The 72,089-nt window shown below is 44.7% G+C and overlaps 1 long non-coding RNA gene across 1 annotated transcript; it reads left to right on the top strand.

The window, feature by feature from the left end:
* The first annotated feature begins 25,830 nt into the window (after positions 1-25,830).
* LOC114679640 (uncharacterized) lies at positions 25,831-53,402 on the top strand. Its single transcript, XR_003731709.2, has 3 exons — positions 25,831-26,023; positions 51,099-51,195; positions 53,243-53,402. It is a non-coding gene; the product is annotated as an uncharacterized LOC114679640 (long non-coding RNA).
* Positions 53,403-72,089: the final 18,687 nt, after the last annotated feature.

Raw genomic sequence — 72,089 nt, 5'->3', positions numbered from 1 at the left:
AAACTAGAAAAAGAAAAGCAATGAAAACCCAAACTAAACAGAAAGAAGGGAATAAAATATTTAAAAGCAGCAGTCAGTGAAATAGCAAATATAAAAACAATGGAGAAATCCATGAAACCCAAAGTTTGTTCTTCAAAAAGTTAGATGAATTGATACATTTCTGAATTGACTGATCAAAAAAGGGCATCTATGCTGAGACCACCCTGGCTAACACGATGAAACCCCATCTCTACTAAAAATATAAAAAATTAGCTGGGTGTGGTGGCGGGCGTCTGTAGTCCCAGCTACTTGGGAGGCTGAGGCAGGAGAATGGGTGAACCCGGGAGGCAGAGCTTGCAGTGAGCAGAGATCATGCCACTGCACTCCAGCCTGGGCGACAGGGCCAGACTCTGTCTCAAAAAAAAAAAAAAAATAAAAATAAAATAAAATAAAATAATAAAATAATTAAAAAGGGCATCTATGACTCTTTACCAAATCAGGAATAAAATAGAGTCTATCACTAGAGTCTGCAGACATTAAAAGGATACTAAGAAACTATTATGAAAGTCTTTTTTTTTTTTTTTTTTTTGAGACGGAGTCTCGCTCTGTCACCCAGGCTGGAGTGCAGTGGCCGGATTTCAGCTCACTGCAAGCTCCACCTCCCGGGTTCACGCCATTCTCCTGCCTCAGCCTCCGGAGTAGCTGGGACTACAGGCGCCCGCCACCTCGCCCGGCTAGTTTTTTGTATTTTTTAGTAGAGACGGGGTTTCACCGGGTTAGCCAGGATGGTCTCGATCTCCTGACCTTGTGATCCGCCCGTCTCGGCCTCCCAAAGTGCTGGGATTACAGGCTTGAGCCACCGCGCCCGGCCTATTATGAAAGTCTTTGTATCAATAATTTCAACAACTTACCTAGAATTAATAAATTCCTTGAAATATACAATTTATCAGAAGAGACACAAGAAAAGACAAATATCAATAATTCTGTATAATTAATATTAAATTAAATAGAATTAAAGACCTTCCCACAGTGGAACTTCATGCCCAGACGGTTTAATTGGCAAATTCTGTTGAATATCTAAGGGAGAAAAGATAATACCAATGTTATGTAAACTTTCTCAGGAAGCAGATGAAAAGGGAATACTTCCCAACTGACATGATAGCATGATAGGAAGATAATACAAAGCAAATATTTAAAAAAGTACTGACTGATTTCCTTCATGAATACCGAGGTAACATCCTGAACAACATTTGTCAAATTACATTTAGAAATATTGACAGGAGGCCAGGTGCGGTGGCTCAGGGACAGGTAATCCCAGCACTTTGGGAGGCTGAAGTGGGTGGATCACAAGGTCAGGAGCTCGAGACCAGCCTGGCCAATATGGTGAAACCCTGTCTCTACTAAAAATACAAAAATTAGCTGGGCATGGTGGTGTGTGCCTGTGGTTCTAGCTACTTGGGAGGCTGAGGCAGGAGAATCGCTTGAACCTGGGAGGTGTAGGTTGCAGTGAGCCCGGATTGTGCCACTGCACTCCAGCCTGGGTGACAGAGAGAGACTCCATCTGAAAAAAAGAAAAGAAAAGAAAAGAAATATTAACAGGATACAGTTAATATGGAAGGTTGTTTTGATAGTCAAAAAACAAGCAATGCAATTCACAATATTACCAGAGAGAAATGATTATCTCAATCACTTGATAATGTGTGACATTCATAGATTATAAAAACTATCAGAAAAGTTGGAAGAAGGAAGCTTTCTGAACACATTAAAGGGTGTCTATGAAAAACATGGCTAACAGCATTCTGAAAAGACCAGATGTTTCTCCCTGAGATCAGGGACAGGTAAGGACGATAATTTTCACCATTTATTTTCACTGACTTGAGGTCCTAGCCAGTGCAATAAAACAAGAAAAGGGAATAAAAGGCATAGCAATTGAGAAGAAAGAAAGAAAACCATCTTTATTTGCAGATGACATGATTATGTGCATAGAAAATTCTAAGAAATCTGAAAATGCTACAAAGTGAGTAATGAAGATTTCTTGTTACAAATATACAAAAACTACTGTATTTCTATATACAAGCAAGAATAATTGGAAACAAAATAGGAATAAATTGAAGAAAAGTAATGCTGAACACTACATAATAATTTGAAGGAAATTAAAGAAGATATAAATATATGGACAGGTATACATGGTAAGAATCAAAGCTGTTAAGATACCTGAGAGTTTTTTTTCCCTCCCCTGACAATACTCTAACATCAAACTTGTGTGGCTTTTCTGTACCAATTTTCCAATTCTCCAGCACACACTGGATATCTGACAATTCAATGCAATTCTGACACCAACCCCTGGAATTAGTGCAGACTTCATAGATGAAAGGTGTAGCCAACCTCCACCCAAAGACTGACCTACTTTAGATGCCAGATGCAAAGGGGTTACCCAGGCTCCTCGTATTTCTGCCCAACAGAGTACAAATTTGGGTGTTCCCACAATTTCATTTTCAATGATTTTCTAGAATGGCTCACCTGATTAAAAACAGTATTCTACGGGTTCATGATAAAGGCTAATACTCAGGAACAGCCAAAGGAAAGAGATGCAACCAATGGGGCAGAGCTACAGAGGTTCCCCTGTTCTCTCCAGGGGCTCTGGAACCTTGGTGTGTTCTCCAACCCAGAAACTCCTGGAGTTTCCTTGTTCAAAGGTTTTCCTAGGACTCTTAGCTGGTTGGCGGGTGGGCCTGGAATTTTCAACACTCTAGTCACTTGGTCCTTCTGGTGACCCACTGCATCTGAGAGGCCTCACCCTAAATCACCTCATTAGCATAAACTCAGGTGTAATTGACAAGGAGTTGTTAAGAATAACAAAAGAAGGGCCTGCAGAGCAGTGACTCACGCCTGTAATCCTAGCACTTTGGGAGGCCGAGGTGGGTGGATCACTTGAAGTCAGGAGTTCGAGACCAGCCTGACCAAAATGATGAAACCCTGTCTCAGCTAAAAATACAAAAATTGACTGGGCTTGGTGGTGGGCGCCTGTATTCCCAGCTACTCAAGAGGCTGAGGCAGGAGAATCGCTTGAACCCGCGAGGTGGAGTTCTCAGTGAACTGAGATTGTGCCACTACACTCTAGCCTGGACGACAAAGCAAGACTCAATCTCGAAAAAAAAAAAAAAAAGAATAACAAAAGACACTCCCATCAACTCCTATCACTCAGGAAATTCCAAGGCTTTTAGGAACTTTATGCCAGGAACTAAGGACAGAGACAAAATAAGCTTATTATACTACAATTTTATCTCTACCCAAATTAATTTATAGATTAATTTATAGATTTATCCTCCAATCAATACATCAGTTGGATTTTGAGAGAAATTGATAAACTGATTATAAAATTTATATGAAAATGGAAAGGACCTAGTTTGGTCAAGACATTTTTTGAAGAGTAGAGCAAATTTGGAGGACCCATACTATCTAATGTTGTCTACAATTCAACAGAACTACAATATTCAAGGCAGTGCAAGAATAGGCATATAGATGACTGAAACACAACCACACATATATGATTAATGGATTTTAACAAAGAGGCACAGGCAATTTCATGGGGGAAAAATAATCTTTTCAGCAAATGATTCTGGAACAGCTGAATATCCGCATGGGAAAAATAAAGCTTGACTCTGCCTCATGTCACTCATCAAAGTAAATAGATCATATGCTTGAGCCAAAGACTTAAAATATGAAACTTCTGAAGAAAACACCAGGAAACATATTTCTCACCTTAGAGTAGGCAATGCATGCTTAGGATGCAAATAGCACTAACCATAAAAGAAAATTTAATAGTGACTCATGTCTGTAATCCCAGCACTTTGGGAGGTCGAGGTGGTTGGATCACTTGAGCCTGGGAGTTCGAGACCAGCTGAGGTAATATGGTGAAACCCCATCTATACAAATAATATAAAAATTAGTTGGGTATGGTGGTGCGCAGCTCTGGTCCCAGATGCTCAGGAGGCTGAGGTGGGAGGATTGCTTGAACCTGCAAGGTTGAGGCTTCAATAAGCAGTGATAGGGCCACTATGCTCCAGCCTGGGTGACAGAGCCAGACTCCGACTCAAAAAAAAAAAAAAAAAAAAAAAAGGAAATTTAATAAAATGGACTTCAACAAAATGAAAAACTTTCGCTCTTCAAAAGACACCGGTAAGAAAATGGAAAACTGCTACAACTGGAAGAAAATGTTTCAGTACATGGGTCTGGCAAACAACTTGTATTTCAGGAAGATTCTTAAAACAACCCAATAAATAATGGGCAAAAAGTTGAACATGCACTCCATAAAAATGCTATATGAATCGCCAATAAGATCATGGAAAGATGTTCAACATCACTAGCCATCAGAAAACTCAAATTAAAACTACAGTGAGATACTACCATATGCCTACTAGAATGACTAAAAAAAAAAAGGCTAAAAACAAACAATATTGGTGAGGATGTAGGGCAACTGGAACCCTCCAACATTGCTGGTGGGAATGTGAAATAGTGCAATCACTTTGGAAAACAGTGCAAATGTTTCTTTTAAAGTTCAACATGGCCTTATGATAAATCCCAGAAATCCCACTCCTAGGTATTACCATAGACAAAATGAATACATATATCCACACAGAGACTTCCAAATGAAAACTCAAGCAAGCTTTATTTATCATATCCAGAAACCAGAAAGAACGTCAATGTCTATCAATAGGTGAATGGATAAACCATTTTTCATAGGTTGGAAAACTACTCAGAACTAAAAATGAATAAATTACTGTTATGCATAGCCATTTGGATGAATTTCAAAAACTTTATGTTAGCCAAAGAAAGCAGAGACACCAAAGCATACAGGTTGAGAATGCTTTATCTGAAATGCTTGGGGCCAGAAGTATTTCCAATTTCAGAGAAATATTTGCATTTAAATAATGAGATATCTTGGGGATGAGACTCAAGTCTAAACACAAAATGTATTTATGTTTTATACACTTATGCACATAGCTTGAAGTTAATTTAATACAATGTTTTAAATAATATTGTGCATGAAATAATGTTTGTGTTAAGTACTTACATGTGGAATTCCCCACTTGGGGCATCATGTTGATGCTTAAAAATTTTTCAGATTTTGGAACATTTCTGATTAGGGATGCTCAGCCTGTGCCTGCTGTATGATTCCATTTCTCTGAAGTTCTGGAAGAGGAAAAACTCACAGCGACACAAGTCAGATCAGTGGTTGCCTCTGGAGAACCAATTAAGAAACCGCCTTCAAGAATTTTAGGGGTGATGGGAATGTTTTGTACCATGATTAGAGTGGTGATCACATAGTCATACAGGAGACCGTGGAACAACATGAGTTCGAACTGCTTAACTGCTTGGGTGTGCTTATATGTGGATGTTTTTCAGTAAATTTATTGGAAAATGTTTTGGAAATTTGTGAAAATTTGAAAAAACTCATAGACAAATCACATAGCCTAGAAATATTGAAAACATTAAGGAAAAGTTGTGTCATGAATGCATAAAATATATGTAGATACTAGTCTATTTTACTATTTACTACCACAAAATGTACACAAATCTATTATAAAAAGTTAACATTTATCGAAACATATGCACATATTTATAGACCCTATGTGGCTATAAATACAGTATAGTGCATAAATGTACTATCTCTTATGATTTTCTTAATGACATTTTCTTTTCTCCAGATTACCTTATTATAGGAATACAGTATTTAAGATAGATAATATATAAAGTATGTGTTAATAAATGGTTTATGTTATCAGTAAAGCTTCTGGTCAACAGGAGGCTTGTAGTAGTTATTTCAGGGAAGTCAAAAGTTCTACCCAGATTTTTATTTTTATTTTTTACTCTGTCACCCAGGCTGGAGTACAGTGACACAATCTCAGCTCACTGCAACCTCCACCTCCTGGGTTGAAGAGATTCTCGTGTCTCAGTCTTCCTTGTAGCTGGGGCTACAAGTGTGCACCACTATGCCCAGCTAATTTTTGTGTTTTTAGTAGATACGAGGTTTCACCATGTTGGCCAGGCTGGTCTCAAACTCCTGGCTTCAAGAGATCCACCTGCCTCAGCCTCCCAAAGTGCTGGGATTATAGGTGTGTGCCACTACACCCAGCCTATACCCAAATTTTCTACTGAGTGAGGAATCAGTGACCCTAACTCCTGCATTGTTCAGGGGTCAACTGTATATAGTTGTCAAAATTCAACAAACCATAATAATAATAAGTACATTTTATTGTATGTAAGTTGTATCTGAAGAAAGCTGATTAATTTTTTTAAATTTTCCAAATTTGGCAAATATGTGTCTCTTCCAGTTGGCTGGCCCCTGTTCTTACATGTTCTTATCATTCCTTGAGCACTTCTTTACTTTCTGCCACAGAATATTCCTGGCTCATCTTGTACTTTCTCTGTCCCACCCTGGAATCATACATGTTTCTAAGCAAGCTTTGTTCCTTTTAGTGGACAATGATATTTAGAAACCAAGATGCGGGCACTAGGTTTACTCATTGTTATTGGGATGTCACAGCTCTCAGTTCTTCTCAGTGGACAGAGCTAGGAAATAGATGTATACACACTCACCCTTCCACAAACACGTGTTCACACCTAGTGTTCACACTGAGAGTTTTATTCTATCTATAGTGAAAAACGAGTTCACCCCAATGCCTCTGATTCCAATCCAATGTGTTTCATGCCAAACCTTACCATCATGACTTTTCTCTCAGGGTGACACAGGTGATATGTTAATTAGTCATTTCACGTCTATGTGCCATTGGCTGTTACATTCTCACCCTGAGTATGAATCAGAGTCTCTTCATCTTTTTCTCTCTTTTTTTTTTTTTTTTTTTTTTTGAGACAGAGTCTCACTCTGTTGCCAAGGCTGGAGTGGAGTGGCACAATCTCAGCTCACTGCAACCTTCGCTTCCTGGGTTCAAGTGATTTTCCTGTCTCAGCCTCCCTAGTAATCTCATTTCAAATGTCACTCCCTCAGAAAGACTTTTCTGGGGCTGGATGTAGTAGCTAATGCTTGTAATCTCAGCACTTTGGGAGGCTGAGCCAAGTGGATCACTTGAGGCTACGAGTTTGAGATCAGCCTGGTTGACATGGTTAAACCTTGTCTCTACTAAAAATACCAGAAATTAGCCAGGCATGGTGGTGCACGCCTGTAATCCCAGCTACTCGGGAGGCTGAGGCAGAAGAATCGCTTGAACCTGGGAGATGGAGGTTGCAGTGAGCTGAGATTGTGCCACTGTACTCTAGCCTGGGTGACAGAGTGAGACTTCATCTCAAAACAACAACAACAACAAAGAAAGGCTTTTCTCAATTACCCTGCTTAAAGTCAGCCTTCTTCAAGTTCTCACTTCTACAGCACTCTTTATTTCCTCAGAAATAATGATCATGTCACCCTATCTTGTTGATGTACCTCTCTGTAGAGCAGCACCCCTCCCTCCCTTGTGAGAACATAAACTCTCAAGACCTCTGTCAGTCTCACTCATTTCTGTATTCACAAGACCCAGAACCATGACTGGCATATAGCAGATCGCTGAACAGATATTTGTGAACTAGGTGAATGGGTGAGTGCCCCATCTCACATCACTGGTAGTGGCTTCCTACACAGGTAGGTTTGACCCTAAAGTCCACACAAGAGTCAGAACTGCATGCTGACTCTTGTCTATGGGAAGGACAGACAGGTAAATAAATAAATAAATAATTAAATAAATATCAAACTGTGTTAGTCTGTTCTCATTTTTTTATTTTTATTTTTATTTTGGAGACAGGGTCTCTGGTCTGTCACTCAGGCTGGATTACAGTGGTGCTGTGTCGGCTCACTGCAGCCTCAACTCCCTGGGCTCAGGTGATTCTCCCACCTCAGCCTCCCGAGTAGCTGGGATTACACGCACCACCACATTTGGCTAATTTTTGTATATTCAGTAGAGATGGGGTTTCACCATGTTGGCCAGGCTGGTCTCAAACTGTTGGCCTCAAGTGATCTGCCTGCCTTGGCCTCCCAAAGTGCTGGGATTATATCAGTGAACCACTGTGCCCTAGCTGTTCTCACATTACTATAAAGAAATACTCCAGACTGGGCAATTTATGAAGAAAAGGGTTTTAATTGGCTCACAGTTCCATAGGCGTTACAGGAAGCATGGTGCTGGCATCTGCTTGGCTTCTGGGCAGGCCTCAGGAAACTTACAGTCATGGTGGAAAGAGAAGGGGGAGGAGCAGCGTTACATGACCAGAGCAGGAGGAAGGCGGGGGGTAGGTGACACACTTTTAAACAACCGGATCTCATGAGAACTCACTCAATATCACGCAAACTGCACCAAGGAGATGGCGCCAAACCATTCCTGAGAAATCCACCCCCATGATCCAGTCAGCTCTCACCAGGCCCACCTCCAGCACTGGGAATTACAATTCAGCATGACATTTGGGTAGGGACACACACCCAAATCCTGTCACAAACAAACAAGCGATAAGAACACAGCAAACCCCATTTTCTCTCTCAAGGAAATAACCATTTACAATGTAAAGTAAGTGGCAAAGCTGACTAGCTGAAAGAGTTAAATGAAAAAAATAAGAAGGGTTAGGAGGTGCAGGGGAAGCCAGTTAAACTAGTTTTTTTTTTTTTTTTTTTTTTAAAGAGATTTTTTTCTCTCTCTCCTTTTTTTTTTTTTTTTTTTTTTTGCAAGAGGCCTAGGTTTGCAGTCTGCAGAGCTATCTACAGGGCTGGTCGGAGACCCCTGAAAAGAAACCGGAGAAGCCTGCTGACAAAAAACTGGAATTCTGGTATCTCTTTTGTTTTCACCCAAGTCTGTGGCCACTGACATTCCTCTTTTCCACCACGGGTGGATAATAAGCCCCCTTCTCAGGAATCGAAATGCTCTTATACATTTTAATGTGACCTTAGACAGCGCTGTTCAGAAATCACAGGCCCATCTGACTACACTTGAGGTTGAATTGAGCTAATGGTATTCACCTCATCTTTAGATGCAAAATTGGAAGATAAAAAGACCTTGATGTGAAAAGCAGGGGGGGATGTGAGGGAGGGGAGGTGGACGGGTTGCGGGGGGCAGGAGGGGGGAAGCAGATTAGAGATACTGCTTAAAAATCACGTGATTGTGCATTGATAACGAAATGTCTCCTCTTTCCCAAATCCCCCATGGGCTCGAGAGATGTCCTTATTCTTTTATTTTTAACGATAGAATCTTTTTATTCCTGAGCTGGGGAAATTTGAATGTTGCTGCATATGTGGCCAGGAGATACATTGACCTTTAGCAAATCTTATTTTAAAAAACCCAGATTGAACAGTTATTGCAATATTTCAGCCCTGTAAGATGAAAAGAGAGAGAGAGAAGAGAGGAGAGAGAGAGCGCCTTCTTCCTCCGTAATCAGATGTGGATTAAATTTATTAAAGATGCTGTGTCTCCTTTTAAATGACTGGCAACCCTCTTTCTGAATTATCAGGAGCTGGCTGGAGACATGGCACCCTTCTGATTTCATCTTAAGATGACAGAGAAAAGTCTAAAATGGGAGAAAACTTGGTTCCTCTCTGTTGCTCTTTGGCTCAAACTTGGTTTTCATCCATTAAGCCAAATGCATTCAGGGCCCCATGGTGAGGCCCAGAAGCGGGTGAGGGGAAATGGGAGGGTGGGGGCACAGGGTGTGGTCAGATCAGCTTCCCAGGAAAGAAGCTGGGAGGGAGCCCCTGCAGCTCACATAAAATGCGCAACCCCTAGAGACAGGCTCATTTCCAGCTTTGACGTGCCTGCTGTCTGTCAAGGGCCCAGTGAATGCTTCCCACCCCCAGGGCTCAGCCGCCTCCAGGACCCAGGGGCCCATTGGGCAATCCATCACGGAGCACACCTGGCCTGCCCAAAGGACACAGCAGGTAGGGAGGGGTGCGTGTGGAGGGCGGGCTGGGGAGCGGTTGGCAGGGAGAGTGGGACCCCAGGTTAACTCCAGAGAATGGATCCGAATTGCTCAGACAGGACCTCAGGCCTCTGGGCGTATCCATCCAGAGGGGTGTACATAATTTATCAAGGTAGAAAGGGTGACAGATTGGGATGGTCTGGCCTTTGGCTTTCAGCTTGTCTGTATTTATAGAATTGGATGCTTGGGCCTGCAGGCCATTGCGCTCTGACTTTAAAATTGGGCATGCTGACTCAGGTACAGGTGGTGCATGGAATTGTTTTTGTTTTCTGTTTTTTTAAATTTTTTAAGACATGGAGATCTTGTTTGCTCCCATTTATCGCAACCATGAAGCTGCTGTGGGGACATTTCTCCATCTTTCTGAGACTGAGGGTCCTCCGTACATCTTCGCAAAGGATGTCCCCATAAAAGGGAAATTCTGAATCGCATTTCTAGTTCCAATAGAATTGCCTTTGTGGGTTCTTGTTTGGGAAGAGAAAGTGGCAATCCAGGGTCACTGTGTCCCATGGCATAATTATAGCAGAAGGTTGGCTACGGCAAGCCCACTTAAAGACTGAATTTATGAGAGTTCAAAATTCACCCACCCTACAGAGAAAACACTATAGTTCTAATTTTCCCTTAGCTTAGAATTCATTCATTCATAAGGAAATTCCAGACTAAAAGATGAGTTTGCCTAGAACATCTGGGTATAATATGTGTGTGGAATGAATGGAAAGGTGAATAAATGCCTGAGTGAATCACTGAGTGGAATCTACAGTGAAAGTGAAAGTCACACTAAGCACAGGCATTTCAGTGAGTGCTGAAAGTAAAAGATGAGTGAATGAGTGAGGGAGTAGATTTCAGACTGAGGAGAAAGTGAGCAGGACACAAAGAGTAGGTGCTTCTTAAAACACAGTTCAAGTGATTGAGGGGGTGCGGGACAAGCTCCACGGGCATGTGGTAAAGTCTCCAGGACAGGACAGTGAATAATGGATGGTTTTACTTTCCCCATAAGGAGCTCATGGGGCGGGTGGGTTACCCCTTCCTACTGCTAGAGGAATAACTTAGGTCGCTCCAGAGCTCCTGAAGTCAAGTTCAAAGCAAGCTGTGTCTGGCTCCCAACTGCAGGACTGCCCCCTCTGTTCTGGGATGTTCTGCTGTTCCTCCTTGGAGTCCTTGTCCTCAGGGCTTGGCCCTGGTGGCAGGATGGGCTGGCTTGCTGCCTGAACAGCACACCTGTAGAGCATGCCGCCCAGCTTGGTGCTGGGAATCTCCTAGAAAAAAATGAGAGTTCCCACCCCTGCCCTCCAGGGCCTGAAAGCTTTCTTTCCATTGCGTGCCTAGAGCCCAAGGGAGAGCCAGCTCCTCCTCACCTTGTCCTGACCAGTCCTCAAAAATGCAGTCTTGGAGGCGTGGAGGCTAGGGAGGGGCACTTGGTCAATCGCTTGGACCGGGGCCACTTCGCCTGAAGAATCCTTCAGCTTGGATACTTCTGCCAGGGGTTCTGAGACACGGGCCTGTGTCCACTTGACCCAGCCAGGCCACCTTGGTGGGGCGAGGATGGGGTGGGGTGCAGGGTGGGGCCGTGGTTAGCTGTGGCACTAGCGGGGACTGACTTCTCCCACCCCAGGAATGTGCTGACAGCTCTGAGTGTAGAATCCCCAACCTTTGTCAGCAAATCACAATCTAAAAATATGACAAAACTCCTACAAGAATGACAGATCATCCGTGCACATGGCTACTTACAAGTTGGACTTACTAGGATTGTGTTTGTGGAAGAAGAGGGCTGGCAGGGGCATTAGTGAACGTGCTTGGGTTTTTGGATCCACAATTCATCTTGAGGTGTGAGACTTTGGGCCATGGACTGTCCCTTCTGAGCCTTGGTTTCCCCTTTCTAATGCGAAGGCCTGTGCCATGGGGGAGTCGGCGGGGAGCGGGGGTGTGCTCGGAGGAATGGAGATACTCGTGTGAATGGCTGGGCATAGAGTAAAACTGTGATGGGCAACTAGTGGTTATTTTTGTTTGCAGAATTCTGTGTTTGATAATGAAAAAGAAGGAGAAGAAAGAGGAGGAGGAGGAAGAGGAGAAAATAATAGTATTTCTTGAGTTCTTACAATGCAGTAGTTTAAGCACTACGCCCATCGCAACACTGTAGTACACAACCCTAAAGTTACTATTAGGGTCCCCACTTGCCAGTTAGAGGAATGGGCTTAGTGAGGTGAGGTGATTTGCTTGAGGTCACACAGCTAGTAAGTGGCAGTGCCGAATTTCAAGGCCCACCACCCCCGCCAGAGTCTGTGTTCTCACCTACTGTGCAGTGGCCAAGTCTGGGTGGCTGGTGTCCACCATGGGAGAGAACATCTTGCCTCGGACCTTATCTTAGTGCCACTGGGCCCAGGGAACAGGGTCAGAGCTGAATCACACATGGTGTGCATCTTAGGTGCTCATGAAGTGCCAAGCATTTGTTTGACACAGAGGGTGGGAGTCAGGGCAGAGTGCCCGCAGCTGAGGGGCCCAGTGTATTCAAAGAGGGATTGAACTAGCAAATATAGGCACGCTGGGAAAACTGCCCCAAACAGTGGCCCCAGTGAAAAGAGGCTTCCTGTATTTTGCCACACATATTTAGAGTGGAAATTATCGTTGAAGATAAAGTGCTGAGCTGGAAGCACGGCCTGCCCTGACCGTGCTGCCTGTGGTGAGAAGTGTTGGTGGGAAGGGGTGAGGAGTGAGAGATGGGGGCCTCCAGTGAGATCAATGGACTGAACGGATTTGGGGACATGTGGTGAAACCCGACCAACCTTGGCCTTCAGTGAATGGGGAAGAAGGCTGGACCTAATAGCCCCATGCGATTTGAATGTCGTGGGAAAAGTTTGCACTTTGGAGGATGGACTGGACTCCTGCAGTGACCGTCCACTAGCTCTGATCTTGAACAAGTCACTTACCCTCTCAGAACCTTCTTCTTTTTGTTTGCAGAATGGGAAACATAATAAGCCTCCCCACGAAGATGTCAGGGCTAAGATATTAAGTAATGGGCGCCTAAAAAAGTACATTTTTGGCCAGGTGCAGTGGCTCACGCCTGTAATCCCAGCACTTTGGGAGGTGGAGGTGGATGGATCACTCGGTCACGAATTCAACAACAGCCTGGCCAACATGGTGAAACCCCATCTCTACTAAAAAATACAAAAATTAGCCAGGTGTGGTGGCAGGTGCCTGTAATCCCAGCTACTCAGGAGGCTGAGGCAGGAGAATCGCTTGAACCCGGGAGGCGGAGGTTGCAGTGAGCTGAGATAGCGCCACTGCACCCCAGCCTGGGTGACAGAGTGAGACTCTGTCTCAAAAAAAAAAAGTGCATTTTTAAAAACATCAATTTTGATATATAATTCAAATACCATACAGTTCATCCATTTAAAGTGTACAATTCAGTGGTTTTTATGTAGTCACAGATATGTACAGGCATGACCACAGTCAATTCTAGAACATTTTCATCACCTCTAAAAGATAGCCTTCAGCTCTCACCCCACCCCATCTCCCCATCCCCACCAGGCCCCTGGCAATCACGAACCCACTTTCTGTGTTGATAGATTTCCCTATTCTGGACTTTCCCTATGGCTGGAATTTTGTGATCTGCAGCGGGCTTTTGGCTGGCTTCCTTCATTTAGCATTGTGTTTCTGAGGCCTAATCGTGTGGGAGCATGGATCAGTGCTTCATTCTTTTTTGTGACTGAATCCTATTCCATTGCATTTATCCATTTACAAATTGATGGACATTTGAGTTCTTCCCACTTTTTGGCTATTCACTCTGCAATGAACATTCATGTACCTGTTTTTGTGGACATATGCTTTTATTTCTCTTGGGTGTATACCTAAGAGCGGAATTGCTGGGTTAGATGTGAGCTTCATGTTAAATTGTTTGAGGAACTACAGACTGTTTATACAACGTGGTCACCCCATTTTACATTCCTACCGGCAGTGTGGGAGGGGGCTCTGCACAGTTCTCAGGTACATCTTTCTGCACCCGACAACATCTGACAAACTCAATCAGATACCCACAAAGCCCCCAGTTCTCACGCCACCGATCCCTGCCCCTTGCTTCAACCTTGCCTCCCCCTCTTCTCTGCAAGGGCCTTCTGTGTGGTCACCCTTCATTACTGTCATGTAACTCCCTGAAGGAGCCCTTCCCTCCCATTCTGGACCTTCCAAAGCCATCTGCCTACCTGGCCTGGTCCTTCACAGACACTCTTTTCCATGGCCAGTTCCCCGTCTCCACAGAGCCCTGCCTTCCTCCTCCAGTGGGCCTCTGACTTCCCACTTGCCATACCCCTCTCAGTACCTGCCCAGATGTTGCAGAAGCCAGTGCCAGTGGGTGTAGGGGAAAATGCCTGAATTTGGACTCAGACTAACCAGAGTTCTGATTCTGGTGCTGGGATTTATCAGCTATGGAAGATCAGACACATCTCAAACTGAATAGCATCAATAGTCTGTCCGGCAGTAAACGTTTGTCAAATGCGTGAATAAATAGGTAAGAGCAACACTCAAAGGGTAACAAGAGGTGGAGCTTAGTTACTCCCCAGGGAGCTAAGGGAAACCTGATGGAAAGATTTTAGTCATGGGAGAGATGAGGACACTGTGACCTAGGGAGACAGAGTGGCCTCTGCAAGGTCATACTGTAACCGTGGTGGGATTAGAAGCGAGGCCTTTCTGTCTACCAAATCTGACCTTCCCAAAACCCTCCCTTAACCTTCTAGACAGGGACATAGCTCTCAGAAAGGGCCCAGGAGCTGACGCCGTTCACAGTGGACACAACTATCAGTTTGTTCCTTGAGAGAAAAGACACAGTTCCACTGACCTGCAAGTTAAACATACATCCCCAGAGCGCGGAGGTGTCTGGGACCTGCTCTGCTTCCCAGCCAAGCCCAGGATGGTGAAGAGCTGGTCTTTTCCACTCCCCGTTGGGCTGATCAATCAATAACCTTCCAAAAGCGAAGAAGTGTTTCCCTGTTTGCCATCACTGGTGAAACTGTTGTTACTGAAGGCTTCTTTATCTATCATCCACTTGCAAGACATCACAGGAGCTAATAATAATTAATTTTATGTTATCGTAAAATACCCATAACCTCTTATTTGTCATTTGAACCATTCTTAAGGATACAATTCAGTGGCACTAAATACATTCACAACATTGTGTAATCGTCACCACTATCTATACCCAAAATGTTTTTGTCATCCCCACCAGAAGCTCTGTGTCTATTGAAAACAACTCCCCCTTTCCCCCGCCCCCGTGCCCCAAAGGCGAATTCTTATTTTGAAAAGGCCCCTCTCCTTGCCCCTCAACCACTATCCCTCTTTGGGAACATTTTTTAAAATAAACACCAGAGTGCACATCCAACCCTGCTGAACACAAGGAAGCTGCCTGGATGATCCTGGGCTCTGAAACCTAATTAGGGGAAAGGGAAAACTAAAAACAAAGATTCCAAAAGCAAGAAACCTGGGCTGCTTGAAGTTACTTTCTTCCTGGAGGGTGGGGCCCGCCCCGGGAGATGGAAACCTGGACGGAGGTTTGTTTTTGAAACATCTGGGCTGGGCTTGGCCTGCTGGCTCTCCTGGATGCGGCTGGAGCTGCCAGTCTCCCTTCGCCATGCAGACCATGAACTATTTCTTTTGCTCTCTGTTCCAACTGCCTCTGAGACCCAACTGTCAGCTCCCTCTCCCACTGGGGTCCTGAAGGCAGCTGGGCAAGGACACGTGGTGGTGGGAGTCAGCACCGGAGGGCAGGGAAAGGCTGGCTGGTTGGTTTGTTGGGTTTGATCCTAGGCTACCGTTCCGCCGAAAAGAAGAAAAGACTCAAAACATCCATCTGTGGTTCTAGATATCAACAAGGGGGGAATCAGAAGTACCTGAAATGTTCGTGTCACACCGAGATTTGAGTCTACAACTTTCTAGCTGTCACTTCCAACAGGAGCTTCAAACCTTTGAGACTCAGTTTCCAAATTGGTGAGAGAAGATAACTTGTATCTTGTTAGAAATTTCTTTATTCTGCAATAGGAACACAGTGTCATGGGCCCTTGGTGGTCTTTTGAAAAACATCCTGCAAATCCCAGCTCACATAACCCCTCTTCAATCCAGAGAACCTCAGAAGAAAATCATTTCCATCTCTGTTCTATTTCAGTAGCTAATACAGTTTTTTTGTTGTCATATTTACAGCTCTGTTCTGTTATTCATATTTTTACTCTTCTGCTGGGCTGATCTCAAGGGCAGAGACTTTGCCTATTTGTTACTGTGGCCAGGACACAAAAAGTGCTTGGAAAACATGAGATGCTCTTTGCATTCTGGTGACCCTGAGGTCTATGTCGTCGATGCTGGGGCCCATGGAAGGTAGCATGTGGGATACTAGGCAGGGACCACAGCTGCTGAGAGAATCTCTTCTCTCTCCTGTGAGTGAGGTCCACCTCCTTTTGCACAGGAAACCACAGACACTCAGAGTCTTATCTTTGGGTGACCTTGGAAGGAAGGCCCAGGCTCATGACTAATTTCCGGGGCCATCCTCTCCCAGGATTATGAGAAGCTGCCCTGGGCCGCCTGGGCAGGGCCGGGCGCTTGGCCTGGGAGGCCAGCTGCACCCGAGGTCCTGCTGCTTTCTCAGGCCTGTTGAGACCTGGCTCGCTCCAGCCTCCCGGATCTGTTGGTAAAAAATAATTATTTGCTTAAAACATGTAAAGTGCTCCTGCGATTTTAATCGGTTTAATTTAAATTTTAAACGACGGATCTTCAGCTTCTAATCACTTTGAAACTGAAGTGCTTTTCACCAAATGTGAAGTGCTTTAGGGTTGGAAATGATTATGTGTAGGACAGTAAAAGGGAGGAGAGAGAGAGGGGAGACAGAGAGAGGAGAGAGGAAGAAGATACGGAAAGGAGAGCAAGAGTGTAACTCAGAATTAAGCTGGAAAACCGTTCCGCTGAGCTGGCCCATTGTCAGGGCAACATTCAGCCCTTCGGAAGATCTTAGCAGAGAAGAGATGATGCTGCCTACAGCCTCATGTAATTCAAATCCAAAATTTATTTTTCATATCGACACAAAACTTACATGCACTGTGAAATTTACAACAACTTTTTCTCAGGTTTTCTAATTGCAAAATTCTGTTAAGGCTTCTGATGCTGAACTTCGTGTGTGTGTGTCCCCTGGCCCCTAGGCACGTGCCTGGGCTCCCATGCAGGTCACCCAGCACTGGCCACAGAGCAGCTTGGACAGCTGGACAGAGGGTGGCTGAAGAGTTAGAGATCGGAGTTAGGTGGGCAGGGCTCCAGGGTTAAGATCCTGCTGGAGGGCGTGGCTCCTGCACAAGGGGTGTGTGTGTGTGTGCGCATGTGTGTGTGTCTGCGCATGCATGTGAGTGTGTGTGTTGCTGGAAACACCTGACTGCAGCTGGCAAGGCTGGGTGTTCTGGGAAACATGAGAGCCCCTCCATGGCTGTGGAACCATGGAAGCTGCAGCCCGCAGAGGCGCCGTGGAACCAGGAAGCTGCAGCCCGCAGAGGCCTCAAGCTCAGACAGGGTCAGGCAGCTGGGGTGGATGGGCCGCCCGCAGCTGCTGCCCAGGCTCCCCTGCTGTTTTCTTCTTTGTTTCTGTACAGAAATGCTGGAAGACCAAGAGAAGCCAGACTGAAGTCTCACAGGCCTGCCTTCCAATTTTACTTCTGTTACTTTCTTCCACCTATCATTTTGGGCTGGTTTCTTTGACTTTCGGACTTCCCAAGTGTTGTTTTGCTCTTTTGTAACCAAAAAAGAAGCCCTTTCTTTGTGCTGCATTGGCTTTTCCAGCAGGGTTTTCCCAGCTTCGTCTCTGGGCCCTGCAGTGTCCCTGCCCTTGCTTCTAAAATCTCACCCTCCAGGGAGCTGGGCTGGAGCTTATGTGAGTCCCTGTCTTCCTTGGAGCTTCTCCGTGGCAGGCCTGGGTCCGGCTGGTCTTTGCATCTCCAGCACCTACCCCAGGGCCAAGAGCTGAATGCAGTTCAGATTGGAGGCTTCTGGAAGGTTGGAGTGAGATGCAGGGGAACGACCATGTGGTTTGGACCAGACAGATCAGGGTTTGATTCTAGGCTCTGCCATTTATAACCCTTAACATGTACTCAACAGTCTCAGCCTTAATTTCCTCTACTGTAAGAATGGAATCAGCCTCATACAACCCCCAACATAACTTCCAGGTAGGTTAAGTATGTAAACATGAGAAGAGAAACTCTAACACATTTAGAAAATAGAGTATCTTCATGACTTTGGGGTCGAGAAGAACTTTCCATTTTCCTCCCCCGTCCCCCCCCAAAAAAAACCCAAAGGAGCATATTGATACATTTGACCATATTAAATTTAAAATTTTCTGTTCAATTAAAGGTACTCTAAAAGAAATGAAAAGGCAGGCTACAAACAAGGAGAATACATTTACAATACACATAACAAATCAAAGATTTGTATCCAGAGCATAGGACGAATTCTACAAAATCAAGATAAGAATAGAAAAGCAAACGCATAGAAAAATGGGCAAAATATCTGAATGGACAGTTCATAGAACAGGCACCACACGAAGTTCCAAATAGCTGAAGAAACTCCCAATCTTTTTAGTAATTAGGAGAATGTACATTGAAACTCTGCAATGCTAGATTAGCAAAAAATATCTGGCAGAGAAAGAAAATGCATGGGAGACCCAGAAAGTGGCTGGAGCTAACTGTTGAGGGAGCTGTCCATCCTGGTGAACTACCTGCCCCTCAAGCAGCCCATGATAACCTCCCCAGGGCAGTGTCCGTCTGCAGACTCCAGGAGAGGACAGACCCCAGACTCTCCAGCAGCCACTCCTCCAACCATGTTCTTTAGGTTTAATTTGCTATTTCCTTTTTCAGATTCTTGAGATGGAAGTTTGCATCATGGTCTTTCAACTTTACTTCTTTTATAATACATACATTTAAGTCCATATCAATTTCCCCCTAAATATGGCTTTTGTGCATCCCACAAATTATCAAATCATGTAGTTTAATTATCATTTAGTTAAAATATTTTCTAATTTCCATTGCATTCTTTTTGTTTGACCCAGTGTATTTCTTAGCAGTGTATTTCTTAATTCCCCCAAATTCTTAATTTTATTCTTAATAACTTAATTCTTAATAACTTCCATATCCTTGCTAATGTTTTTGGTCTGTTTGTGCTATCAATTAGAAAGATATGTGTTAAAATTTGCCACTGTGGTGATGATTTTTTCTACTTCTCGTTTTAGTTCTGTTAGTTTTTGCTTTATATATTTTGAGGCTATGTTATTAGGTGCATGCACATTTAGAACTATTATCTCTTTCTGGAAAATTAGACTTTGTATTTTAGAAAATACCTGTCTTCATATCTAGTCACATTTTCTTCCTTGAAGTCTACATTGTCTTATATTAATGAGTTATACCAGCTTCTCTTGGTTAGTGTTTACATTAAGATATCTTTCCATTCTTTTACTTCTAATCTTTCTGTATCCTTATATTTGAATTGTGTATCATATGAGCAGCATGTTTTTCTTAAATGTTAAATCTTATCTGACAGTCTTTGTGCATTTGCACTTAATATAACGACCAATATAGTCTATTTCTTCTGTCCAACCTATGTTTTTTTTTTTTTCCTTCTTTCTTGCCCTCTTTTGGATTCATTCTTTTTTTAATTATTCTTTTTTTCTCTTCTCTTAACTTAGTATTTATATGTTCTTTTGCTATTCTTTTAATGATTATCCTAGAACTCTGGTTCTCAAACTATTTGGTCTCTGAACCTCTTTATATTCTTAAAAATTGTTAGACAAAATGATTTTTATTTTTCTGGATTACATTATCAATATCTTATTGTAAAAGAAGTTAAAACCAAGAAAAATTTAAAATTTTTATTAATTCACTTTAAAGTAATAATAATAAGTACTAGTTATTAGACATAACTTATTTTTGTGAAAAATAACTATCTTTTCTAAAACAAAAAATACTGAGAAGATGACATTATTTTCCATTTTGCTCTGTTTCTTTAATGTATAGCTTAGTAGAAAGAAGACAGCGATGTCCTTATACCTGCTTCTGCATTCAATTTGTTGTGATATGTTGTTTTGTTTGAAATATACAAAGAAAACGTGTGGCCTCATTCAGATATGTAGTTGGAAACAAGGGGACTATTTAATGGCTTTTTCAGAATACTGAGGTTATCTTCTTCAGTCATATACAAAACATTCACAAGTGGTAATTTCTTAAAGGTTAGTAGCAAAGTGGAATCTGAAGCCAGATCAATGAAATTTTCATAAAAATCTATTGGTCTCCCTCACAATTTGAATAGGTTTTCACTCATGTGTAATTTTGTATCAGTATTCACTGGTCATTTGGAAAATATTGCTTCACTGAGTTGTTCAGGTCTTCCAAATGTTGACACATTTGATTATATAATATTTGAAAATTACATTTGTTTATGTCATCATTAATTTTACTACAAAATTCTTTAAATATTGGGAATCTATCAAGCTCAGGATGGCCAAGGTAAGTTTTATAAAATTGTAATTATTATTTGAAGCTTAAATTATGTATCATTTATAACATACACTGTACATTATTTTCCTGAAAGTGACATGTTTACTACCTTAAATTTTGAGAGGATGTCTATCAAATAATCAATTTGGAATAACCATAGTTTCCCTGTCAGTTATTCTTGCAAGTAAAAATGGTCTTGGATGAAAAAGTGGCAGTGCACCTCGCAACTTAACTACACAAGTGCTTTTCTTGAGATCACCATTTGATTTCAGGATAAAGCAGCTGTGCTCCATGCCTATGTTCTATTTCATCACATAGCATATTTTAAAATGTGTAGTACAAGTTTGTAATTTAATAATAATTAATACTTTTTCACTGTTCCAGCAAGCGTAGTCAATTGCCCTTTCTTTTTTTTTTTCTGTTTTTCTGCAATTACACCGCACTAAAGACTACAATGACTAGTAGTACAATTTCTTACCACTGTCATGCTTTATGCAAGCTGCCAGCAGTTTTATCCACTGTGGCTTTTGCACCATCAGTGCAAGTATCAACAAAGTTAAAAGAGGTAAATAAGCCTTAGTACTATGAAAATAGTTTTGCCCTTGGGGACTCCCAGGGGTCTATGAGCCACATTCTGAAAACTGCTGCCCCAGAGATGATAACAGGTATCTTTGATTTTTCTTTTTTTTTAACAGTACTTTCCCCACTTCTTAGACAATGCAGAAGTCTTAGAGTACTTTAACGTCGAGTGGGCGCAGTGGCTCACGCTTGTAATCCCAGCACTTTTGGAGGCTGAGGTGGGCGGATCACGAGGTCAGGAGATCGAGACCATCTTGGCTAACACGGTGAAACCTCGCCTCTACTAAAATACAAAAAATTAGCCGGGCGTGGTGGCGGGCGCCTGTAGTCCCAGCTACTCGGGAGGCTGAGGCAGGAGAATGGCGTGAACCCGGGAGGCGGAGCTTGCAGTGAGCCGAGGTCACGCCACTGCACTCCAGCCTGGGTGACAGAGTGAGACTCGGTCTCAAAAAAAAACCCAAAAAACAAAAAGAGTACTTTAACATCATTTACTTCCTTTTCTGTTTATATGTTATAGTTTCTAAGCATTTTATTTCCCCGTATTATTCATATCCCACAAGTCATTATGTTTTGTATATTAAGGCTTATTTACATACACCTACACATTCACCTTTCTTTTTTTTTTTTTTTTTTTTTTTTTTTTTTGAGACGGAGTCTCACGCTGTTGCCCAGGCTGGAGTGCAGTGGCGCGATCTCGGCTCACTGCAAGCTCCGCCTCCCGGGTTCCCGCCATTCTCCTGCCTCAGCCTCCTGAGTAGCTGGGACTACAGGCGCCCGCCACCGCGCCCAGCTAATTTTTTGTATTTTTAGTAGAGACGGGGTTTCACTGTGGTCTCGATCTCCTGACCTTGTGATCCGCCCGCCTCGGCCTCCCAAAGTGCTGGGATTACAGGCTTGAGCCACCGCGCCCGGCCACATTCACCTTTCTGTCATTTTTCATGTCTTCCTATATTTCTAAGCTCCTGTCTGAAGAATATCTATCAGTATTTCCTTCAGTATTAGTGGGTTTGCCAGTGTGAATTTTCTCAGTTTGAAAGTGTATTTCTCCCAGACTAAAAGTGCCTTTATTTCACCTTTATTGTTGAAAGATATTTTTCCTGTGAATTCTTGGCAAATTTTCTTTCCAATACTTTGTAGACAGCATTTGTTTATCTTCTGGTTTTGTTTCTATTGAGAAGTCAGATGCCAGTATTATTCTTGCTCCTTTGAAGGTAATGTGTATTTGTTTCTCTCTGATATTAAGATTTTCTCTTTGTTTTTGATTTTCAATAGTTTGGGTAAAATGTGCCAAGGTGTGGTTCCCTTTGTATTTATTTTGGTTGGGGATTCATAGTGCTTCTTGAATCTTTCTAAATAAAACTGACCACTTTTTGAAAAATTTCGGCCATTGTTTCTTTTTTTTTCATTTTTTTGAAATGGACTCCACTCTGTTACCCAGGTTGGAGTGCAATGGCACGATCTCGGCTCACTGTAACCTCTGCCTCCCAGGTTCAAGCAATTCTCCTGCTTCAGCCTCCTGAGTAGCTGGGATTATAGGGGTGTGTCACCACACCCAGCTAATTTTTGTATTTTTAGTGGAGACAAGGTTTCACCATGTTGATCAGGCTGGTCTCGAACTCCTAACCTCGTGATCCACCCACCTCGGCCTCCCAAAGTACTGGGATTACAGGCATGAGCCACCATGCCCAGATGCAGCCATCGTTTCTTTAAATATTGCTTCTGCCTTACTCTTTTTCCTGTTTTTCTGGGACTCCAATTTTATGTATCTTATATACTTCTTACATTTTCTCTTGTCTTTTTCCTGTCTTCCTGTCTCTCCATGAACTATTCTAGACCTTTTCTTCTAGCATATCTTTTAGCTTACTGATTATTTCTTCAGCTATATCTTATTTGTTACTAAACCTATTTACTGAATTTTTAATTTCAGCTATTCTGTTTTTCAGTCCTAGACTTTATGTTTGAATCATCTCTACGGTTTCCGGTTCTCTATGTAATTCTCAGTCTTTTATTTCCTTGAACATAAGAAGCTAGCTATTTTTGAAGTCTGGATATGATACCTCCCGTAACTGGAAGACTTATGGAAAGTTTCCCTATTGTTTCTCTTTGTTGTCAGCTATGTTATTTTGCCTTCTCGTGTGTGTGGTTTTGACTGAATATTGGAAAAACTGTAGATTTAAATTGAGAACTAGGATGATCATATTATATCCCTCTCTCGGGAAGTCTAGTGTTTGGTTCTGGCAGGGCGCTAGCAATGCTTGATCTCCTTAAGTCAATTAGGGATGGCGAAGTTTCAAATAGGACTTTAATCCCTTTGAAGGACAGCATATTTCTGGTTTGCCTTTACTCCTAGAGTATATACCTTTAGTGTCATTTAAAAACCAAAACTCAATCAGTCTCCCTGTGAAAGGCAGAAACAAAGAAAAGGAGAAAAGAGCATAATAGAAAAAGTGGACACCACTTTTGGTGTTGGTGGTTTAGGAAGTCCACCAACTGATGGTCCCTGAACTTTAATTTTATATTTAAATTTATAACACTTGTAGTGTTATAAATTTTTCAAAATCTCATGCTGTGTTTGTCTCATTGAGTTTTCTTCTTTTCCTGGATTTTGGCCCTGTAATTCTTCACTGTCTTGATAACTCTCCAATGCCTTCAGGCATTTAATTTTTATTTTTGAATTAAAAAAATTATTCAGATTTTCTAGGTTTTAAAGTGGGGAAATTGGTCCCAATTACCTAGTCTGGCATTGGAAGAAATGTGGCCATCTGGTACAGCTACTTTTGATTTGGCCTTATCTGGGAAAATTGAAGATATTTGTGTTCCATAAACTAGAAATTCCACACCCCAAATATTTACCTTAGAGAGAAACTTTTGCAAATGTAAACAAGGAGTTATAAATAAGAACGTTTATAGCAGTAGTTTCTAAAATAGCAATGCCAACCGACAGGAGAATGGATAAATCAATTGTGGCATTATTATTTATGTGGCATTTTGTTTTTATTCTTATAAAAATAATACAGCAGTGAAAATTGGTGAACTAAAGTTACATGTATCAGAACGGACAAATCTTTTGAATGTAATTTTGAGCAAAAATGTGATGTGCAAAAAAAAAAGCGTGTGTGTGTGTGTGTGTGTGTAGTAGTAGTATTTACATTTGTAGCAGTGTGGGTCTGCCTAGTTATAATAGACACTGAACTGAATACAGTTTTATTTCTTTTCCCCCAGGTAGAAGGGGATGGGTTTGTGATCAGGAAGTGGCCGATAGATGATTCAATTTTGCTGATAATATTTTACTTCTTAAACTAGGTAGTAAATATAGCTGGGTGTTTCTTGTAATTTAAAAAATATTCTGGATTATCTTGTCTTGGATTGGTTAATTTAGTTCACTTACATTTATTTACATGATTGATTTCTAATTGTTTCTATTACCTTAGTTTGTTATTTTTCTTTTTTCACTTTTTAAATATCCTCTTTTCTTCTTTATTGCCTGGGTGGAAGCATTGATTAAAGGTTGTTTTTAAAAATTATTCATTTGCATATTTTTATTCAATTTTTATTCTCCTCTACTGCTTTGAAATTTGACCTTTTGTTTTCCTGATTGTCCTGGACACATTATCATGCATATTTAATTTAACGACATACTAAGCAATATCTTAATCCCCTTTGATTAATAAAAGGACGTTAGAATATCCCAAATCAAGTTACTACCCTTCCAACTTACAAGTTATTGTTGTGTAATATTTTAATTCTATGACTTTTCTATGGCTTTATAAATTAGACTTTATTGTTACCTTATTGTTTTGTTAATGTTCATGCGTGTTTATCAGCTTATTTGCTCACCGTTTCTTCTTGCTTTTCACAAGGACCTTTTTGTGATTATTTTCTTTCCTTCCTTAGGGGAGGTGTGGTGGTTTACTCCCAACCACACGTATCTGAATATTTTTGTTTTACTTTCGCTCTTGTTGGGTACACAGTTTTGTGAAGTACACAATTCTGGGTTGGCATCTCCACACTTTGAAGGCACCATCACATTTCTTCTGGCTGTCTTTATGGAGGTGAAAAGTTTGTTTTCAGTCTTCTGATTATTCCTTTCAAGATTGTCTCTACTTTTTGTCTGGCGGCTTTAAAAAAATCTTATTTTTGCCTGTGGTGTTTTAAAGATTCACTATAGGCATCTGAAAGGACCTGAAACATTTACTCTTACTTGGAGTATATTGTGTAATTTCTGAATCTTGGATATATGTCTTCTGTTTGTTCTAGAAAGTTTTCAGCTAATATCTCTTGAAATATTACCTCTATTCTTATATATCTCACTCTCCTTCTAGGACTCTGACTGGATATATGTCAGAGCTTCTTATTCTATTCTCTGTATGTCTTTCATTACCTTTATATTTTCTGTTTCCTTATCTCTTGATACTGTATTTTGGGTAATTTGATCAGACTCTTATCCTGGGGTTCACATATTTTATTATTAGTTGTGTGTAATCAACTTGTCAAGCATCCATTGAATTTTTAAAAAATCAATTAAAATTTTCAGTTTTAGAAGTTCTGTTTGGTTATTTTTTAAACCTATTTGGTCATTCCTGATGGTCTCTTGTTTACTTTTTATCTTTGTGATTCCAATGTTATTTTCTTTATGCATTTCTTACCTTCTTTTTACGTTTCATACATTGATATAGTATGCATTGGATTATTTCATATCTGCAGTCCTGAGGTGTTTGAATCTATTATTTGTTACATTTATTGACTGCCACTGACAGATACTTGCCATCTTCTCTTTCTGTGACTTTTCATTGTGAGCTGACTGCTTATTTTTTAATCTTATTTTCAGATTTTTTACTCCTGAGGGCCTCATTGAGGGATGCTTTCCTCCAGAGATTTCTGTCTAGTTCTGCTGTGAATCAGGTGCACCGAAGACTTGAAGACATAGCCATCACCTTTGAGCATCTCATATCTGCAAGGACTGCCAGGCTCAACTCCTCCACCTTGCTCTTTGTCCCAGGCTCAGGATCCTAATTGCAATGGTAATTGGTGCTCATCCTCAAGGCCAGCAAACCTCTTCATTTCATACACTGCCAGCTTATCCCAACTGTATTAGTCTGTTCTCATGCTGCTAATAGAGACATGCCTGAGACTGGGTAATTTATAAAGAAAAGAGGTTTAATAAACTCACAGTTCCATATGGTTGGGGAGGCCTCACAATCATGGTGGAAGGGGAAGGAAGAGGAAAGGCACATCTTACATGGCAGTGGGCAGGAGAAGTGCCAAGCAAAAGGGGAAAACCCCTTATAAAACCATCAGATCTCATGAGAATTCACTCACTACCACAAGAACAGCAGTATGGGGGTAGGTAACCACCCCCATGATTCAACTATCTCCCACAGGTCCCTCCCACTACATGTGGGGATTATGGGAACAATTCAATATGAGATTTGCGTGGGGACACAGCCAAACTATATTTAACCAGCTTTAGATTTAGCTCACATTTTGAGGAAGACTGGCCGGTTTGAAGACTTCCACATACCTTGAAAGCCCATTGATGTGTCAAAAAGTCCATGTTATTGAGACAGTCTTGTTTTGATTTGTGACAGTCTTGTTTTGATTTGCGACAGTCTTGTTTTGATTTGTGACAGTGCCTTTGCGCACTTGGTCTGCCATTCTCTAGGAGTGTGGAAGTTATTGTATTATTCTGTATTAACCTTTTTACTTCTTTAGCTCTCATAAATACTGCATGATAAAGGAGATCATATTTTCTACTTTGAAGAACTATTATAAGTGTTAGGAAGCCTAGGAAGCTGCTAGCACTTAGTAGATGCTAAATAAATGGTAGCTAACAACAACACTAAAGGTGATTCAGTATTTGCTGAACTTGATTGAACATATATTGATGGTTATAGGTGGACAGACCTTGGACATATATAACTTAACCTTACAACACTATAAGGTTGGTCATATCGTCTTTCTTTTACAAATTGGGAAACTGAGGCTCAGTGAGTGTATGGAGCAGCATCACTTTATTAAATGATACGAACTATACAGTAGTGTCTAATGGAACATTTGGCTCATCCATTTATTCATTCATTCTTTCGGAAAGTAGTTATTGAGTGCCTTTGCCCTGGGACTGTGGTGATATATAATGGGTGTTTGCCTTATCAGGGTCCTGGAAAAAGCGACTTTGACAATTCTCCCACCCCCTCCACTGTCCCTGAGCTTCACAGTTTTCTCAGGATGTTGAGATCTGTGCATCTCACTTTCCCTTGGGGCTTGGACCCTCCAAGCAAGTGGTCCCTAGTAATAACCATTCTCCTATAAATTAATTGGAGCTTGTGGGCCCTGCGTTATAAGCACTGCAATGCAACTTTGTTTTAGGACAGTTGTTTGAATTAAGGTGCAGATGTGATGTGTGAGTGACAGTGTGTCACCGGTATTTAGTATAGGCATACCTCGTTCTTTTGCACTTTGCTTTATTGCCCTTCACGGTTTTAATTTCTTTTCTTCAGATTGAAGGTTTATGGCAACCCCCGTTAAACAAGTCTATTGGCACAATTTTTCCAACAGCATGTGCTTACTTTGTGTTTCTGTGTCACATTTTAGTAATTCTCACAATATTTCACACTTTTTCATTATTGTTATATTTGTAATGGCGATCTGTGATCAGTGATCTTAATGTTACTCCTGTAACTGTTTTGGGGCACCACGAAGTGTGTCCAAATAAGATGGTGTGCTCTGGCTGCTCCATTGACCAGCCATTCCTCCATCTATCTCTTTCTCTCCTTGGGCCTCTTTACTCCGAGACACAACAACATTGAAATTAGGCCAGTTAATACCCCGTACAATAGCCTCTAAGTGTTCAAGTGAAAGGAAGGATCACATGTCTATCGTTTTAAATCAAAAGCTAGAAATGATTAAGCTTAGTGAAGAAAGGATGTCTAAAGCTGAGACAGGTTGAAAGCTAGGCCTCTTGCACTAATTAGCCAAGTTGTAAATGTAAAGGAATAATTCTTGAAAGAAATTAAAAGTGCTGCTCCTGTGTACTCATGAATAATAAGAAAGTGAAAACAGCCTTATTGCTGATGTGGAGAAAGTATTAGTGGTTTGAATAGATAAGACCAGCCACAACATTCCTCCAAGTCAAAGCATGATCCAGAGCAAAATCCTAACTTTCTTCAATTCTATGAAGGCTGAGAGAAGTGAGGAGGCTGCAGAAGAACATTTGAAGCTAGTGGAGGTTATTTCATGAGGTTTAAAGAAATAAGCTGCCTCCATAACATAAAAGTGCAAGGTGAAGCAGCAAGTGTTGATGTCAAAGCTGCAGCAAGTTATCCAGAAGATAATTTAGGTGGATAATTGATGAAGGTGGTAACACTAACAACAGATTTTCAATGTAGGTGAAGCAGCTGTATATTAGATAAGAAGATGCTCTCTAGGACTTTCATAGTTAGAGAGGAGAAGTCAATGCCTGGCTTCAAAGCTTTAAAGGACAGGCTGACTCTCTTATTAACTGCTAATGCAGCTCGGTGACTTTAAGTTGAAGCTGATGCTGGTTTACCATTCTGAAAAGCCTAGGGCCTTAAAAATGATGATAAATCTATGCTGCCTGTGCTCTATAAATGGGACAACAAAGCCTGGATGATAGCACATCACTTATAGCATGGTTTAGTGAATATTTTAAGCCTGCTGTTGAGATCTGATGTTCAGAAAAAAAAAGATTTCTTTCAATACATGACTGCTCATTGACAATGCACCTGGTCACCCAAGAACTCTGATGGAGATGTACCTGGAGATGAATGTTGCTTTCATGCCTGCTAACACAACATCCGTTCTGTAGCCCAAGGATCAAGGAGTAATTTCAACTTTCAGATCTTATTATTTAAGAAGTACATTTCGTAGGGCTAAAGCTACCATAGATAGTGATTCCTTTGATGGATCTGGGTAAAGCAATTGAAAACTTTCTGGAAAGGATTCACCATGCAGAACACGCATGATTCACAGAGGAGGTCATCAACATTAACCGGAATTTGGAACAAAAGTTGATTCCAACCCTCGTGGATTACTTTGAGCATTTCAAGACTTTGGTGGAGGAAGTAACTGCAGATGTGGTGAAAGTAGCAGAGAACTAGAATTAGAAGTGGAGCCTGAATTGCTGCAATCTCATGATCAAACTTGAATGGATGAAGAGTTGCTTCTTATGGATGAGTAAAGAAAATTTCTTGAGAAGGAATCTACTCCTGGTGAAGATGTTCTGAACATTGTTGAAATGACAACAAAGGATTTAGAATATTCTGGAAGTGTAGTTGATAAAGTGGCAGAGTTGACTCCAATTTTGAAAGAAGTTCTGTGGTAGGTAAAATGCTATCAAACAGCTTGCATGCTGGAGAGAAATCTTTCTGGGAAGGAAGAGTCCATTGATGTGGAAAACCTCATCAATGTCTTATTTTAAGAAATTGCCACAGCCACCCCCAATCTTCAACAACCACTACCTTGATGAGTTAGCCGCCATCAACACCGAGGCAAGGCCCTCCAACAGCAAAAAGATTAGGACTTGTTGAAGGTTCAGATGATTGGTAGCATTTTTTAGCAATAACGTATTTTTAAATTAAGGTATGTATATTGTTTTTCAGACAGACTGCTACTACACACTTAATAGACTACAGTTGATATGGTTTGGTTGTGTTCCCACCCAAATCTCTTCTTGAGTTATAATTCCCATAATTCCCATGTGAAGGGACCTGGTGGGAGATAATTGAATCATGGGGGTGATTTCCCCCATATGTTCTCATGGTAGTGAATAAATCTCAGAAGATCTGATGGTTTTATAAGGGGAAACCTCCTTTTGCTTGGTTCTCATTCTCTCTCTGCCACTGTGTGAGCCATGACTTTCGCCTTCTGCCATAATTGTGAGGCCTCCCCAGCCACATGGAACTGTGAGTCCATTAAACCTGTTTTTGTTTAAAAAAAATAAATTACCCAGTCTCGGGTATGTGTTTATCAGCAGTGTGAAAATGGACTAAAAATACAGTATGGTATAAACATAACTTTTATACACACTGGGAAACCAAAAAAATGTGTGTGACTCACTTTATTCTGATATTCATTTTATTGTGGTGGTCTAGAACTATGAGTGCAGTATCTCCAAAGTATGCCTGCAATTAGTAATGCCATTAGAAGGGACTGATGAGCCCGTGGGTATTCACAGCCTGTCCCATAAGTAGCTGGTGCTCTTGGTGAGAGCAGGGTTAGCACCATTGGGTCCCCTTGTTCTCTCCAGAGCTGTCTGGATGACAGGAAGTGCACGGCACTCTGGCTACTACTGGCCACCTACTGGAATTTTCTATTACTTCTCATCACATCCAACTCTTCTAGAGGCCTTTAGTCTGCTGTGACAATACCCCCAGCCCCTGCACTGTCCCTGAGTCCCATAGTTTTCTCAGGATGGTGCGATCTGTGCATCTCACTCTCCCCTCGGGGTCGGACTCTTCCTTCAGCTCCCCCAGGTCTGGGGAAGAGGCTTGGTTATGTTCTACTTACAGATGATAGTAAGTGCCATTGGGGTGAGATTCATAAGCTTAGAAGGCAGCGACCTGCCTGGGCTCCACCTTGGGAATGGTGCACCTAGTCTTTATGCAGGATTAAACCTTTTCTGTGCATTTGTAGATGGGGTTGTGTGGTGGTGAGAGGGAAGAGGATGGGATGAAAATGAGAGCAAGCCTTATATTTTATTTTCTCTCTATCAAGCATTCATTTATTGAGCATCAGTTTGCACAGCTACTGAGTATCAGGGGATTCAAACCCACGTCTGTCTCGACTCTGCAGCCCCACTCCTGCTACCCGAAATAACGCTCCCCTCCCAGGGTAGCTATAAAGCATTTGAGACACTGTCTACAGCGTGGCCCCACAATGCCTGGAGTGTAAGAACTCGGTGTGCGGTAACTTCTTTCTTTCTCTGAGCAAAAAAGAAATCTTAAAAGAAAGTGAAAAATCTGTTGCCTTGGAGAAGTTTGAGAAGGAACCAGAAAGCGTGTGGGAAGGAATTCGCTCAGCCTGGGCTGCCATGCCGGTTCTGGTGGGCTCCACCTCCGAGCGTCCCCTGGCTGATGGGGGCATTTAACCACCTCCTCCAGGTTTCGTTCCCCCCACTTCACCCACACGGAACAGCAGTTCTCACAGACAGATGGGCTGGCGAGTTAGCATCTTTCCGTGATGAACGGTGCTGCACCAAGCCTTATCTTTCATTTATGATGATTGTGCTTATAATGAAGGACTGCAAATCTGACAGATTGAAGATCATCTTGAAGGCTGTACTTTTCATAGTTCTTGCAGTTTGGATTGATTTGAGGGAGAGAAAAAGGGAGAGAGGCTCTCTGTAAAGAAAACATGATTTTTATGTGAATAGTCATTACAGACCAGGATTATATTATATTCATCTCCCCACGCAGAAACGACACCGGCAAACATCCTTCCTTTATTTTCCTGAGTAAAAGAAGGCCTCGTGGTTTAACAAGCCAAAGGGAACACATGCAATGAATGAAGTGGCAAAGTAATGGCCTCCCCATCCTTCCTCCTGCTCCTGGAGAGCATCCCAGTGTCAGACATGCTTAGCCTGGAGATTTGGCTTTTTGCCTTTCACCTTTGGACAGGTCACTTCATAACCTTGAGCCACAGCTACTCATTTTAAAGGTGAGCCTCTGGTTTTGTATTGCTGTGTAGCAAGCCACCTCATACTTGGTGGTATAAACCATCAATACTCATTTATTATTGTAATCTCTCCTGGTTCTGGGCTCAGCTGGGCAGTTCTTAGGCAGGACCTCTCATGGGGTTGCAGTCAGATGGTGGCTGGGCTGGAGTTACCTGGAGCTTCCACACTCATGTATCTGGTGCTGGCTGCTGGCTGTTGGTTGAGATTTCAGAAGGGATTGTCAGCAGGGACATCTACTCGCAGCCTCCTCGTGTGCCCTGGGCTTCTTCACAGCATGGTCACTGGGTCATCTGTTGTTAAACACACTCACTGAGGCCCATCCAGGCTCAAGGAGAGGACACACAGGCTGCAGCTCTTGCTGGGGACATGGTAAGGCTCTGGGATGGGATGTGGCTCTTTCTGGAAAATATAGTCTGCCACCATAAGGATAATAATTGGTGTTTGGGTTGCTGTAAGAATGAATGAAATAATGTTAACAGGCAGTGAAGTACAGGGGAAAATGTTTGAATTCTGGAGTTAGAGTAGCTTGGATTTTGATTGTGATTCTACTACTTCCCAGCTATGAGAGAAGCTGACCATGTTTTGGTGGGTTCTGTCCATCAGGACTGATTGAAGAGGGGGTAAAAGTAGGGGGATACTTCAGGTATTTTTCCTTTTTGCTTTCCTGGTGTGTCTGGTGGGCTGTTGCTGGTTTGTGTAGTGTTTATCAGTGACTTTCCTGCAGCAAGACTTACCTCTTATTTAAGATGATTATGTTTATAATGAAACACTGTGGATTTTTTAGATTGAAATCACATAGGAGGTGATCCCTTATCACAGCCCTTTGATTTGGGCCGATTGAGGAGTTTGCTAATTTCTAATACCTCTCTTCCTGGGTCATAGCAAAGACAAAATGAATTAACATGCATGAGCTCGAGAGTGTAGGTGTCGTGGTGGATTGGCTGAGTGTGGATTTTTGGATCAGATAATGGGTTTGGATCCCAGTTTGGTTTTTCATTAACTGGGGAAACTTACATAAGTCAGGTCCTGTCTCTGAGCCTCTGTTTTCATTTCTCTAAAATGGGATGATGCCCTGGGTTACCAGGTTGCACGACTGTAAGTAAAGCCTCTCATCGCATGGTATATGTGAACCGTTTCCCCAGAGGTGTCACAGGCCCAGTCTGCATGGCCCTGATTGCCTCCGTCATGCACAGCTGTCCTGAGGGTGAGAAGAGGGATGGTGGAGAAGGGCCAGTGTGAGCCTGGGCGGAGAATATTATCAGCAAAGGTTTGCTCCCCTCCTGCCTTCCCTGAACCCTGGGTGGGGAGCAGTGAGTTTCCTGGAACCCTTGCAGAGAGGTCTTTTCTACTGCTCCCATGACAAGTGGGCCCAGATGGCTTCGCTGAGCGCTTCCCTGGGGACTGCGGAGTACTCTAGGTTTCTCACAGCCGACAGCCCTGGGAAAGGGGCTGCTGCTGTGGGTGGTGAGGCTGGAGAGTCAGGGGTTCATTAGCCGTGGTTTGGATCTGGACGGGCCTATCATACGGCTGTGCAGTGTGTCGCACTGGTTTTCTGATCAGTCCAGTATGTTCTCAGCCACTTAGCCCCTTCGTTATCTACTTGCCCTTTGGAGCCTTGAGGCAAAGTGCTGGGTTTGTGGATGGGATTCAGATGGACCTGAATTTGAATTCCTATTACTTACACCCTTACTTACTGGCTGTGAGACCTTGGCCAGTCGCTCATTTCCTCCGAGCTTCATTTCCATTATCTATAAAATGGGAACAATAGCCCCTATCTCTCTGGCTGGATGTATGAATTAACTGGCACAGAACCCACATAACTGAGTCATTAATTAGATGGTATTGATTATTTATTGAGTGACCAGGAAGCTTTCCAGGTGCTGAGATGTGAACAAGTAGGCAGTCTGGGTACTTGGGGGCAGCAGCTGAGCACAGCTGAGTAAACTGGTCAGATGGTGAGGGATGGTGCTGGTCAGATGGTGAGGGATGGTGATCCATGCAAGGGGAAGATTGCAGGTGCAGGGATGCTGTTCTGTGGGTCATCTGGGAGGGCCAGGCCAATGAAAGAGGGATTTGAGCAGGGCCTGGAGGGGGTCCCGAGTGAGGACATGGCTCTTCATGGGAAGACCAACAGCCAGCAGGAAAAGCGTGCAGGTGGTCGAGGGGAGGCCTCACGTGGTGGGTGTTTAAGTATGAGATGAAGTGCCAGGAGGTGTGGGCAAGGGCGAGTGCAGGGAGAGGAAGGAGCCAGACAGTCCCCACCTGCAGGCCACCCCAAGTAGCTCAGCTTGGTCAGGAAATGCCCTGTCGCCTCCTTTCTCTTAGTATTTTACCACTTTTTAATAGACCTTTAAAGAAAGTACATTTATATTTGCAAATAACCTTAAAAAAAAACTTTGCAGTTTTCCCATTCCCACAAAAAAACCTACTCTTCAGTGCAAAATAAGTCCCATCCTTGCCATTAAGTGGCTCACTTAGAATCAGCTTATATTTCTAGTTCATGCCTTACACATCTGCTCAAATGACCCTCACAATGATCCTGTGAGCCATTGTTACTATGCCCATTTAACAGATAAGGAAACTGAGAGGCAGAGAGGTGAAGGGCAAGAACAAGGTCACACGGCTTGCAAAAGGCAGACAGGACGTAGGCCTGGGTTTTCCCGACTCCAAGTTTTTTCCGCAATCCTGGCTGATGACGTCAAGTACTGGAGCCTTTGACCTCTGACAGCCTCCACCTCCCCTCCTCTGTCTGCCTCCAGCATCTGTTTCTGTTGCTAATGTCGGTGTCTGAGACGCAGGCATCTCCCTAACTTGCCAGGCTTGATGAAGCTCAGTGAATTTCTTTTAGTGATGATGGACATAATTAAGTTAGCAGAGGAGATGTCTCATTGCTGCCAGTATCAAATAGAAATGAGAAGGAAGACGGGTTGCACTTTAGCTCTGAACACGATGATGAGCTCAGTCAGCTGGAGGGTCAAGTATTCTTGGAAGAGGGAGGACCCCAGCTGAGGGCCTGGTTGGTTCTTAGGAATATCTCACATGCACCTTGTCCTAAGCAGCAAGCAATGATGACAGCAGGCATGGAGGCTGGGCCATGGAAAGTGAGTGCTTGAACCAGACAGGTAAAAACGCTCTTGAGAATATGTCAGTAAGTGGCATGCCCTTCATTGGTTCTCAAGCTTCAGTGTCTGCATAGATAATCTAGAAAGCATGCTTAAAAAAATCCAGATGCCTTTACCACATCCCCAGAAGTTTAAATTCAGTCTCTTTAGAGAGGGTCTTGGGATCCTGATTTTTATCAGTCATTCCACATGATTCTGGTGCAGGAGGTTCCAGAAACATTGGCACAGGGGTTATGTGCATGAGCTCTGGAGTTTTTCGGTTGTGTTTTTGGAGCTGGTATGACTCAACACAAGAGATCTAGCCTCCTTAGTCTTTGCTTCCTCCTGCTGTGGAATAAGCTGTAATATACCTCCCTCAGAGAGTTGTTGAGGAACATATAGGACCATGCACATAACATTGCTTTAGTTTTGAATTGATGGGTTGCCAAGAGTAGGAGGCCCAGCCTGCAGGTGGAGGACCAGTCAGCGATACTTGAATATCAGTTGCTTGGGGCTCCAAGTCCAGCAGATGCCAACTCCATCAGCAGGACCAATCACTCAGTCCTTCAAGGTTCAGCTCGGACATCATTGCCTCCAAGAAGCCTTCCTATGGCTTTATGCCTTGAGCTCCCACTACCTGCTGCATCCCCTTCTATGGAAACATTTTTCACATTGCACCAAAACAGTCTGCTGCTATATTTCTCTCCCTGAGCTGCACTGCAAGCTCTTCAGTGGAAGGGACACTTGCTCATCCTTGCTTCTCTGGGACCCAGCACATAGTGCATTTTGCACAGCTATAATCAGGATATGGAAGCAATCTTATATTGCTTTTGCCTTCCCTCCACACAGTAAGCATTTGCCATGGTCTGAAGTCTTTATCCTTAGCATTTCTATTGCTGCCTAATGTTCTACAGAAGTGTTGCTCTCTGAATGTTTGAACTATTCCCTTATGAAGAGTCCTCCTGTATTGCTATTACAAATAATGTTGAGGAGAATCTTTGTGTCCCTCCCTGGTTTGCACAATGGGCTCCCGCAGATTATCAAGAAAACCACTAGATTCTAATAGTAAATAATTTCAATAGATCATTGTAACAAGGTGGGATGCAATCCTCAACCACATAAAAAAAACGGTCAACCTCACTAGGTATCAAATGCAAACTAAAATGATGCCTGATGTTTTATCTACTAAATTAGCAAACTTGAAAATAATGGTAATTTCCAGCACTGATAATGACATTAAGAATTAGGTGCGCTTGTTTAACATTGTCTTTGGCAGTGGAAATTAGCACTATTTGGCAATGGGTTTAAAAATCGGTAATCCCACCACTTGGAACACCATGGTAAAGAAATGACTTCTTGTACAAATTGGAGGAAATCACAAGTCTGTTAATGGTTACTCATACTCTTTTGCAATACAGAGTCATCTTCTCTGTAGAGAAAGCAGCTTCCGTAGGATTCTAGCCCTAGATGGTATGAGTTCCAGACTGGAGGTGGAGGGAGGGATAAGAGCAGCCTCCGTGAAGATGTGATTCTTGATCTGAGACTTGCAGGGTCAGCAGCTACTTGTCCAACAGATGGGAGAGTGGGAAAAGGGAGAGATGGGTATCCCAGCATTTGTGAACGTGTGCGTGTGCATGGCTGTGTTTGTAGAAAGGTGAGTGAGTACTTGGGTGTGTCAAAACAAGAGTCTGGAGGGATTGCAGATCATGAATTCTATGCCATGCTTGGCTGTCCCCTGAAGGTGGTGGGGTGGTACTGAGTTAGAGAAGTGACACGGATTTTAGAAAGCTGTCACTGACTGCTGGGTGAAGGATGGAGGCAGGGAAGCCAAGTAGGAGGCTGTCACAATAGCTCAGGGGAGAAATGTTGAAGGTGGGCCCATGTGAAGGTGGATTGGTTGGAGGGAAGAAGATGAATTGCAAAATTTTAGGAGCTCACCCCCACTTTTCTGTATGACCTTCCTCCAGGCACCTTCCCTGGGGAAGGTTCCACTTTGCCGGGCCTCTTCCCGGTACACGGGGTCTCCTGGAAGCCTGTGGTGCCCATCAGCTCACGCACATTGCAAACTCCGCTAATGGCATGTTGGCTAATTGCATAATGCAGCTATCTGCCTGTGAATTGAGGCCCAAATGTTGTTCTTTGCAGGGTAATTATGCGGGATAAGTGAATGGCTGGAATATTTACAAGATTTTGTCCCTTGGTCGATTTCCTTTCTCAGAAGACAGCCGCTGTGTGGGGTAAAACATAAGACAGAAAATATCTCTGGGACTTGCGCAACATGGCCACAGGAAAGCTTGTGGTGTTTGAGAGAGGAACATGCAAAATATTAAGTTTGGGTAAAAAAGAGCATACAACTGTTCCATCCTTGAAATGCATATGTTCCTCTCATTGACTGGCACGGCTGGATTCGGCTCTTGCCTGTTTCCAGCCGAGGAGCGCGTCTCGTTTCCAGCCGAGGAGTGCGTCTCATTTCCAGCACTGGCAAGTCAGGTTGGGCACAGGTCTGACATGGTTCCTGGGTGCGTGGCTGGGTGTCGGGTTTCTGCTGCATTGGATGTGAATCCTGAAGCATCCGTGGTTGTGACTTTGACTGAGTGATTTCCATAATCTGGGCCTCAATTTCCTCATCTGTGAAACGGGGAGAGCAATGTGTCTTTGGAGTGTTGTCATGGGGGCTCTCAGAGACGAGGGAGGTAAAGGGTTCCCTATGAAGTATGGGATTGAGATGAGGCTTCTTTCCCTCCTGGTTCAGACCAAAGGCAAGCCCCGAGTTGGGCATTGTGGAGCTTCCTGGGGACTGAGGAAACCCTGACTGGTGTTGCCTGTTTCAGCCTCCTCCCCATTAACTCAGCTCAGCCACGTTTGCTGGGAGCCTGGGTGGAAAAGAACTTTGTTGAAGGCCTTGCCCTCTTTCTGAGAAAAGGTGGTGAAAGTGGATCTGCTTTTCCTACCTAGTGCCAAGCACTGTGGGAGAAAATGTTTTTATTTTATTTTATTTTTATTTTTTTGAGACGGACTCTCACTCTGTCACCCAGGCTAGAGTACCGTGGCATGATCTCGGCTCATTGCACCTCCCTGCCTCCAGGTTTAAGCAATCCTCCCACCTCAGTCTCCCCAAGTAGCTGGGACTACAGGTGCATGTCACCACGCCAGGCTTATTTTTGTATTTGTTTGATAGAGACAGGGTTTCACCATGTTGGCCAGGCTTGGCTTGCACTCCTGACCTCAAGTGATCCTCCTGCCTTGGCCTCCTAAAGTGCTGGGATTACAGGCATGAGCCACCACGCCCGGCCTCAAAAATGTTTTTAAGACACACATGATCCTTGGAAAGGATTTTCATCTTCATGCTTTGCAGAGGACATTAGACGCTCAGAAAGGTTACATAACTTTCTTTGGGTCACACAGCTCACAGGTGACAGGAGCTGGGTTTGGACTCATCTCCAATGCCTGCTCCCTCTGGGCTAGGCCAGGGTGCAGGAGGCTCCCTTCACCTTTTGATGGGTGTGAGTGGGAGGTGTTTGTTTTTCCTTCTCAAACTCCAACTGTGGGCCTTAGCTGGAGGTCAGATGAAAGCTGCCGTTGTCCTTGGTGCTCTTCAAACAGGTTCTGGTCTCTGCATCTGAATGGCTTTTCCCCAAAGTGCATCTGGCTTCTTGACAAGGCACCATCCACCCCCACTGCCCTCTCCCAGCCTCCCTGCTGTGGGAACCTCCCATTCCATGTTCTCCTGGCCGGCAGCTGCCTTCCTTAGCCTCGTGAGTCCCTGTTCTCCCTTAGTGATAGGGATGTGGGCTCCCCAAAGCTCACAACACAGGGAGGAAGTGCTGCTGTGAGGGTTGAAGAGCAGGCCAGAGTCACGGGCAGGAGTCTTGGCCTGGTTGCTTATTACCTGCATGCCTCCAGACAGGCTCTCCATCCTCTTGGTGCCTCGGTGTCCTCATCTGTCAAATGGGAGTCATATGGCATGTCCCTCCAAGGGCAGAGGTTGATGGAGATGAAACACAATAACGAACATCAAGCGCCTGGTTTGTGGGAAGCGGCCCATCTCAGGCCTTGCTGTTATCGTCTCGTCTCGTGAGTGATGGAGCCTGGTGCAGTGGGCAGAGTCCAGAGGGGTTAGACAGAACTGGGTTCTCTCCTCGCCTCCCCTGATCAGCTGCTTGGCCTTGGGCAATTGCTCCATTTCAGGGTACGTTCATGGGGACGTTCATCGGGGGGTGCTGAGTTGAGAAAGGAAAAGCCCCAGGAGCTCAGGGTGAACTCAGACACCCATCCTAACTGCTGTGCAGTGACATGGGTTATAAATAGTTTCCTCTGGCCAACATTCGTTGAGTGCGTACCTCGTGCAGGCACTGGGTGGGGACAAGATGCAAGCAGAGTTCTCAAATGCAGTGGTTTACAGTCCAAGCAGACAACGTGCACGCCATAGACTGCAGTACAGTGGGTGTATGGAAATACACAAATTCAGCTTCTCTGCTCTCCCAGGTTGTGACCTCCTGCCTTCCTATCCGACAAGTCCTGGCCTTCCCAACACTGAACCTTCCTGATCGCTTCCTGACCGATGCTGTCGTGTGAGGTTAGGTCTGGTGATTCTGGCAGCACATCGTGGCTAAGCTCATCCCAGGCGCTTGGCCCTGATCGTCCCTGTGCCACCCTCACTGCCCGGCACTTAGAGGCTACGTGGAGACATGGGCAGGGTCCAGGCAGATACAGGACGAGGGCTTGGCTGTACTCACTGTCCTCCGCTCAGTGCCTGGTGCAGGCCCTGGCACACCGGGGGCCTGGGGACGTTGGTCTTGATTCCTGTTCTTGGTGGTTCCCTTTGCTCTGTGTGCTCAGCCCCCAGTGTGTAACAGCGAACGAACTTGAGCTGGTGAGGAAATGTCAACTCCTATTTATCTCCCCAAAATGAACCAAAATATTTTTTTGAGAGTGCAGTTTGGAAACTCCTGAGGTTGTCAAGTTGAAAAAAGAAAGAATCGAGATGTGCTTTATGGAATGTCGTGAAACATCATTGGCCTTTTAAACTTAACATGACTCAGTGTGCCCAGTGAGTTCAAAGCTTGGTTAGGTTAGATGAAAAACTAGCACAATAAAAGTTGGCCAGGTGCAGTGGCTGACACCTGTAATCCCAGCATTTTGGGAGGCTGGGGTGGGCGGATCACTTGAGGTCAGGAGTCCTAGAGCAGCCTGACCAACATGGTGAAACCCCATCTCTACTAAAAATACAAAAAATTAGCTGGGCGTGGTGGCGCACTCCTACAGTCCCAGCTACTTGGGAGGCTGAGGCAGGAGACTCGCTTGAACCCAGGAGGCAGAGGTTGCAGTGAACCAAGATCACGCCACTGCACTCCAGCCTGGGCAACAAAAGCGAAACTCCGTCTCAAACAAACAAACAAACAAACAAACACCTCAAAAGTTTAAGAAACATGTAGGAAAGGAAGTACTTGAGACTGAAAGTTGTTTATATGAATGGTGTGTGTGTCAGCACATACTGAAAGGACTTTTATTGTGGTGAAGCATTTTGGACCCCAGGCAGCCTGTTTTAGGTATATAGTAGGTGCTCAATAATTGCTCTTGGATTAGATTGAGTTAAGCTCCCTGCTTCACATCCCACTTTTCTTTGCCAGGGTGTATTATTCCAAAATTGCTGGCCAGCAGAGGGAAAACACCTCAATTGTCAGATTGAGTTGGTTTAAAAATTCATTAGCAATTAGTCTGCCCTCAGTACGTGGTATTCCCAGGTTTATTCACCCTTTGGTTTGTTCAGTAGTTGCAGCCCTGAGCAGGGTGTACACAAAGGTGACAGGCAAGTTTGGGTTTCTGGGTGTGTAAGTTCCTTGGGCTGCCATGACCTAGTACCATAAACTGGGGCTGCAACAAGAGATATTTATTTCTCACAGTCTGGAGGCTGGAAGTCCAAGATCAAGGTGTCAGCAGGGTTGGTTCCTTCCGAGGCTGTGAGGTAGAATCTGTTCCAGGCCTCTCTCTGTGGCTTGTAGATGGCAGTCCCCATCCTCATGTGGCTTTCTCTCTGTGTGTGTCTGTCCCCAAGTTTCTCTTCCTTATAAGGACACCAGTCATACTGGATTAGGGCCCACCTTAATTCCTTCTTTTTAATTATTACCTCTGTAAAGACTCTGTCTCCAAAGAAGGTCGCAATCTGAGGTGCTGGGGTAAGACTTTCCATATGAATTTTTGGGGACGCAATTCAGCCCATGACATAAAGACTCCCAGGCCCAGTGGGGAGGCAGGAAGTCCATGGACTGCTGCAAAGGAGTGGGAGCGAGGTACCTTGGAAGAAGAGAAGTAGTGGCTGAATCTGCTCAGGAAGATCCAAGATGCCTTTATGGGAAGCCATATGCAGGCAGGAGGGAAGGACTGAGCTGGAGTTTGCTAGAGTGCGGAGGTGGGTGGAGGGAGGACACTCTGTCTGACCATGTGCCAAGTTCAGGAAGTACAGCTGACCTAGAAGGCTGCCACAGTGCCCTGATTGGGCCATGGGTGCCATGTGGACAGTGGGGGAGAGGAGGCTGCAGGCAGGCTGGGGCCCACAGTGGGGCTTGGGCTTCAGCCTGAAGGCCATTGGAGTCTGAAAGCCGGGCAGCCTAGAAAGGTTTTGCCCAGGGCAGGAACAAGATCAGATCTGGGCTTAAAAAAATTCATTCACATTCACTCATTTGACAAATATGTATTGTTGGTTCTTTATTGAGGGATCTTGGGCCCTGGAGTCATTCTTCTGTTGACGAGCTAAGTGACCTCAACTAAGTTATTTAACCTCTTTAGACTGTAGAACTGGGACTTAATAGCAATGCCTGCCTCCTAGAGTTCTGGGATGAGGAGGTGTCATAAGGTACTTGAAAACTCAGCTTAGAGCCTGCTGTAGAGTTGAGTGTTCAATAAATATGAGCTACTAGGATGGAGGAGACAACAGGAGGAGAAGGAGAAAAAGAAAAGAAAAAGGAAGAAAAGGAGGAGGGGGAGAGCCGTTCAGATACAAAGCCAAGAACCGTGCACTGAGGAAAGGACAGGGAGGAAGACCAGGGGTCTCTGAGCATAGGCCGTCCAACCCAGGGAAGCCTGACCTATCCGTGCTGGATGTGAGCATAGAGAGAGTCGGGGAGCCTGCAAGGGGAGCTGAGGTGAGGCCAGGAGGAGCTGAGTATCCTCCAGGGGCTTGAGTGACGCTTTGGGTGTTGGCATCTTTCTCCGAGCAGGCACTTCCCTACCTGTGGCCAGCAGACAGCCACTGGCTGAAGGGAAGGGCTGTTTCTATATTTCTGGTGTGCACACGCAGATGATAGTTCCTGCAGATAAGCTGTCTCTGGAAGACTGGCCTGTCCCCTTGGCTGTTCTCGGTGGAATGAATTGGGTTTTGGGTGCTCTCCGAGGTAGTGTCCTTTGGGTGCTGGCACCAGCCTTGCCTCGCTCAGGTTAGGAGTTGCCATGCTTCTTGGGGCAGTCAGTGTATATTTTCTTGGGGCCTTTCAGTGGTCCCTGTCATTTTAATTGCCTCCTGTCGCTCTGCAGGAGGACTCAAAAATGTGTTGAGAAGTGGGATCCAGCTCTGCTGGAAGCATTGACTCATCTGTGAAATGGGGCCTCATAGACCCAAGGCTGGTGTGTCTGCTGTGTGCTTTCCGACTGGAAGGTGCCTGTGCTGTTCCGATTCTTATAGGCATCTCAAGTTGTTGTGGGGGAAAGGAAATGATAACCATGAGCAATGGTGGGCTGGCAAGCATGTAACAACCAGCTACCTGGAAAAAATTCTGGTTTGTAGTGTTTGCCAATTTCTTTGGTGTAAACACTTCCACCATGGCCAATTTCAAGCCACCAAAGGATGTTACTTAACCCTGAGTCAGGATCTCCTGAGATGTGCCATTGCTGCATCTGGGAGCAGACACAGCACACAGTCAGTGGGGGCCATTAATTATTGTCATTATTTTTATCTTAGAGGGCTGGAAATGTCACACTGATCTGCCGAGTGAAAGAAGTCAGCAAACATATCGGAAGCAGATAGTATGGTTTGCTTCCAAACTAAGCCAAGCTAAGAACATTCACATACACTATCCGTTTAGTCCTCACATTCCTTTTTTTTTTTTGAGATGGAGTTTTGCTCTTGTTACCCAGGCTGGAGTGCAATGGCGCGATCTCAGCTCACTGTAATCTCCACCTCCTGGGTTCAAGCGATTCTCCTGCCTCAGCCTCCCGAGTAGCTGGGGTTACAGGCTCTTGCCACCATGCCTGGCTAATTTTTGTATTTTTAGTAGAGACGGGGTTTCACCACGTTGGCCAGGCTGGTCTCAAACTCCTGACCTCAGGTGATCTGTCCACCTCAGCCGGGATTACAGTGCTGGGATTACAGGCATGAGCCACTGGACCCAGGCAGTTCTTGCATTCTTCCAAGGCATGGAGATTTTACTCTCGTTCTGTAGATGAAGAAACTGAGGCTCAGAGAGCTTAACCAATCTGTATAAGTCCCCAGCCAATAAGTGGCAGATGGGGCCTTGAACCATGAGGAGGAGGAAAGTGGTCAGAAGTAATATTAATAGAAAACCTTCACTGAATGTTTGTCATGTGTCAGGGACACTCCCTCATATAATGCTCACAACAGAATTACTTACAAGGTGGGCATGATACTCTGCCCAAAATAAAGATCATATAGCAGAGGCTCAGAGAGGTTAAGGAACTCACCCTAGGTCACACAGCTAGAGAGTGGTAAAGCTGTAACTTGAGCCCAGTTCTTTCTGCTTCTAACACTCAGGTTGCCACACCACCCTTGTACTGTGGCAATCACATTATGTCTTCTACAGTCTGCTATTGGTAAAGATCTCTATTTTCAGTTCCCAGACTTATATAAAATATCACTTCCATTTTGGATGTCCCACCAAGCACACATGGGTATGAAGAAATGCCTGACACAGATGGTGCAGGAGAACATGGGGCTACCTTGGACTGGGCCACTGTCAGTGTCCCTGGCCTTGGGCAAGTCTCAGCCTGTCCTTGCCTCTGTGGACACAGAGGCTGGGCCTCTAGGAGAGGCTGGTGGTGAGCCTCCAGTTCTGTTGTCTCCCATCAGCTTGGGGCAGTCACAGACATCAGCACTACCTGCAGGGAGAGTCACTGAGCATCTTTTCCCTGGGAGTGGTTGCTGGTGGCTGGTGAAGAGAGAGGATGGAGCCTTAGAGAGGCTGGATTTGGGAAGCTTTTCCTTCACCATCTCAGGAGAAGAGGAATTATCATAGGCACTTGGCAGGTGAATGGTCAATGAAAACAGAGTTTCGTAGAAAGTTTCCCATGCTCTGCAAGACGCTGGCTGAAGGAGGGTAAAACGGTGGGGCTGGGCTGGGGCTGGACTGGGTTGGGCTGGGTTGGGTTGAGGCTGGGCTGGGGCTGGGCTGGTTTGGCCTGGGCTAGGTTAAGCTGGGTTGGGTTAAGCTGGGCTAGGTCTGGTCTGATCTGGCCTGGTCTGGTCGAGGGCTGAGGCTGGGTTGGGGCTGAGCTGATCTGGACTGGTCTGGTCTGGGCTGAGGCTGTGACTGGGCTGGGCAGGGCTGGGTTGGGTTGGGGCTGGGCTGGGGCTAGGGCTGAGCTGGGCTGGGTCTGAGCTGGGCTGGTCTGGTCTGGGCTGGGCTGGTCTGGGCTGGACTGGTCTGGTCTGGTCTGGGCTGGTCTGGGCTGGGCTGGGCTGAGCTGGGCTGGTCTGCTCTGGGCTGGACTGGTCTGGTCTGGTCTGGGCTGGGCTGGCCTGGTCTGGTCTGGACTAGACTGGTCTGGGCTGGCCTGGGCTGGGCTGGGCTGGGCTGGGCTGGGCTGGTCTAGTCTGGTCTGCACTGGGCTGGTCTGGGCTGGCCTGGTCTGGTCTGGACTGGGCTGGGGTACTGCTGGGATCCAAACTGTGTCTGCTCTGGCAGAGGTGAGAGGTGGGTTGTTGTTTAGGGAGGTGGGGGCTGGGAGTGGGGCTCCTAGGGTCTTGGGAAGGGGAATGAACACAGGCCTTGGAGGCAGAGACCTGGGGTCTTGGCAACTGTGATCAAGTTACTTTACTGCTCAGAGCCTCAGCCTGCCCATCTGTAGAGTAGTTGTATGAGCACAGCCCCCAGAGTGGAGGCTGAAGTAAGGAATAGACATAGAACCTGGTATACAGAAAGTGCTCAGTGGACAGCATTTGTCTCCCTCTCCCTTGAGGTCCCTGTCACATATCTCTTTGCAAATGGTCATGGACTAAGGCTGTTATTTGACATTCCCTGTGCTCCTCTAGCCCCAAGCCCAGGGAGGGCACTGGCAGGTGGCCCTGAGACCGCCTATCCTCCTGGGAAGCCCCGCGTGTCTCCAGGCTCTGGAGCAAGCCTCCCAGAGCTGGAAGGCGCCGTTTGTGTGCGTGGGCCGCCGCCCTCCACCGCCCTCCGCCGCCAGGGCTCTGCAGACGTTGGCTCCCAGGAGTCAGGACAAAGCCCTATTATGCAGGGCGCTTACACTCACGTCTGAAGTGTGTGAACCTGCCGACCCGCCCGCCCGGCCCACAGAGGCTAGAGTGGCTCTGCCTAGCCATTGTTCCCACAGGGTAAGGGAGGTCACCTGGGGTGAGGCCGCCCAGGGCGTCTTTTGAGGCTGCGGAGGATGAGCCCTCTGTTGCTGGGATGGGAATAGCTGTTGTCCGTCTTCATCTTGCTGTCGTCTCGGTTGAAGGTGGCAGGCTCTGATCTGGAAGGAAGGATGCCCAGGCTCTGTTTAGCAGCGGGAGGTGGGGATGCTGGGTCCCAGGGTTGCATTGGGAACGGAGTAGGTGTGTAGCTGGAGGATGTGGAACTTGCCGGAGCAGCAGAGGGGTAAACCACATCCACTCATCCCGTCGGTAACTATTTGCTGAGAGCTCACGATGGGCCAGGCACTGTGGATGCAGCAAGAACAGATACAAATCTCCACTGTCACGGAGGCCTGTCTTCCAGGGAGGACTTCTAGAAGACCTCACCTGGCATTTTCTGGATTTCCAACTCTATGAAATGATTCACTTTTCCACTCCACACTTACTAAGCCGGAGAGATATTCATTCATTCATTCATACACTCATTCATTAATTCATTCATTCATTCATTCATTCATTCATTCATTCAACTAATGCTTATTGAGCAGCACCTACTATGAGCCGCACCCTTCATTAGCAATCAGGATGTCTTCTTAGCTTTGGTTGCCCCAAACAAATCTGGAGACAAGGAGTCCTGTGTTGGGTGGTTTATTAGGATGCACTTCCAGAAGAAACCAGTAAGGGGTGGAGGTAGGGGGTGAACAAGAGGTCAGGGGACTCAGCCATAGAGGGTGAGATTTCAGGGACACTTCCAGTCTTAGCCTGATCTCCTGGGGGAGCTCTGGGGGCTTAAATTGTAAATTGTGCCTCAGAGCTTGTCCTGAGTTTAGGCAAGGAGCTGATGGCCCCAGGGCCTCACCAGGGCTGTTAAACTTGGGGCACTTGGGCTCTCTGAATGCAGCTAGTGTAGCTCAGGTGGCCCAGGCCTGTCCTCTAAAGGGAGTCACAGGTGTAGGTGGATAGAGGCGAAAGTGATAGAGGCCATAGAGCCAGGAAAGGCTCACCCAGAAATGTGAAGTGAAAAGTGCCCCCAGACTGGAACCATGCTTGCCCGGGATGGAGCCTTGGCAGGACAATGAGGTGGGGGCAGGGACTTGTGGGTCAAGCACTCCCTAGAGGCCCTCCCTCCTTTATCCCCCAGCCTAGGGAAAGAGGCATCAGGGAGGGCTTCTTGGAGGAGGTGACCCTATGGTTGCAGTGGGTGCAGAAGGGTTGATATACAAATACACACACACACACACACACACACACACACACATACACACACACGCAGAAACTTGTGGCAGGGTTGGGATTTGAACCTAGGTCTGCTGATTCTAAAACCTGTGTTTACTTCATTTTGCTTTTCTCTACATTAACATTTTTTCACCCAAGGTCATCGTTTCATAGAATGGGTGGAAGGTGTTTTAGTGGTCATCGCAGCCAGCTCCTTTGGTTTTCAGGCTGGGGAGCTGAGCCTTGGAGAGCGGCGATGGCTTGCTAGTGTCACACAGTGGCTTAGCGCCCAAACCCTGGCCTCAGAGCCCCAGCCCCAGACTTGCCAAGCCTCAGTTCCTGCTGACTCTTGCATCATGGAATTTTGGGCTCTGTGAGTCTGCAGTACAGACAGGACAGGCTACGTCCTTCTGGGAAAGGCCTGGAGGTTATTTGGATGCAAAGATGAAGAAAGGCTAGTGGGATAAGAAGACAGCGTTTGTCTGTCTCCTGCAGCAGAGCAGTAGGGATTCCCCCGGTGAGAACAGGGCATCCTGGTAGGGGTGAATTTGCAAAGTCCATGTTGTCCATGTTGACTAGTAAATTGGCTTAAGGCTTGCAGTTCGGCCATTCACCATCCCGGAGACTTGCATGAAAGGTGAAAACAAGCTTTCTAAGCCCCTTCATACCCCTCCCACCATTTTAGGGGTGGAGAGTGAAGATCAATTGAAAGAAACTTCAGCTAGAAAATAAGTCTGTGCTCAGCTTCGCCTGGGGTGCATTTCTTATCTGTGAGTAATGACTTTTTCACAATCCACCTTTTATACTCATTTCAATAATGTGCCTTAGTAAGCCAAGGTTCTCTTAAAGGAGAAGACCTTATTTATTTCCTGCTCTGCTTTGGGAGCGAAGTTACTGAGTCAAGAGTCCAGGCAAACCTTGGAAGATTCATCCTCCAACCCACTCTCTCATCCCTGAAAAATTAAACCAATAATATGTCCCTTCAATCTTGACCAGAAAACCAAACAGAACAAAAAGCCCCGAGCCCCAAAGATTTCAAAGCAAACACAGCTTCAGGGGCTTTTGAAGGTGGAAGGTGAAAGCCCCAGACAGGAAAATACACTATATATCATGGTGGCCTTTGGTCACAGCTGCTGGCCGGCGATTCTGGGACAGGTGGTCACAGGGCTGGCTAGCAGGGTTGGCTGGCAGCAGGCCTGGTTCCTGCCACAGTGGGTTGAGATGCTGACCTGTCCCTCGATCTCATGTCCCTATGGTATTCCCAGTGTCCATCCACCTCCATCTTCAGATGGTTGGGACGTTTCTTGATTCTCTGCAGCTTGCTGATGGAGAGGCGGTACCTCTTACGGTGTCAACCTGTATTGAAGTACTCTACAGGGACTTTGTATGCATCGTTGCAATTCGTTAATAAGAAATGGTTACTTATTTACTTATTTTCTAGGTTTATAGGAAATAAAGGCTAGGAGAGGCAGAGCCAGTTGGCTCAAGGTCATATGGGTGAACATTTCTCTGAAGTTCTGCTTTCCAGACCACAGCAAGTCGGCAAGATCAAGACGGTCTTAGAATTAAGTTCTTGACAAAAAGAATAAAGCTCTGTCTCACGCACTGTCTTCCTCTTGTCCTTCCACAGCAGAGACTGGGGTTGGTTTTCAGCACAATCAACGATCTTTTACTTTTTGCTCTTTGAAAATATCTGTAGCTGTGGGTCAGGCATAGTAGCTGAGTGAGAATGTATATATATGTGTGTGTGTGTGTGTGTATATATATAAAATATATAATTTTTTTGGTTGGGGTGTGTGTGTCCAAATATTAACTTCTAATCCTCTCCCAGGAAGGAGATAAACAGTCCCTCAGGACTCAAGCGGAATATTTTTTAGCATCTTGCACTTTTGGTAAGTGACAGTTTTGCAAATTGCGGATAAAGAACTTAAATGTCTAATTAAATCCTGAAGATGTACAGGAGTTTGAAACGAGTGATTGATGCTCAACGGAGGTGCGGCTTCCTGACAGAGGCTGCCTGACAGGGACTGCAAAGCCCGTTCAGCAACTGATGTCTTGTTGTGATCCATGTTGTCATTTTTTCATTACTGATTAAAATTAAAAATCTGCTTGGCAAATCCATTGTAAAAATTCCCTTCATGAGCATCGACGGGTACAAATTATTTTGTCAATCGTCTGGCAATCAAAATGGGGCTGGAGACGGTTTCTAGCCCACACTTCTTTATTATCTCCCTCTCGCTCACGCCAGTGACTTTTCATAACAAAGTTTTAAAAAGCGTAGGTAGCAGGCTTGGCAGCGCTTAAAAATTAAAGATTCCTCTCTATGTTTTAATGAAATGTTCTGTTTGTGTGCACCCCCTTCCCCCACTGAGAGCGGAGGGGAAGGTTCGTGGTGGGAGAGTCAGTCTGTGCTATGTAATTGTCTAATGCTGTGTAATGACAGGTGAATAATAGTAATAAACGCCTTTATTAGGATAAAAATCTGTTTTGAGAATGGAAGCGTAAATTGTCTAAAGCTGCGAGGCAGAAAAGGAATCTTGCTAACCTGCAAACCGAGTGGAAAATATTTACAGCAACTTCATTAGGATGGTTTTTGACTTGGTATCCACGTGTCATGTGGAGGATGGGGAAGGCATGGGAAGGGAGGACAGGCAGGTGGCGTGGAGCTGTGCGTGGTGTCCTGGGAGACAGAAGACCTGGATAGCTCTGTGCTGTGTGCCCTGGGCAGGTCAGTTCCCCTCTCTGGACCCCAGGTTCGTATCTTGCAAGTAAAGTGATTGGATCCCTTAGGCAGTTCCTGCATCCTCTCCGACACACACTCTGCACATGTGATTATTCATCTGAAGCCTGGAAGTCAGCAGGCATTTAAAGATCCTCAAGATTCATCCTCTCATGCATTCTGTGGTACGGGAAAGAGACCGTCGCTGGGTTTGGAGCCTGAAGCGCTGGGTTGGAGCCTGGTCAGCCATGTAGGTGTTCTGTGTCTTGGGGAGTTCACTCATGTCTTTGAGCCTTAGTCCCCTGAGTCTGGGAGCAAATAGCCGAGGCACACCCAACACCACGCCTACCACATGGCAGGCACTAAATCTATGAAAAAAAATTAAAAAAAATCACAATCAAGCATACAAAAGAATCTTTGAAGGCCTCTGAGAAAGAAGACTGTGTGTGTGTGTTTCCCAGGGCCCCGGATCCCCAGAGCTCCCACAGGTGACTCCAACATGCCACTGGGTGCTTGCATTCTACTCAGTGCAGTTGGAGGCATCTGCTCTTGGCTCTCAGAATCTCCAGAGCAAGAACTGATCGCATCTATTTCTGGGTCCCCACAGCCCAGCCCATTGCCTCGCACCAACTAGGTGCTTTGCATATGATATGGAATAAGGAATGAATGCCTGATGGAAGACGCCAGGAGGGAACACAAGAGCATGAACCTCCCCAAAGGAGGCTTGAACCCAGTGCCTGGGCTGGGATCTCCACAGCATCCAGTTCTGATCCTCACAAGCATCCCTTCCAACTAACACGAGGGTCTGTATTCCAGGAGGAGACACTACGCTCTTTCTGTGGTTCTCAGATACATGAATGAATGGGGCTGCGAAAGGTGTGTTTAGTACCTTCTAGAACTGTTGACTTAGACTTCATTAAAAATGTTTCATTTTGTGTGGAGTTGTTTGTTTATAATTTATGCACTTCATTTTTCCCTTTCTTGCTTATAAAACCTAAAGGTTTCCAATCTTCCAGGAAAGGGAGAAAAAGAATATATTTCAAAGGGATTGAGATTGCAGGGTCATCTTTAATGAAAAACAATATGCCTTCTGTCTTTTTATAGACTTGTCTGCTTATTAAATACCTTGAACAAATCACTGCATGGAGAAAGATTTTGTAAACAGTTGAAATCAAGAGGTTCAGAATTCCAAATCTACATGCTTTTGTAACTGAATTGGAATATTTATATCTCTTCACACATAGTTGGCATGGATGCCTCATACAGAGAATAGGCATATTGGAAGATACAAATAAATCTACATTTTCCTCCCTCTGTAACACAGCAGGAACAGGACGATTGGGAATAAAGGCCATGGGTATTTGAATGGTTAAAAAAAATCCCTTTAATGATTGGGCAATTTTCTTTTGGATAATGGTTTATTCCATTTTATAAAATGATTTCCCCAAACCTATATTTTGTGGATATTTTGCTGATGTGCCAACCCGCAGCTGGAAAGATGGGAGCACTTTTTCTACACCCCTGAAATGTGAGCTTATGCATAAAGTGGCTGGTGAGAGTCCCACATCCAGGAACTCCAAGGGGCCAGGCTCTGTCCTCTTTACTTCTCAGCGAGGCTGACGCAGCGAGGCTGATGCAGACATTTGGGGGGTGTCAGCTGAGATTCTATTGTCCATTTGCATGTCCACCCATTCACCTTATGGACCCATCGTTGTTGAACCAAGTTTAATTACATTCATTTTCTCCCCATAAACACTCACCGAGGACTTTGTGTTGTGTGTAGGCAGTGGGAGTCCAGAAATGAACCAGACCCATCCCTGGCCATGGAGGAACACCCAACATAACTGGAGAGACAAAGGTGGAGAAGGAGAGATGACTGGGTAAGAGAAATTTAACAATAGGATATGGAGTGAGTCACTTTCGCATTCCATCCTAGTTGCAGAATCCATCAATAAACATTAATTCTAATTGCTATCTATTGCATGACCTAGAGCTAGGGTCAGCTGACAGCCCTCTATCACATACCTCTTCTGTAGAAGTGGCAGACATTACTAATTGATCTGGGCACTCTTTTCACTTGAGCCAGGAGAAACCATCACCAGTGCATTGGAGCTGGCATAGGAGAGTCAGTCTCGGTGTTAGTTAGAGTCTGCTCATTGGGAAGGGCCTTGAGTTAGAAGTTGGGAGACAGGCCAACTCTCTGCGTAACACGGGCAAAGCTCTGTTAAATGAAAAGATGATAGCTGATCTTTAATGCCCTTTCCAGCTCTGACATGTCAGCCACAAGCAGCTTGTCAAGGACATCTTTAAGTTGGCACGCCTTGGTTGAGGACCTACTGTGTGTGGGGACATGAGAAGTACAAGACACTGCCATTAAGGAAGAGATGGGCATGTCCTTGACCAATCCTAATAGCAGCCAGAGTGTGAAAAAAAATAATAGAGGTTGGGTAAAGAACTCTTGGAGGTCAGGGAAGGAAAATACCAGTTATAGGGAAGACTGGGAAGGCTTCACAGAGGAGCTGGTGTGAAATCTAAGCCTCGATGGGTGAAAAGGAATCCAATAAGCAGAGATTCGATTTGCCATTAGAGTGAAGAAGTTCCTGCTCCTCCCACCCAGCGCTTCCATTTCCATTTCTTCATCTGCAAAGTGGCATGGTGTCGACTACCTCTAATCAAGATTGAACAAGACAACAGCTGGAAATGTGCCTTGTAAATGATAATGTTTTATGCAAATGTCTATTAGTATTCTTAGTCCATTCATTCGTTCATTTTAGATTTGTTGAGCACCTACTCTATGCCAGGCCTTTCTCAGACCCTGGGGATAAGGAGGGGAATAGGACATGCCTCCCCTTCCCAGTAGTCTGCATTCTGGCTGGCATGCTACATTTTGCTGGACATCCTAGGGTGTGAGTGTGCGAGTGTGACACTTCAAATTGTCTTTGGCAGTTGAGGAGATCACACGTGGTGAGTTTAACAAGCACATGTCATGCAGTACCTGCCTTAGTTTCTGGGATTTAGAGCAAATAACCATTTCTGGAAAATGATTTGTCCTTAGGAGGTAGCTCTACTCTCCTGGAGACACCCCAGAATGGGTTTGCTGATGTGTGGGTGAGAATAAGAATCACCATCATCAAGACAAGATACAGGAGCTCATGCAGGCAGAGGGCTTAACATTGCCCCTGTCTCAGAGGAGCAATCTGAGGTCCTGGATTCCCTACCAGCTGCAGGGAACCTCACCACCACAGCCACCTCTTACTCTCCCAGGGGAGCCCACAAGTCTACTTTTACTGGAACTTGGAACTAAGGGTTGCCAAGGTGAATGTCTACCTCAAGGTCTCACAGCACATATGTGGCCCAGTGGCCATGGCTCCATGGAGCCCAGTTGAACAAGCCTGTCCCAACCAGAATTGATTCCTGCACCAGCATGTCGCCTGTTTCTGAGCCTAGGCCTCATGGCGACAGTCAAGGGTGGTCAGGGTTAGGAGCGTGAGTTTGCAGCCAGACTGACATGGGCCAAGTCCTGGCTTCACCACTTATTGTGTGAGCCAGGCCTTGTCACCTCCCTGAACCTCAGTTTCTTCATCTGTAGACTGGGATTTATGTGAGCTGAAGGGCTGTAGGAATGATTGGTTAAAAGGAAGACCGAGGAAGTGCTTGAGCACAGGCTGAGAGTGAGAGCCATGCTCAGAGCAGCTGTTCAGCAGGGTCCTCTCAGCCTCCCAGGAGAGGCTGCTGGGCCGTTTTATAATCCACCCCTGAAGCTGACATCTCCAGGCCTGAGCGCACGGTGTTCCAAAGCGCTCCCTCTGTGTCTGTTGGTGTTGATACATACTTGTCGTGGGCGATGTTCCCACTCTCAGATTAGGTGGAATCATGAACACCCATTCCCACCCCGCTTGATGCATTTTCATGTTTCTTCCCTAACAGGCCTGGTTGTGTCGGCTTTGGGGTCCCACCATCTTGGAACCTGTGCTTCTGGTTTGCCTGGGAATGCAAGGTGTTTGGAGACTGCCCAGGTAAGCGGCCTGGGTGCTGGCATGACCCTTGTTGCTGGAAAAAAAAAAAAAAAAAAAAGAAAAATCAAGGTCAATGGCAAGAGTGAGGTCAGAGGCCTGTCCCCACCTTGTGCCCATTGACTTCCCTTTGCAGCCTCCTGTGCCAGTGAGGCTCCCATACTCTGGAGTGCTGAGTCTTACCCTACTACTTCTAACCACATGCTCACTGTGAGCCTCTCCGAGCTTCAGCGTTTATGAAATGGGAACAATAAAAATCTCCACCCAGACATTAAATGATAGAATGGCACAAGGCATGAAAACAGCTGTGCCCTGTGCTGGGCTCATGGTAGGAACTTGGGGAGAGTTGTAAGGTCTTGATGTCAGGAAATATGTGCCAGCTTCCAATTCTATGGTCTATGTCATCCCACTTAAACAATCACAATAAGGCTTAGGGAGGGGAGTGCACAGCCAAGTGGAGCCGAAGCAATTTGCTTTATCTGCCAGTGTCCTCTTTCTGCCTCACCCGCCTGAGCCCAGGTTCAAGGCTGCTGGGACCAGCGGTGGGCATGCGGCATGCTGAAGATGGGTCTGTGGGTCTGACCAGAGACTTGGACTTCGGCTGGATAATCTGAGGCCTCATGTCAGCCAACCACAGCCCTGGGTTTTACCAGTGGCTTCCTTTGGACCCTCCCTCTGGAAATGCACGTTGATTCCCAATGGCTGGAAGCATCAAGCATGTGCGGCCCCCAAACCTCAAAGGGGGTTTGGCAGCTGTGGCTTTTCTGGCAACAGTAGCTGTTGATTTATTTTCCAAGCCAAGTGGCTAGTTGAGTATGCCAACTACAACCTGCTATTAGAAGTTCCTTGCTGTGGTCTGTGTGAAGGCCCCAGGGGAAGGGCTCCACATGCGGCCATGTCCCAGGGTCTGTTCTTTCCTCCATCTGAACTCTCCCAGCCCCTTGTCCATCCCCTTGATCAGTATGGGGCTGGGGCAGGAAATACCTCAGGGGCTTCCATGCGAGTCTCTCTTACTCGTTGGACTGTGCAGACTCAGGAATATGCATTTCTGTTGATGTCATAGAGTGGGAACAGAGGTGGTGATCTGGGGTCCGCGGATGGCTGTAGGCATTTGTGTCAGTCAGGTTAGGCTGGGTTATGCTGCAGTAATAAATAATTCCAATATCTTGATGGCTGAATCCAACATGGACTTACATCTTATGCATATTACATTCCAGCAAATATCAACTGGGGGCTTGGCTGTGTTGCCTTGGGCTTGTTGTTGCTCAGGGACTCAGGCCAACAGAGCAACCGTCACCTGGAATGTCATCTATTGCCATTACAGGGTAAGTTGCACACTGGCTCATAAAGGTTCTACCAGAGAGTGACACACATTACTTCTGCTTACATTTCATTGGCCAAAGCCAGTTACATGGTCCTCCTAACTTCAAGGCACCAGAAAAACATCTATTATGTTCTCACAGAAGAGCTCAGAATATTGGTACACGGTGTGCTCATGACTGCTACACCATTGATATGACTTGGCTCTGTGTCCCCACCCAAATCTCATCTTGAATTGTACTCCCATAATTCCCATGTGTTGTGGGAGGGGCCCGATGGAAGATAATTTGAATCATGGGGGCAGTTCCCTCCATACTGTTCTCATGGTAGTGAATAAGTCTCATGAGATCTGATGGTTTTATCAGGGATTTCTGCTTTGGCATCTTCCTCATTTTCTCTTGCCACCACCATGTGAGAAGTACCTTTCACCTCCTGCCATGATTCTGAGGCCTCCCCAGCCATTGGAACTGTAAGTCCAATTAAACCTCTTTTTCTTCCCAGTCTCAGATATGTCTTTATCAGCAGTGTGAAAACAGACTAATACAACCATCTTGCTGGATCTCAGTTTACAACTTTAGGGGAGTTGTCTTTTCTTTCTGAGTCTCAATGCACCGACAGGTAAAGGAGGGAACACAATGTTTATTCAATAGGTTAAGGTAAAGGTTGGGATAATATAATTAAGAAATACTAAACACAGTGCTCATTTCCTTGTAGGTCATCTGTAAATTAATGAACGAATACTGGGCATAGAGTGATGAGAAAAAAATATCCCAGGACTTGGTTCCAGCTTTCCTGGGACTTATAGTATAATGGGAGGATAATAAGTCACATACATAGAGGGGAAAATGACCTTGACAGGTACTTTAAAGGGGGAATGAGGTACATCGATTGCAGAAACAGCTCTACCTGCCTACCCTTTCCTCCCTTTCCTGTACCTAAGCCCTTTGCTAAGTGACATTGCAATTCCTCCCATTAAGAGGTGGCTGCTATTTATCTACCCTTTGAATACAGGATGATCTGTGACTTGCTTTGGCCAATAGATTGCAGAGAAAGTTATGCTGTGCCAGTTCTGATTCTAGGCCTCCAGAGGCCTTGCAGGCTACTGCACCCCGTGAGGATGTGGCCAGGCAAGCCTGCTGCAGAAAAGAGACCACAGAGAGTACAGAAGAGCCACATCAGCTGAAGTGTCATAGGCCAGCCAACCCCCAAGCCAACTCAGCAGTGAACTGTTCATGCAAGAGCCAGTCCAGCTGAGATCAGCTAAGCCTGGCCCAGATGGACAGAACTGCTCAGTCATCTACAGACAAACAGAAATCATACATGGTTGTTGTGTTAAGTTTCAGGGTGGTTTTGTTACGCAGCCTTATTATGGCAATATATGTCAAATGCAGAGAGACCCATGCTGTTATGAGAATGTATAATCAGAGAATTTGACTCATCATGGAGGCCAGGTGGGGAGTCCCTGAAAAAATCAAGACAGAGCTAAGCCCTGGTGGAAGAGTAGATCAGGTGTTAACTAGGTGAAAGATAGGCAAGCACCTTCCAGCAGAGAGGATGGTGTGGGTGCAAATGCCCAGAGTGGGAGGTGCGTAGCCCATTCAGATGCTGAAAGGGGCCAGTGTGATGGGCGGCCACAGCAAGAATGTTGGTTCCCCATCCCAGGCCCCCATAAATAAACCTTTTCGTTTCCAGAACGTCCCACTTTGCATGAGCAATATTAATGCTGCACATTCTTTACTGTGGCCAGGGACCATGTGTGCATAAGATGGGCCTTGAGGGCTTCTTCTTTCCTGGGTGCCTGGGGAAATCAGCAGGCGATCCTAGGTGTCAGAACTGAAAGGGCTCTTGGAGGCTGTCCGGTACAACCCATCCTTTAACAATTGGGAAATGGAGCCTGGTGAGGGACTGTGACTGGCCTAAAGTGTTCTAGGGAGGACCAGGTATGTGTGAAACTGAAACTACTCACTGCTTTTCTTCAAATCTAAGTCCCTGTATGACCAGGGTGAGTCTACAGGGCCCAGATGACTCAATGAAGAGTTTCAAAGAAACATCCACAGCAGTTGCAGATGAAACCATTATAGAGGGGAGGGATAGTTCTGTTTAAATATCTACCATATGTCAAGTGCTATGGGAGGAGCCTCATAAAAGATCTTTTTATTTAATTCTTTTTGCAACTCTATGGGGTAGGTGGTTTTTATTTTTATTTTATTTTATTCATTTGATGCACAGGGGAACTCAAATCCAGAGAGATGAAAATCTAAGTTTCTACAGCTAACAAGTCACAAGGATTTCCCTGACTTCAAAGTCCATCTTTTCTTCACTCCAACATGCTGCCTTATAAACCTAATTCTTTTCTGATGGAATTGTTTGATTTTTTTGTTGACTGTGGGGGATATTAGATGTAGCAGATATTTATTATTTTTTGGTTAGTCAGCACTCAACCCTGATCTCTCCTTGGGAGCAATTTGCCATTGCAAGCCCTCCTGGGTGAGAGCTATTCCCACAAACTCTTTTCCCCCATTGGGCTCTGCCTAAGCAATGGGGCAACCAGGAAGAAGACAGCAGTTACACAAAACATTCTGAAATTCATTCCAGTTGGTTTCTGTGATCCCATATCTAGGAAATGTACACAATTCACTGAGCAACATAGCTCGCCTAGGCCCTTGTACTTGGTGGAAGTCAGCCTTTGTATTTCTCTTGAAGTGGTTTAATTCTTAGTGGATGAACGACCAGTGTATAATTGGGAGTAGGTGGCAGAGTGTTTCTATCTAAAGAAGCCCAAACTGTTGTGAGATCTTCAGTTTCTAGGGTCAGATCAATGCAGCTTGACTCAGCTCAGTGGAGCCCAACACAGTTTAGCACAATTAAATTCAGCTCAGTGGACCTCAGCTCATGTTACCTTAGCTGGGCTCAGCTCAACTCAGCTCAGAGCTCAGATCAGTTCAGCTTAGCTCAACATGCTGTCTTTAACACCACGCAGTTTGGCTCAATTCAACACAGCGCAGCGGTACTCAGCTTACTCAGTTCAACCCTACTCAACCTAATGGAGCTCAATTGGCAACAGCTTTGTTCAGTCAATCACAGAGGCATTTATTGAGCACCAGAGTTGGACACTCTGAAGGCTGTTTCATCGAGGAACTCATAATTTAGTCACTGACATAGTTTGAATATAAGGAAGAGTGTTAATAGTAATCCATAAGCGAAGACTATGAAAGCTGGATGGAACAGACATCTACTCATCATTGAAGATGTTGAGAAAGCTTCTTGAAAGTCATGTTATTTCAGGTAAAATTTAATTTTGACTAATGATGAAGAGCGAGGGCAAGAAGGCAGTGCAGAAAGAGGAAATATCCTGGTATTAGGTTGGGGCAAAAGTAATTGTGGTGGTTTTTGCCCATTACTTTCAATGGCAAAAACTGCTGCAATTACTTTTACATCAACCCAGTTAATGCCTGGAATGGGTAGAGTAAGTGGAATGACTGGGGAGTGGGCATAGAGTGAGTGTCATAGGAGATAACACTCAAAGTCAGGGAGGGGTGAGATTTAAGGCAGCTTTGGGTGGCATGCTCAGGAGTTTGGACTTTTTCTGTCAGAATAGTAATCTACTAGGTAATTTCATTTTATTCTTACAAAAATCCTGGGAATCATTTAGGTTAGGGATGGTCATTCCCATTTTACAGATGAAGAAATGGAGGCTTAGAGAAGAAGTTAATGCCTGTCCAGGTAGAGGATAGTTGAGTTGGAAATTAAACCAGTTGGAGAGAGCAGTATCCTTTTTGTTTTTATATCCTTGGGCCCACAGCTGGTATTCAAGAGCTGGAGTAGGGTGTGATTCAAGCTATATTTTCATACTGCAAATTTCCAGAGAGCAGAGGAGGGATAGGAAGTGGTTTACACAGGAATTTAGTTAGAAGAGAATGAGAAGAGAATGAGTATCTGGCAAAAGGTAGATGCCTCAGGGATTATGGAGGGGAAGTGCTTGCTAAACACGTCTTCGAGTTCTCACAAAGTATCATGCAGTATCTAGAGCACATTTAATTGAGTTTGAAGATCATGGTCTCAGTTTTCCAATCCTCTTACCCTTCTAGAACCTGAAGTTCTCATCTGGAGAAATGAAGTTTATAATACAACTCCCCTAATGATTGTTAAAGTGTAATTGAGAGGCAAGTGATTAAAAAATAAAAAGCTTTCAAACCTAAGAAAAATATAGAGTATTGTAACAAATACCTATGTACCCACTACATAGAATAAATAAATACTAATGTTTCACTAAATTGGCTTTGACTTTTTGTTTGCTTTGAAAACAAAATCTTTGACAGATTGATGTGGTATTTGTATCCCTCTCCAAATCTATTCTCCTCATGCTTTGTTTACTAAGGTACTGTTCTCTCAAATTGTATGTGCCCCTTTCAGTAATTTTACTAAACATGAACATAACTATAAACAACAAATAGTATTGTATGTGTGTTTTAAACCTGTATGTACATGACATCATACCGTATCATTCTTCAACTTGGATATTCTAATAGATGATTTTAATCCATTTACATTTATTGTGATCCTAGGACTTATTTTTTGTTTTCTAAATATATACTTTTTGTTTATTACTTTTTATTGTCCCTTTATTTGCCATCTGTTGCAAAGGGCAGCAAACTGTGGACTGTAGGCCAAATCCAGACAGCTATCTATTTTTGTAAATAACATTTTATTGAGACATTGCCATACTCATTTCTTTACATTTTGTCTATGGTTGCATTTGCACAACAGTGGTGAAGTTGAGTACTTTTCACAGAGACTGTATGGCTGCCAAAGATGAAAATATTTACTATCTGGCCCTCTATGGAGAATGGTTGACAATTCCTGTCTACAGTGTTGATTTTATTTTTTGTAACTATTTGTTTGGAAGTAATGCATTCTACATGTTTTTTTTTTTTTTTTTTTTTTTTTTTTTTTTACCAGTTGCCCTCCCACCCCAAGTATTAAGGTGAATATTAACAAAAATCTACAGCTATCTCTACCTTCTTCCCTAACAATTTATCTCATAGCTCTTTAATTCTGAACTCTCCCTCCATTTAAAAAATATTATTGATGTTTAATATTTTAGCTCTACCTTATTTTAACCCTTACATTAGTCATCCTTTTTTCTTTCTTTCTTGTTTTTTTTTTTTTTGCAGTTAATACTTATTTAGCCTTATAACACATTTACCAATTTATGGTCTCACATTGCTTCTTGTAGTCACATCCTTCTTTCTGGTTTTTAAACAATTTGTAAAATACTTAATCACCAAAGATTATATGGTATGTAAAAAGTTTTTCTCTTTGTTCTTTGTGTTTGATAGTTTCACTATATTTTATATTACTTGAGTCAATATAAGGCCTCAAGTTTTTCTTCAATTCTGAAAAATTGTCAGTTCTTAGCTCTTCAAATATCTCTCCCACATTATTTCTTGTTTTCCTCTCTGCAACTCATATTAGACATAGTAGATAGAACTGTATGAAACTGATGAGAGCCGACAATTTTTGACCTATAAAAACAGTTTCAGTTAATATATTGAAGCTACTTTTCATATATGATTTGATATACATACACATTATGTAATAATTATCATAATCAAATTAGTTAACATATCCATCAACACCCATGCTACACATTAGATCCCCAGAACTTGTTCATTTTATAACTTAACGTTGTACCCTTTGACCAACATCTCCCTATTTCCCTCATTTCCCAGACCCTGGTAAACACTGTTCTACTCTGTGGTTCTATGAGTTCAACTTTTTTAGATCCTGCACATACATGAGATCAAACAGTATTTGTCTTTCAGTGTCTGGCCTGTTTCATGTAGCATAATGTCCTTCAGTTTTATCCATGTTGTTGCAAATGGCAGGATTTCCTTCTTTTTAATGGCTGAATAATATTCCATTGTATATATATCATATTTTCTTTATTCGTTTATCTGTTATGACATAGAAACTTAGGTTGTTTCTGTATCATGGCTGTTGTGAATAATGCCACAATAAACATGAGGGTGCAGGTATCTCTTTAAGATACTCCTCTGGGTACATACCCAGAAGTAGAGTTGCTAGAGCGTATGGTAGTTCTATTCTGAGTTTCTTGAAGAACCTCCATCCTGTTTTCCATGGTGGCTGTACCCATTTAAATTCCCACCAACAGTGTGCAAGTGTTCCTTTTTCTCAATACTCTCACCAACACTTGTCTTGTCTTTTTGATAATAGCCATTTTAACAGGTGTCGGGGGATATTTCATTGTGGTTTTGAGCTTAATTTCTCTGATACCTGGTGACGTTGAACACCTCTTTCTGACTTTGGTTCCTTTCTTTTTATAGTACTTCTATTTAGTGCAAATCTGTGGCTGATAAATTGTATGCCTGAAAGCGTCGTTTTCGGTTCTCTCTCTGGAATAGTGGGCTGCTAGTACCTTCTGTAAGCCTTTCACAGATTGTACCACTGCCTTTATACTTGCAGGGTGCTGACAAGAGGTCTGCTGGTTTTTTTCACTCCTTCCTGTCTTTTCTGTCTGGTGACTTTTAAGTTTTTCTCTTTGTTCTTGACATTTGATAGTTTTACTATATTTTATATTACTCAAGTCAATATGAGGCATCATTTTTTTTTTTTTACCAATTCTGAAAAATTGTCAGTTCTCAGCTCTTCAATTATCTCTCCCACATTCTTTCTTGTTTTCTTCTCTGCAACTCACATGAGATGTAGTAGATACAACTGTATGACACTGCTGAAAGTCAACCATTTTCGACCTATATAGTTTTACTTAATATATTGGTGCTTCTCTTTTTGTCATGCAGAACTCAAATTATTCTCTCATATTTTCTGGTTATTTATCTCTCTTTTTCCTGTATCCTGTGTGATTTCCAAATGTCTGCTTTAGAGTTCAATATTTTTGCTTCTATGTGTCTAGTCTTCTGTTTAACCTGCCTTTTGAACTTTTCTATTTTAATTATTATACTGCTAATTTCTAGAATCTCCTTTTAGTTCTCTTCAGATACGCCTTTTCTTTCACATACTATTTTGTTCTTGTATGTATTTCTTCATTTGTATTTCTTCCTGTCTCTCTTCAAAGATTTTAAATATGCTTATTTTAGAGATTTTGTCCCAAAATTTTCTTTTATTTCTTGTTCTTAAAGTGAACTTCTCTCCTTTGCTATGTCTTTTGATGGTACTATACCTTAGGGTTTTTTTTTTTTGCTTGTGTGGATTATAATTTTTTATCGTGAGCTCATCTTCAGTGGGGGTAGCTTTCTCTAGAGCTTGGTTTTCTAGTTTTAGAGGTATCGCTTCTGAGTAGTTTTACATTTGCCTCTGCTAGGATCCTATGTGTTTTGTCAGTTCTGGACCAATTTTAGAGTAATGTTTTAGCTTAGCTTATAGTTTCATGGGTGAGCAATGCTTTCTGGTCCCTGGTTTTATGCAGAGGCTCAGAGACATATCTCTGCCTCAGTTCAGCCTGAAATCTCATTTCCTCTCCTAGTCTCCGGTTCCAATAATCTAGTCCAATATCCTGTGAAGTGTTCATTTTCAGCTTTCATCAGTTACTCCAGTTTGAGTTTTATCTTCACTTTGAGCTCCTGGAGATTTTTCTTTCCTTGCTTTTAAGCTTGGCTTTGTATTTGAAGAGTTTTTTGTTATATTGTATCCAATATTTTTATTTGTTTGGGCTGGAGATGGGTGAAGTGGACAGTCTTTCTGTGCCAGCTCAGTCCACCATATGGACTGGGCATTTGAACATCCACGTTATTATTATGGATATCTTTATTATGATAGAAGCCTCATAAGTCACCAGAAATAAGACAATTGCTATAAAACCACTCTGTAAACTGTAAAGTTCTCTATCAATAGATGGTATGAGGTGCTCAATATCCATTCCTAAAGAAGGAATTTAGGAATACCATCTATTTATTGGACTGAGTGAGAGAGCTGCCTGTATTTGCCATCTCAGCTTTCTCATGTATCTGTGTCATCCATGTGACCGCCACTGGCCAAACCAATGGTCATCGGTCCTCTTTGTTCCTGTGGCTTAGCTGACTGTTTGATCCTTTTCGGAACTCTTTCTTTTCAATGCTTCTGGGACATCATACTCTCTTATTCTCTCCAACTCCTTACTGGCCGCTGTATCCACACTCCTTTATCCAACTTCTAAAGTTTGGGTGTTCCTGGGTTTTCTTTCCTTCTCTGGCTGCCATCCATCCATGGCCCCATCTCCAAGCTGTATCCTGAAGTTAATATGCTTCTCTCCAACTCCATTGTTCCCACAGCAGCCCATTATCTTTTGTCTGGACTGAGAAAGTCTCTTAACTGATCTGTGTTTTTCTATTATACTTATTTTGCTATTATCCTATCCCCATCTAGCAAGCAGAATCAGAATGCAAGTTAGACCCTGGAATTCTATAGCTGCAAACCCATCAATGACTTTCTGTTGGGCCTAGATTAAAGCCCAATGCAGCCCCTCATCATGATTTTTAAGGCCTCACCTGATATACCCCTGCATCTCTCTGTAGCTTTACCTCTTCCACCTCCTGGTGCTTTCATATGCCCTGGCCTGGACCTCTCACTTCCACTCCAGGGCCTTTGCACTTGTAATCCTCCTGTCTGGATCACTTTTGACCCAGTCACTTTTCCATGTCTACTTCTTTCATTTCATTCAGCCTCAGTTTGAATGCCAGCTCCTCAGGGAGGCCTTTCCTAATTCCAGGTGCTGAAGTAGCACAACTCCTCCCTGCAGTCACTGCTTTGCTCTTCAAGACATTGTTATCTAATATAATCTCCTTTATTTCTTAACTTGCTCATGGCCTGCTCCCCCAGCAGGAAGAACGTGAGCTCTACTAGGACAAGGGCTGGGTCTGCCTTGTTCACTGTTGATTTCTAGCATTGAGAACCATGCCTGGTCCTTTGTCAGTTCTTAATTTCTTTTTCTCCAAAGATGTGAATTGACTTTATGCTTTATGTGTGTTATCTCTTGCAAGTCTCTCAACCACCCTACAAAGTAGAAATTCCTGTGCCCATTATAGAGATGAGGAAAGTGAGACTCAGAGAAGCATGATCTCCAAGGTCTTAGAGCCAGGAAGAGACAGAGCCAGGCCTCAGGTTTTCCCGGCTGGATCCAATGTCCCTGCTCATTCTCTTGTATCAAATTGCTTCTTCTGAGCAGATTTGGGGTTTGGGTGCAGAGGTCAAGACACAAACAGTTGTTGAGTCGGGATGTCTCTTTTGTTTGAGAACAAAACCTTTTCTTTAAGCCAATGAGAAGAATATTCAAGTCCCCAACGTCCCGCACCGGATGACACGCTTCCTTGAAAATGCCCACACAATGGTCGGCATTTTGCACAGGCATTTTTTTAATCAACTCTGTTTTGGAGTCTTTCGAACCATAAAAAGATCAGTGTGAAACCACAGAACTTCTATGTTTCTTGCACTCTTAAAACTAAAGAAAAATAAGGTTTTAGGGGGGAGGTGGTGTCTGGATTATTTGAACCATATTTTGCAAACGCTAGCTTCTCTCGCACTCTGAGGCAGCTGGTGCCAAGTTGCAACTCGCCACAAATTTTTATGGGCCGAGTTATTAACCTTTGCAAATAGCTGCCTGCAGTGGAATTACTGACAGGGCCCAGATCCCTGGGCAGGAGTAGGGATCACTGCAGGGCCTACTGAATGCAGAGATTTCCACCCTGGCTCTGGAGATGTCATCTGTCCTTTGACTGCACATGCTCACTTGTGCCACAGATAATTTCCTTGTTCTCTCATTCACTTGGAAATTTTGGGAATTGGCACTAGCAGTACATTGGCCCATAAGTTAGCTCCGAATGAGGGGAGTATGCATCTTGATTACCTGCATTGTCTGGAAATAGCGTGGAGTCAGGCAAAGGATTTCTGGTCTGATGGACTAGAGTCCTGGCTTCAGTGACCAACTCACAACTCACAAGCATTAGCTGTGTGGGCCAGTGCTTTATCTGGGGCCCATCCTCGGTTCCCTCATCTGTAGAATGGGCCTTCTAATCTTGCCTTTTAGGCTGGGCATGAGGATGAAATGAGATAGGGTGTGGGAGACAGCATGAACTGCAGAGTTGGTGAGACCCAAGACTGGATCCCAACACCAGCTCCTACCAGCCATGAGATCCGAGACTAAACTTCTCTTAGTCTCTGTTTTCCCATCTTCCTCACTGGGTTATGCAGAGGCTTAAATGAGATAATGCACATAAAAGTTCTGACACCAAGCCTGGCTCCTTGATCTCGATAAATAGAGATCATTTTTATCTTGTTCCTGATAACCAGCTCCAGTAATGAATGGTACTGGGCATGTCCTGGAGGATAATCGGCAGTATTTTGAATGTGTTCTTAGGCCATCTGGCCAACTTTTAAAGTTTTCTGGGTTGGTAATCATGATGAGGTTGGTGTGTATCTGTGTGTGTTTTACTTAAACTCTGAGAGATTGGGAAAAGAAAGAAAAAGAAAACCCTTTGTTCCGTGGAGAACGTGTTTCAAAGAAAAAGTCATCAGCCAAGAATATTCAGACCCTTTTGTTGTGTGTCGAAGAGATGATTATTTTGTAGGCTCTGGGGCACTTAAACTCTGTCCAGAAATTCCTTTGGTAAATAATAATAATAAAAAATATCCTTTGGAAATAATAGAGGGGATTTAGCAAATGCCTTTCTTTCAGGAATCTCAAAGGCGTTCATGTAATTTCAGGGCTTTAGTGATTTTCTTAAAAGGGTTTGACTTTCTTTTCTGCATCAGCCGGAGGCACGTTCACAGGAACTGTAGAACTCTAGAGCTGGCATGGATCCTAGGGGTGATTTTGACCAGCCTGTCTGCTATAGCAGTAGGGGAAACCAAGGCACAGATAAGTGATGACACAGCTGTGATACCAGGGCTCAAATGCAGGACTCCTGATAACTACCTAGCACTCTTTCTGACTCTGCAGGCTTCCTGACTTCTGTGAGTTCCACATTCTCCAAAACGCATCTGAAGGCTGACACTAGATTGACATCTGCCATGTGTTTGCTCGCTGCATTGCTGAGATTTCACCTGTGTAAGTTTAACAGAAGCAGCCGGTGAACAACGAAAGTGTGGACTTCCCCTTGGGGCTCCTGTGCTGGGGCTGTGAGTGTCCAGCCAAGCAGAGGACCACTTCTGGTTCCAGAGTCAGACTGGCTGCTCATTTGCTAGCTGTGTGGCCATAGGCAATTCACCCAGCATGCCGGATCTCTTTGCTTTACCTTTCTTTTGGAGACAGAGTCTCACTCTGTCACCCAGTGGCACAATCTTGGCTCACTGCAACCTGCAACCTCTGCCTCATGGGTTCAAGTGATTCTCCTGCCTCAGCCTCCCAAGTAGCTGGAATTACAGGCACGCATCACCACCACACCTGACCCATTTTTGTATTTTTAGCAGAGACGGGATTTCACCATGTTGGCCAGACTGGTCTCAAACTCTTGACCTCAGGTGATCTGCCTGCCTTGGCCTCCCAAAGTGCTGGGATTAAAAACGTGAGCCACGGTGCCTGCCCTGCCTTACCTTTAGTGGCAATAACTAGTTACTTGGGTAGGTTTTTTGGATAGACTTAAAAACCCACACACTGTGGTCCTCCATCCCTAAAGCATGTGTCATGATCAGCACATGTCAAGTCTGTCTCTCCAGTTTGGAAATGTCTGTCGACAGACCATCTTCCTTTTGACTCATTCTCCATTGAGCCTGTTCATTCATTCATTCAGCAAACATCTTCTGAGCCCCACTGTGTGCTAGGTGTTGGGCGGACTTGGTAGCCAGGACGAAACACGAATCCCGACATTATAGACCTCACTAAGGAGAAACAGAACAACAAATCATGGCTGCCACCACCACAAAAATGTGTAACTGTCTGGGTGACATAGGTTATGCTGCTGTAAGAAATATCTCCCACAGTTCGTGGCTTAAACACAACATAAGCTTAGTTTTTGCTTTTTTTTCTTTTACTTAAAGTTCTGGGATACATGTACAGAATGTGCAGGTTTGTTACATAGGTATACGTGTGCCATGGTGGTTTGCTGCAACTATTGACCTGTCCTCTAAGTTCCTTCCCCTCACCCCCACCCCCGAACTGGCCCTGGTGTGTGTTGTTCCCCTCCGTTTATCTGTCTTCTCATTGTTCGACTGCCACTTATAAGTGTGAATATGCGGTGTTTGATTTTCTGTTCCTGTGTTAGTTTGCTGAGGATAATGGCTTCCAGCTTCATCCATGTCCCTGCAAAGGACATGATCTCATTGCTTTTTATGGCTGCATAGTATTCCCTGGTGTATATGTGCCACATTTTCTTTATCCAGTCTATCATTGATGAGCATATGGATTGGTTCTATGTCTTTGCTGTTGTGAATAGTGCTGCAATAAACATATGTGTGCATGTGTCTTTACAGTGGAATGATTTATATTCCTTTGGGTATAAATCCAGTAGTGGGATTGTAGGGTCAAATGATATTTCTTGTTCCAGATTTTTGAGGAATCACCATACTGTCTTCCACAATGGTTGAACTAATTTACATTCCCACCAACAGTGTAAAAGCATTCCTATTTCTCCACAGTCTCGCCAGCATCTATTGTTTCTTGATTTTTTAATAATTGCCTCCCGACTGGCATGAGATGGTATCTCACTGTCGTTTTGATTTGCATTTCTCTAATGACCAGTGATGTTGAGCTTTTATTCATGTGTTTGTTGACTGCATGAATGTCTTCTTTTGAGAAGTGTCTGTTCGTATTCTTTGCCCACTCTTTGATGTGGTTGTTTGTTTTTATAATTTTTGCTTTTGCTGCAGGTCTGACACTGGTCAGCAAGAGGACTCTGTTTGCCATAGATACTCAGAAATCCCGGCTAGGTAGAATCACCTCAACTTGGGCCTTTATCATCACTGAGGCAGCAAAAACGAAATGTGAGAATTGTACATGAGTACCTGGTGTGGAGAGCTTCCACCCAGAAGTGACACACTTTACTTCCGCTCAGATTTCACTGGTCCAGGAAAGCTACACGGTCACAATTAGTTCAAAGGAGGTGCGGACATGCAATCCTACTAGGTACCTGGAAGGAGAACTGGCATATCTGTAAGCCTCAGTTTCCCCTTGTGTAAAAACAGGGGCAGGGGGTGGGTGGTGCCAGCTGGCCTTTGCTTTCTGGTTGTGGCATCCAAGGTCTGAGCTCTGTGCATGCAGAGGCAGCATCAGGTCTTGTCTCTTCAGGGCGGGAACAGAGCTCACTTCTGTTCACCTGCAGGGAGTTGGCGGAGAAGTGGGTGCAGTCAGGGTGTAGAACTAATTTGGGTTTCTGATTTCCAGAGAGATGCCTTTATTTTGGGCCTTCTTTCCCTTCTGCTCTGAAATTCTGGCAGAAGTGTTTTCAAGGTTATGGTTATTACATCAATTATTTTTCTAATTTCTTTTTTGAGTGAAATCCATTTTTGCAGAGTGAAGAAAGAGCGGTGTGAAAGGGGTTTAACAAGTGATGGGAAGTCATAATTTTGGCAGGAGAAATCGTGACACTTTCAAAATGAGTAATTACGGATGGGGTGTGCTTGAAACCAACTTTCACAGCAAATTCCCCTGCTGTTTCCAATTGGTTTTGCTGGTTAGTTTTAATTCTTGCCTTGGCTTTTTCCACTGCTGCTGGAAATCCTTCTCCCATGGCTGTCGGCCCCTCCAGAAGTGGCCACATTTCTCATGCCAGGGAACTCATGGGGGGCATTTTGATATATGAACTTGGAGATCTGTCTTTTATGCAAATCCCAGGCCACTACCTGGGGGGGTGCCAGGGACCTCCTTGGAGGTTTTATGACTGAACTAAATTCCAAATGACAGAAACTTAACCCCGTCAATTTGGGGTCACCTCCCTCCCTGGAGATGAGCCTGCATGCTAAGGGGCTGATAGCAGGGCTAGGCATGTCCACCCGTAGCCATCATCTGTCCACGTTGGCGCTGCTGAGACCTCCTTTTCTCTCACCTGGTTTGACCATGTTCCTTGCCTTCCAAGAGAAATCCTCTCCCAGTCACTTTCGGGCCAGCAGAGAGGCCCGGGAGCACCTCAGAGCTGTTGGTGGCTTCCCCAGGCCTTCCTGCAGCCGCAGCCAGGCTGCTGTTCCTGGGCTGCTCTGCCCAGTGAAGGAATACCATGGGCTTGCCACCTCCCTGGGTTCTCCTGGGGAGCAGAGCAGAGCTGCACTCTATTCTCAGACGGGCCAAACTCCTCCTCTGCCACCCAGGACTCAGCCCTTTTCTCCATAGAAAATGCCCACACCCGCCCCTCTGACTTTCTCTTTGGCTCAGATCATTTTCTCCCCTTCATCCTCTGTGATGGGGCCTATGGGGAGCCGTCAAGGCTGAACAGCCCTGGTCTGGGTTTGAACCACCCCTCGGGCCTGTGGTGGGAGCGCCGGACCCTCGGATGTGCTCCTTTCCTGTGGTGGGGCGCTGGCTCCTGATGGAGCCTGGTGGGACTGCTGAACCTTGCCTGGGTCTGCACCCTCACCCTGGCCACCCTCCTCCCCTCCGCCTGGCAGGCTCATCCAGGCTGGCTCAAGCATCACCCCTTGGCAGCTTCCCCTCGCTCCCCTGCTCCCCGATGTGTCGGCATCCACAACTCAGAGCACTTGTTATGTTTGAGTCCAGGAGTTTAGCCAGCTGGGGGCGTATCTTCTTGTATCAGTCAGGGTTGGGTCAAAGAAGCAGAACCACTAGAAAAGACATGTGAGTACAGACAGAAAGGGATCTACACCTGGGTTTTGACGGCAACCTCACAGCTGCGGGGTCTGCTGGAGCAGTCCCTGTAAATCTGTTGCCTTGGTGTCTGAGGCTGGAGCTTCAAGTTTGCAAAACAGTTAGCTGGACAGGAGAGTGGGAAGTGGGGAGGTCAGGAGTCAGCCAGAAGCACACACAGAGCTGAAATGCAGGAGGACAGACAGGAACCTGTGTTTGCTTGTGCTGCTGCCATTCCTGATGATGTTCTTCAGGGTGTCCTGCCCAGAGAAGAAGCAGACGCCTTTCAGCTTGGAGCTCAACACATGCCTGGCCCAGGAGTGAGAGAGCTGCAGGAGCATCCTGTGGGAGGTGGAGCAGGTGCAGGCGTTGGTGCTCCCCACCCCAGAGAAGCCGGCCTGCACATAGGCAGCACACGTGGCCTGCAGAAGGGCCTGTCCTGGACGGCTGAGCATGGACATAAAAGCAGCTGCCACTTCACCGCCACCCTTCAAATCCATATGAGGATGTCTCTTGGGCCTCACCCCCACTGGACACCTCCAGAGAGCAGAATTCCGGAAAAGGTACTCCAACCTCACCAGACTGGTGCATCCCTAACTGCCACATTCCTCCATTGGCTTTGAACTGCTCAGCAAGAGGCATCAGGTCTAGTTCAGGACATTTCATTTATTCAACAAACTTTTGTTGAGCCCTTACTATGTGGCAGCCCTGTGTCATGTGCTGGCAACACAGAGATGAATCAGACCCAATCCCTCCCCTAAGGACCTGCTAGATTGGTGGGAGGGACTGGCTCAGAACCAGGCACCACTCAGGCAGAGGTTACCGCAGAGATGGTGTGGGGCTGTGTCCATGGCGGCTGGGGGAACCGGGCCAGGCTGGGGAGAAGCGGGAGGCCAGCAGAGGCTTTGCAGAGGAGGGCCTGCTTGAAGGATGGAGCAGGAGTCGACCAGGCAGAGGAGGTAAGAAGGTTCCAGGCAGCAGCGTGTACAAAGGCCCTGAGGAATAAGGAGGCACTCACATTGCAGAAGCCATGTGTCCCAGTCTGGCCAGAGCGCGGAGGGTAAAAGGCCTTGGCTGAATGAGATGTGAGGTGGGAAAGGGCAGCGTGGGCCAGCATCTGCAGGGTCTTGGGCTCCTGGTGAAGGAATTTGGTGGAGGGGTGCATAGGGGTGTTTGCTGCTGGGTGTCCAGGGGTCAGACGGAGGCTTTGGAAGGTCCTTGGTGCAACAGACCTACTCCAAATGGGAGGGGGACAGTGCAGCTGGGCTGGTTGGGGTCAGTATGATGACCACTGGGAGCCACGGTGGGGGCCTCCACAGATGCATGAAGGACAATAGACTTAATTATGTCACTGTCCTTTGCAGTCTCCGAAGGAAATGACAGAAACCACAAGGGATGGCCTCCAGTCCTAGGGGAAGAGGAGCAGTTCTGTCTAAAGGCTGACTTTATTTTCACACTCCAAGCTCCCACCTCCGATCACTGAGGTGGTTTGGGGGTGGGGTAAGGGCCAGGGCACATGCTGTGCCCACCTGCAGGAGGGGAGTGGGTCCCCAGACACCCATGTGGTTGCCCCCTGTTGGGCCATGGAGAAGGAGTGCAAGGGAGGCTGGCGGGAGGGCTCGGAGGTTGGCCGAATGGAGGAGTTTCTACATGCAGGCCACGTCGGCCCAAGTGTTCCACTGCCTCTGGCCACTCATGGCCACATCCATGGGCTTCTGTCCTGGCACAAGAACATCAGCCATCAGAGGGCAGCCACGAAGGCCTTCGCTCCTGACATTGGCCTTTTATATAACGTGCTGCAGCCATAATAGAATTCTCCTTAAATTTCAAATAGAAATTTTCATCTGAAGTGTTTTGGGAAGGGTATTATTATGGAGCTTCTAATTCCCACTGCCGCTAAGTACGTATTAATAACAAGGAGAGGTATAGAAACTGCAGCTCCAGCCAACAGCACTTGACATTTAGTAGATGAATTAACGTTTATAGTGAAATGGGTTTTTAACTAGTAATATTAGAGGTCTTTGTTCCCAGCTTTTCTTTTGCAGTGGCTTCGTTCTCACCATGTCTCTTTCTCCCCTGCTCCCTTTCCTCCCTCTTGGCGTTGGGTGTCTTTGTGTCATGCATTTGTGTGCTCTCCCTGCCTCCTGTTTTTCTCAGCACGAGCCCAGCTCACATACTCTCTGGAGCAGTCCCCTGGCATTGGCGCTGAGCTCTGGTAACAGAGGCAGGGGACAGGGAGCACTGATCCCCTGTCCATCCTTGTTTGCAGCCAGGCTCCTGGGAAGGTGTGGGCCTCAGAATTGGGCCCTGGTTCTGCTACAGGTCCTCATGGCTGGCCAGGCTGCTCTCCTCACCTCTCTGAGCTGAAACTTGCCTTCTCTCTAACGAGGAATTACCTACCACATATAATTGTGAATCTATTAAGTGAAGTGATGCAGAAAGTAACTTCTATAGGCTCTGGCACTTGGAGGTGATTCTTAAATATAGGTTTCTCTCCAGTCTGTCTTCGCTGGGATCAGGACTCAGGAGCTAGCTCAGGGTACGAGCACTGGACAGGGAGCAGGAATCCTGGTTTGGACCCATCCCGGTGACTCGCTCACCTCGGGACATTAAGAGAGGTGCTTTTCTGCCTTGGCCCTCAGTGGCCCATCTGTAAAATGAACTGGGTTAAGGACACATTTAGCAAGTCCTTTTCAGG

This window comes from Macaca mulatta, chromosome 7 (assembly GCF_049350105.2).
Source record: "Macaca mulatta isolate MMU2019108-1 chromosome 7, T2T-MMU8v2.0, whole genome shotgun sequence".
Classification (NCBI taxonomy): domain Eukaryota; kingdom Metazoa; phylum Chordata; class Mammalia; order Primates; family Cercopithecidae; genus Macaca; species Macaca mulatta.
Note: the sequence above shows the minus strand (reverse complement) of the source record. Positions and strands in the feature narration are given on the sequence as shown.